The sequence below is a fragment of the Zingiber officinale genome, chromosome 9B (assembly GCF_018446385.1).
Source record: "Zingiber officinale cultivar Zhangliang chromosome 9B, Zo_v1.1, whole genome shotgun sequence".
Lineage (NCBI taxonomy): Eukaryota > Viridiplantae > Streptophyta > Magnoliopsida > Zingiberales > Zingiberaceae > Zingiber > Zingiber officinale.
In genome coordinates, this window is record NC_056003.1 from 119,469,242 (window position 1) to 119,541,330 (window position 72,089).

Genomic DNA, 72,089 nt, shown 5'->3' on the forward strand with positions numbered 1-72,089 from the left:
GCTTCTTGTTATGAAAATTCAATCAATATCATCATTCTCTCGAACTCCAGATATAAAGCTGATGAAATTCCATCTTTTTTTTTTGTTGCCACCACATAAGACTTGGAATAGAAAATGCAAGCTATACCTAGCTCCATTCTCTTCACTATTAGTCTTTCCTTGGTATTGATTTTCTTATGTAGAGTAAACTATGTATTCAACTTAATCTTAATGTCACTAAAGGATTTTCATATCTTTTGTGGATCCGGCACCCTATTTTTCATCTGCAGACCAAATCCATTTTATTCCATTTGGAGTGCTATGTTTAACATCTCATAGGCTTTCAGGATATTGTTTACTATTCCCCTCATAAACCCAGGTGCCATTGGCAAGGTAACACTTGAGTTAACATAGTGAAACTGATTCTCAAGCAACACAATTTTTACGTAATAGTTGCTGTGACTTTGCCTTTCCAAATACTAGTGCATCATCCACAAATTGTAAGATGTGTGAAAATTCTTCACTTATTCTAAAACATACATCACCTTTGATTAGAAGACCTGATTTTCTAGTTCTAAGAGGTTTCATTTGGAAATTCAGTGACAAGAATGAATAACATCTGTTCTTAAACCAATCACTTGAAGTAAGCAGGACTGCTGCTTGTCCAGGTGTTATGAAGGTATTGTATCCTCGGTTGCAATCTCTTTGCGAGAACTGCAGTTATTAATTTAACAATGCTACTTTCAGGAGCAGTGCATCTAAACTCTCCAGTTCCTAGAACACTTTTAGAAAATACAGTGAATTCATTTACATTTGATTCTGATTACTGCACAAACTTTAAGAATCTTATGCTTTTACCTGGGCTATCCTAAGTAAACACTTTGTACTTTCATCTCCAGCACTGTGGTTTGCATTTCCAAGCTTAGTTCTGATTTTGAAGTTAACACCCTGCTTTCATCTGGTTCATCATAGAATGAAGCTCTAGATCTGCTTACCATCATTATAGTTAACATCACCAAGTCTCTCTTAAGCTTTTTTTCGCTACTTATAATTCTCTGCTTCAAAGTCACTAGCAAAATTGATTTATGATCAGATAAAGTTTCTTAAAGTATGTGTGTCTGAATTTGAACAAATCTGACATCTAGATTCAAAGTCACTAGCATAATTGATTTATGATCAGATAAAGTTTCTTAAAGTATGTGTCTGAATTTTAACACATCTGACCTCTAGATTCATGTTCACAAAGAAGGTATCCAGTGCCTTCCAGCTTAAGCTGTGTTCTGAATTTATCGGTAGGCGAATTAAGGGGAAAGGCTGTCTATTTTCAGGATTAGTCGGGTGAAATAGAAGTTGTTAATTGATAGTTAGGCTAACTGTTTTATTTAACAGAAGGTGACTAGATGAGCCAACTTCATATGTTCTGTTTCTGAACACCAAAACCCACTGTAAGGGCCTCAGTTGTTGCTCCCAAAAGACCATTCTGGCTTTTGTTTATTTTCAACTGATGCCTCGCCCCGTTTAAAAGGATGCTCCTTGTCTAAAGGAGCTACTCGAAATGCCTTTCAAAGTTGCAAACCATGCATGAGATATTATTTAGAGGTGGAAAGGAACTGAAAATAGTATCAAATTATTGATATTTGAGAGTTTGAAAATATAAATATTTTTTGCTAAGCTCATGATATTGTGTGCCGTCAGTCTTATTGTTTGTGCAACATAGAAGAGAACTTTTTACCTCGAAATCTCCTTTACGATTTCACATATAAATATTTGTGTTTTTTTTTTGTATTTTAAGATTATCGTGATCCATCATTTCCCCTACGCTTTTACTCAATATATATCTCGCACTCTAACCTCATATTAAATAAGAGGGCAAAGGATGCTTCGCATTCAATTCTTATCATCGTAACTACGTTCCTTGCACTCGACACTTTATTTCTTTGTCAAAAATTTCTATTTTCTATATGTAAGGAATGCCCCATCAATGAGTTAGACTTGGGCACATGAGAATCTCTCCAAACTAGCCTATGTATTCCTTAGTTTCTTTTGAGTCTGACCATGTCAACCAACATTGAGTTCCAGACCCTATTTAGACTCATGTGATTTCTTTAAAAAAAAATTCAACTTTGCATGATTTTGGAACAAAGTTATTGATGGACTTAGGTGTATCAAATTCATCTATTGGAGCTCTTATGAATTGACTATACTCAATTTCACTAAATCCGAACGTTATTGAATCATAAGTTATTGATCATCAATAAGTTTTGACTAAAAGGTTTAGCTAAAAGTTGCTGATAGATGTACACACATAAGAATCTCTCCGAACCAAGACCTATGTATTCTAGTGACTTTCTTAAATTTGACCATGCTCAAATTTCCTTAATTTGAACATTGATAGTCATCAGTGACTGTTTGTCAGAAGTCATTCATGGATTTAGGCTTCTTGGATTCACCGTAAACTAGGATATTTGTATTCCTAAGAGTCTCCTAGTTTAGTCATGCTCAAATTCCCTGAATCTAAATATTGTTCAATCATTAATGAGTATCGACCAAATTCCTAAAAATGCATTTGGTTCGGGATTATTTTTAATAACCTTTTATTCATCCAAGGTTATCAACAAAAACTTTATTTAGGTTAGGTATTCGATGATTCCCGAGTAATGTTTCATATCCGACATCTCAGCAAAAGGGTCATGCAGTCCGGAATCAGAAAACTAGAAAACTAATGTTTTTCTTGATTCCGGGGTTAACGAATTTTTTTATCAAAAATACCCTCTGATAAGAAAAAACATGAAAAAAAGAGAAAAAAATGTAAAAAAAATAAAAAAATGTTTAAAAAATTTTAAAAATATTTTTTTTAAAAAAATATAAATATTAAAAATAAAAAATTTAAAATTTAAAATTTAAAAAAATTAAAAAATTTTAAAAATTTAAAATTTTATTTTTTATAAAAATTTTAAAAATAAAAATTATAAAAATTATAAAAATTTAAAAATTTAAAAATTTTAAAAATAAATAAATAAATAAAAATTAAAATTTAAAAAATGTAAAAAAAATATAAATATAAATAATATAAAAAATATAAAAACATTAAAAAAAATAAAAAAAACACATAAAAAAGTAAAAAAAAATACAAGAAAAAGAAAAGTAAAAAAAATATTAAAAATAATAATAATAATAATAATAATAATAATAATAATATGTATAGTTGATTTTGTAACTGAGGGTAAACTAAGGTATTCATTAAAACCTTCAAACAAATAAGTTTTTGTTGCATTACCTAGTTTGAACCAAACAATATTTGGTTATATTTTATTCCCCATAATCTTGGTTATGTGATTACCTGGTAATCACATAACCAAGGTTATATATGATAACTTGAACCAAACGTACCCTAAGAATTTTTGAAAAAAAAAAAAATCAACCTCAAGTAGTTTTGCCATAAAATTTGTTTTGGCCAGGATGCTCGGGATTCTTTTACCTCAAAATTGATTATTCAGTTGATGATTCGTCCTTTGAGATGGCCTGACTCTAATATCAGTTGTTAGATCACGGTGATAGTGAGGTGTGCTAAGGGGAATGGGGTGAATAGTATGTCTACCAATAAAAAATAAAATTTTCTTACTGCAACCCCAACAAGATCACCAAACACAATTAGCAACAGAAAACATATAAAGGATCAAGCACATACCACACTGACATATAGGAGATATAACATGGTTCACAATTCTTAGACAATTCTTAGACTCCTAGCATATGTACGATACATGATCTTTTAGGTATATTGCTTTTGAAATCTTCTATCTTCTCATTTTTAAAATGTTGGAGGTGGAGAAGTCACTAACAAGATTGTTGAAGATAGCTCTATAGATTTAAAATATAATTCTAAGGTTTACAATAAGACTCAACGAAATAATAATAAAAATAATGAATGAATCAGTCTATGAATGATCTTTTAAAGTGAGTTTATGATTGTAGTAAAAAATAATTATGCTTATCTAGGTATTTTTCAAGGAGTTTTTTCATGAGGATATGCATCTATCGGAAATTGATTTCTATCTCATTGTTATAAATTTATCACACTCTAACCAATTGGATATTCTATGGGGGACAACACAGTCTTATTGACATCATATCTATTAGTTGATCTTTCATCATTAATTGATTGATAGGATTGATTCTCATAACTCATGATTGATTCGTGCGATGATTGTTTCATCCGAGGTTCACCACTCAACTAGAAATCAGCCATTGATTGACTAGCTTTGACTAAGTATCCCATGAAGGATTAACTTCACATGGGTGGTGTTAATTTGACTAAGTCCACGTGGATGAGCTTAATCTTCATAAGGTAGACTTACATTTGATTAACACATAACTAATTATTATTAAGGAACTAAATTCTAATTAAGTGATCTAATACTTTTAGTATGAAGGAGATTTAGATTATTAAATGTGAATTCAATGCGTAGATTCGTTAACTTGGTTCATTAACATTAATGAGTTGTTAATGATATCTGTGCTTTTGGATGGATAGTTTCTATAGAATAGGCTTGGTATACAAGGGAAGAAGTTCCCAATTATGGCATAATCTTGAACATTGGCATTCAAGAGAGAGCTTCTTCTTTCTTCTCTTTTCTTCGTTGAGAAGGACTATAGGATTGCTGTCCATTTGTGTAGAAGATCATTTCACGCTTGCAAAAATTCTGACAATAAGGACAATGACTAATACGATGAATTTAGGTTAGACTATTCGTTTGCCGTTGTTTTCAATTTCTATCCAATATAGTCTTATGGATAATGATAACTAAATCCTTATATACATCCTTTAGTTTATTTTGAGGTATCTATATTGCTAACATCCCAATTCCTTCGATTCTTCTAAGCACACTTGCATCCAATTGACTAGCCAAATAAAAACATAATACATAATTCTAAGATGGTCACCTTGTACATTAACAAATTTTGGACTTGTTTTTTGATCCACATGAAGATGTTAAACTCATATTGGTAGTTTTTAAGAGAAATATTAATAACTCCATCGTTACATGAGCCGTCTAAATAAGAATTCTTGAACGAGGAACAACCGAGTCTATTACTCACTCCATCAAATAATTTCCATTAATGAAACTACCAAAAGTCCAAAAAAATTCACAAAAGATTTATTGTTCCCTACCCTACTTCACTTTGATTGTTATTTGAATAAAAATATCACAAACTTATGGTAAAAGTTATCTTGGTCCTGTGGGGAATATGATTTCAAGGACTAACAATTCTTAATATTTAAAATTTATTTTTCCAACTCATTTATATTCCATTCTTACAAAAATAGAATAAAATAGCTATTCTCATGAACGGATCCTAATTATAAATCAGATCGAGTCTCTTTTTAAGTCATTAGAAAATGAAGGACAAGACAACAATCAAAGAGCTACATCATAACTTTAAGGTGTTCTCTTTATTCATGTTAATCGATACGGGATATAACAAGCTGACCTAGGGAGTGACGTGACGGTCAAAGTCAAGAGAAGAAAGTATTCCCCAGCCGATTTTGTTATTCACTTAGCGCTAATGCTTGTAGTACCAGTCGAACCGAAGTCGTTCGGAATAGGGCTGATCGACCCTTAAGCAGATCGGGCATAAGAGGTTTTAGTGCTTTACCCTTGAACGGGGAAGATAACATGTTCAGTCATTCAATACGGACTGAGTTTTAGGGATGCTCGACCCACCTCACAATCGACCAACCATAAATCTGACCAGCATAAGGGTCGGTCTTCCCGATTCTCATAAATCTCTCTACGCGTGCCCCACTAGATAAAAGGTTGGTTGGACCTAGGGCACTTGACCTCATATTGTTTCCCAAACGGATTTTCAGCATGCACAGTTTATCATATGACTTCTTGAACAGATTTCCAGCACGCATAGTTTATATATGATTTCTTGAACTGATTTCCAGCACGCCCAATGTATCATATTATTTTTCGAATTGATTGATAATACTATTTAGTATATAGCTGAGCAACTTAATGCGAGGACAGACATAAAGATGACCGACCTTATAGGCCGATTGAGATATACTCAGTCAATAACATGAGCAGAGAATTTTAACAACCTGTCATAATCGCTTTATCAATAACATAAGTTATAAATGACAAAAGAGGTGCACATGTGAATAAGGGAAGATTTTTCAGACAATTATTGCACAGGTTCTACACTTTCCATTACCCAACAACCTTTGACATTCTTCGTCACCTCATGATTATGGAGATTATGAGAGGTGGTATATAAAGGGGGTCATCTCTATTGGCAAGGTACGCTTTTATCAACATCTCATGCTTAATCTCGCGCGCACGTTTTCTACTATTTTTCATTTGTCTGGCCGGAACTCGCACTAACTTGAGCGTCAGAGGGTCTTCGCCAAGGACTCCTCCTGGATTCTGGACATTGACATTTTGTTGACTCGTCTTAGTGTGTGTAGGATTAAAGGGAAGCCTCTCCTCGGAGCAAAATGTTTTCTCCCCGTCATCAATCAAGCCATCATTGTTAGCACGCTATCTTTTTAATTTTCAGACAAGATCATTAGTAAAACCTCATCTTTATCTCTTCATTCATGTTGATAATTGATGCGTTAAATTCTTACAACCCCTATGTATCCTGTGTTGTTAAAAATCATATTAAATTATCAATTAAAGTTAAGATGGGTCAAATATGATCTTAAAAAAAAAATCAAACCTAACCCATATGAGATTCAGGTATGATCAAACCAGTTGAACACACTTAATCCCAGAAATAGAATTCACCAAAGCACAAGATAGCTACTAAGTGTTAGTCTCAATCTCGGATCTCGACATCATCCGAGCCTCAGTCTCAGATTCCGACATCATCCATATCTCTGCCTCAATAAGGATGACACTGAATTTGGTTCGGGTCAGATTCTATATCCTCCGTTCCCATATTCATCGGATATAGGATATCCAATAGGTAATACCCATATTTATTAAAGGATCAAATATCTTTTATACTTATAATTTTCTTTTTTCTATCAAACTATTATCATTCAACCAAAACATATTAAAATTAACATTCTTTTAAAGATTATATATAATTTAAAAAATATATTAAACATTTATATTGTCTCTTTCTAATATCAATAAAATAATTAGTGGATTTTAGAAAAAGAAAATTTTCTTTAATATATATATACACCCGAACCTGATGGAGGAGGGTATGGAGGTATATATATATATATATATATATTCAGGTGAGATTGTCATCCGTAGCCTCAATCATTGATTTCATCTATCATCAAGGTTACTCCACATTGACGTCATTTCCTAATTCATTCAAACCTACACTAATCCCTAATAATTGAGGCCGATTTTCCCAAAAGGTGAAGACAATGATAGCGAATATTCCTGAACATATGACAGAGAAGCGATTACATGATTGTCAAATCTAATCTCCTAAATATCCTCCTTCCAAAATGTGACACTTAATAAAAGAGGGATAGCTAACGACTACCAGATTTAGACCCCCATCGACCCATACAAGGATGATGCATCATCCAATGTGGAAATGCTCTTCTAACGTCTAGAGAAAATAAGTGATAAATCCCAGAGAAAATAAGTGTTAGAGGTCCTTCTGGTGGATGGTTAATGCTCACACATACTCTTTTTTTCTGGCTCCATCAAACGCTGGCTTGTTTCTTCTATCCACTCTACTCTGCATTCCTCAAACGACCCTAACTTGAGCATCAGAGTGGACTGCCGAGATCTCCTCAACGCCAGTTTAACCCTTTGCTAAAGTGCATTTCAGATCCCCCTCTTCGCCGACACATAGTTCATTGACTGGTAACTTAACCATCCACAATATTTGACCGGAATAATAATATTTAACAATACCTTTTAAACAGGCAACATATTCATCTACAAACTCTAAGGTAATGCATCAAAAAAATGCAAGGGACATTTTTACTCCATCCCAGAGTTTACTTCTATACAAAACTACTTTGCTAAGCATAGTTGATTGTTTTTTCACAATAACGAGGAGTCAGAGCAACCAGATTCGCGATCAGTATACTGAACATAGCACCTAAGACTGGGTTCCTGTTCGTCCTGGTGAAACAGGTGATTCTTTTAAGATACACTAGAGCACACCACCATTACACTTTATATAGATGTATAAACACAAGCAGCAGCCCGCTGGGAGGTATGTCAACTGGGCAGCCTACCACGCCGGAAAAGGAGGACCCGTGCCACCGTCCTTCTCTGCGTTAGGAACGCTATTGTAACAGTAAAGATGGTTCTGCATCTCCCAACTCCAATCTTTTTTCCTTGACACAGTCAGTGGAGGCCATCGGTTGATCCTCACATAGTGGTCTCTGATCTGTCCCTTGCCTACGTAGCTGGTAATGATCGAGTAACTGCACTCGTGACCGCCCCAAACTTTGTCGCCAAAATCTGCAGTGTGGGATCCATCTGGGTTGAAGTAGCGGTGCATTGGAGGACCCGAACATTTCCATGATGGATCAAGATCACGCCAGTATTCAGGAGCAGCCTACATGTCAAAGATGTGAAAAGAGGATAAAAGGATCGACAACAGCGTCATCATTTTCATAAAATGCAATCTTAGGTTCTGATCTAAAATACTGTTTTTTCATATAAACAATGCTGACAGTTTAGCAGTGCAAGAAAATAAATCAATCTCGAGTAACTGATGCTTGAGTTCGTAGCAAGTAGAAAACAATGTCATTAAGCTTCCACTGATCAAAGTATTTCCTAGACAAATGTTAATGGTAATCTGAAATTGTTATCTACTGTTGAGTCGATTGGCGGAACTTTATTAGAGGTTACACCTGCTTAAATATTTGGAAACAAGTTAACAGCAAACTATCGAAAGTCAAAACTCATATGGTGATATTGCTATTCTATACTCATTGGAAAGGGTATATAGGTCATAAATTGACGCCTTTTCTAATAGCTTGTGTTTTTGAACAACGGGCTAGGCAATCAACTTTACCCACAAAAAAAAAGTAAGATATCTAATTCTTTTATAGAACCAATATATAAAGGTAACTGAGGAAAAGAAGAAACACAGTAAGATAACTGAATTGGATGGAGATGAGTGTGCTACGCATTCAAACATATATTCTCATGTCCTTGAAGCTGAATTCAGCTATCAATGGAGCAAAGAAGTGAGTAGAATTGCATACCTTCTTAAAACGAAACTCCCAAACATGATCATACAGATCCTCCTTCGTAATGCGAGTCTGGAAAGTTTACTATAATTAAGAAATGTGGCATAGCCACACAAATATATATTCTGTGGATCATGAAGTTCAAAAAGCATAGATCTAAACAATAGTTCAAGACCAGCTGAAGTACTTGATAAAACAAGAAAGGTTAACACAATAAGACAATGTAGCCATACAGTATGATAATGAGCCTGAACAGATGTAAACATAGTATTGCTCAAGTGTTTATAATTGAGCATCACAGTCTCAAGTTAGCGAGTATGCAATATGAGCATAACACTATGGCAGTGTGTTCTTGCTTCATAACTATGACAATTAGATCAATCGAACATATACGATGCAAAAATTTATTTGCAAGAGGAGGAAGTTTACATGAAAATATGTGATAGAAATGACCATTGAACTTCTAACTGTATCAGGCTCAACACATGATCTTTTACCTTAATGCATATAGTTAATATACCATTCTGGAATGCACTGGTAATCACATATATCTGATTAAAAGGGCAGCCCGATGCACGAAGCTCTCGCCATGCGGAGTCCCGGGGAAAGATCCATTATACGCAACCTTATCCTGCTTTTTGCAAGAGGCTGTTTCTAGGATTCGAACCCGTGATCTTTTGGTCACATGGCAACAACTTTACCATTGCACCAAGGCTCCCCTTCAATCACATATATCTGATTACTCTGCATTAATTCTTTAAGTGTCTGTTATCTTTTATTTCAATCAAATATTATATATCAGGTAATCTAAAATCAAGAAAATACATGGCTTTAAAAGTATGCCCTTTACAATTTTGGAATATCAACATGATAGACTTTGCATGCCTTGAGATTCGAAATAAAGGATTGAAATGCCAATTGGCATCATTCAGCCTATGAAAGACTTTGAGTTGGAATTAGATTTGTGCATTATTAACTTTGTCCTAGAACACATCAACAAGAATCCAAGGATGGACAAATTTAAACTCAAGCAACTTCGAATGAACAGCAGTAAGCTTAACTATCAATGATCTATATTTCATGTCAAATCATTTTAGTTAACGTTGTAATTTGTGTTATGGAGGTGTGCTAAAATATATCAAGAGGAATCTTGCAGATCACACATGATTTAGTATATAAATAGATCAACGGTAGGCAGGTCTATCTTTGAACAATCTCAAATATCCAGATACTTAATATTCTGATGTAGGGAACTGAAGAAGTCAATTTTTAAATCTGAAGATTATATGTTACCCTTTTTCCATCCATAACACACATGGAATAAGCTGCAAATCTTGAAGCCCTACGTAAATTTGACAATAGCGGGATATGGGCCTTCTCTTTCAACAGTTTCTGGTACTGAAACCAGAGCTAGTCAGTTTTATAACAAAGAAATTGGATGGAACAAAAACAATTAACAAACTGGAAAGACAAGAAGAAGAGAGTTGATTCTTTAAATTATTTTTGTTTTCAAAAGCTTCGGTATAGATAATAAACAAGTATTAATTCATTTAATCTGGCAAAGGCTTAAAGTATCATTTCATGCTAAAATTTCAATATGGAAGAGTCAAGATGATATAGACCAGCTCTAGTCATATTCTTTTCCACTTGGGTTGATTTCTACAAGTTGATAGTCAATTTCAAATGCTATATTAATCAAACCCAATTAATTTAATTGTCAATTTTTTTAACTCTATAATAGATTTAAGTATGAACTATAAATTTATTTTCAATATTAATTAAAAGTAGTTAATCTATACTTAAGTTTGCCTTTTATTAAATATATTAATTGTATATTATATAATTAATTAACTAATGTTATAAAAAAAATCAATTATAATATTAACTGATATTATTAGTTAAATAATATAAAATTAATTATATTTTCATCAAATAAGAAAGATATATTACTAATTAATTTAAATTTCATTATAAATTACTTAATAATAATCACCTTTGTAATAGATTATAATGATATAAAATATTAATACTTAGTTCCGTTTAAAGTTGATTATTATTAAATAAAGCTAATAATTTAATACATTAATATTAACCTATACAATTAATATAAAATTATAACTTAACTATTATTAATATAAGATAAAGTCAACTTTTTAAGCCCTAATTATTAATATAAGATAAAGTTCAGATTCCCTCGCAAGTCATGACCAGAGAGTTGTACACCTCTGTGCCAATCTAGGACGGAGGGCTATCTCTCCTAACCCCTTACCTATCTTTTGTCCTCCACTTCTTCTTTGTCATTTTTGCCTGGGTATGCAATCCAATTTTTTACTCTTTGTCTAGTTTGAATTAGAAAAGATAGGGTTAGTGCCATCAGATATTGCGTTGCTTTATGGTTGCACAACTACAAGTCACTCTTGCTAATACTGTGCTAGTTTCAGTCGATTTGTTGATGTTTCAGTTGTGCCGACCAAAATGACATAGTATCACTCAGTCATTCATTCAATAGATGACTTATTTACCATCTAAAGTTTATTCCTTTTTGGTAAAGTGACATGTCAATATTATCAAATTGTGTTTCAGCTATTTAGATACAATTATATAGCTCTTATCACTCATTGAGCTTTATAAAAATTCTCCATCACTATTGATATTCAAAATTAATTAAGCTATATTACATTCATAAACTTTAGATACCATAATAATGCGCTACTATGCATTGGGACCTACATCTAGGCTCCCCTACACCTAAGTTCTCCCTAGAGCTAGGAATTCTCTAAATTCACAATTAGAAGAGAACAAGATTCTCATAACCCTTTTTTTGCATCTCCCCCTAATATCAAAGTCAAGTTCTTCCTAATCTCAGAACACGAGAATGTTCGATAAGGAGGAATCAAATTTCCCACTTAAACCTTCCTAATCTCTCTCCTCCCTTTGCCACACATCAAAAAGATGCACCAACAATGTCCTAAAAGTTGGTCTCATGTATTTTCAATGACCCTCTACTTGTATTCAAATCCAGTATTGGATTCTTCGTATTAATAGCAAGTCTTTTGGGCATTTCCTACTATTGGTTTGTAAAATAACATTTGTACACATTTTTCACTCTAGCTAAAATTAAAATCATTAAGTGTTTATTTGATTATCGACCTCTCCCTAGCCCCAAAACAGTCACAGCTACTTGCTTATTACTGATATGTCATACTCAGCATGACATTAATGAGTATGAAAGCTATAATGTGTCAGCGACCATACTTGTGGTGAGTAAACACAAAGTATCACTCCTTTAGATAGTAAGAGAAACCTAAAAGTTTCGCACTCAATTTCGCTGTAGAATTTGCTAGACTAATAAATCAAGATATTATTAGACTGAAACATCATACCTTTCTGCTTAATTTGATAGTTATGCTAAAAATTCTATATGTTGTGCTAATTTTTCACCTTATTGTCATCATATAAGGCATTTTGTTGCATTTGTACCGGATATTTCCCTAATTGATATTAGGTTGCTATAAGACAAGCTCATTCACCATTTGTCATGGATTTATCATTTGTTTTGTTTTGTTCTCAATATGTATTTGCAACCCTTTTGGATTAAATAAAGTTGTTGCTTTGTCACAGGGATCAACATCAAGAAGAGGAAGCTGATGGAATTAATCAAAGTAAGGGGCAAGTGGATTCCATCTCACAAATAAGATCAAGAGTCATTTGGGTCATGGTCATAAACCTAGAACTCCTTTGCACATTCGAACCACTACTTCTCAGATTTCCCCAAAATTCTTGGAATAAACTGTAATCATCTTCTACGAAATTTCTGAATTCCTTTTACGAAGCAACAAAAGTGAGAAGAATATTTCCAATTCACGCGTAAGTTTTGGGAGAAAAGAAGAGACCTTTGGTCCCCAAAGATGGTCGCTGACTGCAATCTCGTGCCAGCCACGAGATACCACACTGCACCGTGCCACGCTGCATGCGTCGGAGAGCTCCAGTATCCTCATCATCATATCCATCCCCAGCACCTCCAGTGGATCCTTGCTCAGTCGCTCCCGCTTCCCTACCTCGGCCGCCGCCGCCTCCTCGCCGTAGCTCCTCTTCCGTTTCGCTTCCGGTAAGGATCCGCCTCCGGGATCGTAGCGCTTCCTTCTCCTCCCACTTCCCTCCGTATCTAGGGCAATCCCGCGTGCCGCCACCATTTGAGTGCTCCGCGGAGGAGGACGAAGCAGGCAAATCGCAGCACGGGACACCGAAGTGGGTTACATTGAGTAGTTTGTATGTACTCAGAATAAGTCGGCGGCCTGGATCAAAGTAAATCACTAATGATTATTAATCATTAATATAAGTGACCAATGCGAAAGAGGATAATGAGATATTATCATAATGAAATCTAAGATTCGAATCTCGATAAAGTTGAGATAAATACTTTCTTTATGTATTAATCATTATTTCAAAGATTAGTAGTCATCCACGATTTATCTCTTCTGTGTTGGTCTTGTGATGAATTGGTGGAGACGCTGGGAGCAAATATATTCACCTTTTGTCACAAGACATGAAGGAGGACATGTTCGAATGTGCATCCTAAAATTTCATGTGATAACATTTTATGTCTCAATGATCGTACTATATTGAGAGGATAAGATGATACGAACCCTTGATCTTACAGTGGCTGAACAAAGAGTTTAGCATTAACGAGATAAAACTGATGGGATCGAATTAAATAATTTTCTAAAATAAATTAAACCGATTAAGGGGTAAATGTTTGGAAGAGCTTTTACTTATTGAAAAATAATTTTTATAGAGATTATTTTAAGGTGAGTGAGAAGTTAAAGTATATAGTGTTTGAAAATATAAGTCAAAAACTAATACAAGATAAAGTTGAAATGTTGATGAATAATTCCTTATAAACTTAATTTTTAATTAAATGATAATAATATCTTTAAATTATATAAATTAATTTTTTTAATTATCTAAATATAATTTTGATACACTATTTATTTATTTAATTATTATTATATTTTAAATATGATATCAAAATTATTATTTTTTATAATAAAAAATATTAAAAATTAATAAAATAAAAAAATGATAAAATTTATATAAATATAAAAAAGATATGAATAAAAAATTCTAGAAATATAAATTATATAAAAAATATAAAATATTATTTAAAAATAAATATCACAAAAGTGTATTGACAAATATATAAAATGATAAATTTATTAAGGTTAGCAATTATATAAAATGATAAATTTATTAAGGACATAAATATTAACTTTTAATTTTCATATAATTAGAATCTAAAAAGCATTAAGTAAAAATTCTACTAAACTCTCCTAAAGTTATTATAAAAAACAAATAAATTAAATGAAGGTGAAATCAATTAATTTAATAATTAATTAATTGTTTTTTTATTTTTAAAAATAACGGTAATTTATGAAACTCTTGTTTTTTTAGAATCGACCAATATTATATCATTAATCAACCACTATATATTTTTTTTTTTGTCTGACATAACCAGTCAGTTATTACATGACATATTTACAGAATAACCGAATCCGTTATTACATGACATATTTACAGAATTAAGTAAGGTTAAATTCAGATAAAAATCAAGGAATTATCTTTTTATGTCATAGTTAACTTTAGTTTCCTAATTTATTCCCTCCCATATGAGTAGTCATGCGAGAAAGGAGATTTCGCCTTTTACATAATTAAATTTATTTTTCTCCTCCTCTTACCTCTAGTCATTTGACAATCAATCATAAACTGATTTCATAATATATTTCTCTTCATATAACTTGGAGATAGACTATGAGATATATTTCTCTTCATATAACTTGGAGATAGACTATGAGAAGTACCTAGAGGGAGCGTAATCATTTTTTGCTACAATTAAATTTATTTTTCTATGTCCTGGGACAATAGTGTATTCAACGGATAATTAAGGAATCTAAAATTTGAATTTCAGTTACAACATACCATAGGAAATCTTTCCTTCAGTGAAAAGTAGCCTAAGAAAACTAGCTGTATGGATGAGCCTCTACGGGTGTTTCTCGATTTAACCAAGGCGGTCGGTGGAAAATTTTCGTAAAGCTGGACTGGTCACCCATAATTAGTCGATTCAATTAATTTTTCTATCAAGTGCAGAATGTATTGTTAGATGTATGACTTTCTCATGTAAAAAGTTGCTCCGTTAAGATAAATGCCCTTTATAATTTATCCTAATGTGGAGTCGTCATGGAGGGACCACTAGGCTTCACCTTTGCTCTAATTAAATTTACTGTTCTTACACTCTACGAGTTAATACAGTAAGTACCTACATAGATGGGAAAATTTGCACGAGGAAATTGAAGTAAATAAAATTTTACATGCAGGGAGTGGAAATAAAATTTTTTATAAATGGGGATTGCATGTAAAATTTAAATTATGATTGAAAATTTTTTTCTACTTTACTCTACATAGATATTTATTATAATAAATCCTAGGATTAATTCTGTTTAACAGGTGTGAGAAAATTTAATCAGGTGTCTGACCTCTTAGATAAAAAGAGCTATTATATTTGGGTAAAATATCTTCCATCTCTTATTCTCTTTCAGTGTATGAGGTCCGAAACTTTACTTTTCTTGATTTGTAGACGAGCAATGGATCGATTCAAATAATTATTTTTTCTTTAAAAAAAATAAAAAATAAATTAATCGAATTGAATTTTTGAAATAAATCAATTTAATTGATTATTTCGATTGAATTGAGAATTTGCTCACCTGAGCTTGCAACCGCCAAGGCTGTTAGTTTGTTTGGAGTTCGTTAGTGATCTGTCGAAGCTTTTAATAGTTTTTCTCTTAATCTCAGAAAGACGAGAAAATAGTTTTTTTTTAAAAATAATTTACAGGCAGATTTCAAGATTGCTCGTTCATTAGTAGTAATTAGTTTAGAGTTCGTCCAACAGAATATTAATTTGATGCAGAGAGGGAGGATTAAAAAAACTCATTCCGTCTAATTTTAAACGAATAAGAAAAGTATCTAATATAGAAATTGTCTCAAATTAGAAAAATATATTTTCTTGTTCATATTTCGAGTTGAAGATTTTTTCTATGCTATGATTTAAATTTTTTTTTTCAAATTTTTTAATTGTTGAGTTATTTGTTTTTAAGTTTGTGTCAAAATGGGAGATTAGTTACTAAAATAGTATATTTTTGGTTTTAAAAATATTAGCTTACTGGTAATCTCTTGTTATGTATCCCTAGAAGAAAAGTTTTTCTAACTTTTCTAACAGTTTACTTTATGTTTTCAAATTTTTTCTTAATTTTTTTTATGAGATCAAAGGGGAGATATAAGCAAAAGTTAGGGGGAGTTAGGATTTTTATACTTGTTTTTTTTTTTTACAATTAACTTGTTTAAATTCATTGCTTTACTATTTCATTACATTTTTAACCTTAACTTGAACTTGGGTTGATGGATATCAAAAAGAGGGAGATTGTTATTACCCTGGGATAGTTTTGATGTGGTCAATCAAATTTAGTTATGTCATGTTGTGTTTGATCCTTGTGTTCAAGTGTACAAGAGCTTAGGAACACAAGAAGTCGAGTGGAAGATGCAGTTACTGAGAAGGATGACACAGGAGAGAGCCGACGTGCTCGGTGCGCCCGAGGGATGAGGCTCTTGCGAAGAGTACGCTAGCGGATGAGAAGGTGGCATGTGGTGTTTTTGAAGGATGAGAAGTCGGAGCAGAAGCTTGCTCGAGGAGAAGGTCAGTAAATGAGTTCGGATGAGCCCTATCTTGGATGACCAAAATCACCCAAGCGAGCAGGGCAGCGGAAGAGCCAATAGAGAAGTATGGAGTTCGATAGCAGCTGCTGAAGGCGCCTTCAATACCATTGAAGGCGCCCTCGCACCTTTCTAATGGAAGGCGCCTTCAACCTTTGAAGGCGCCTTCAAGCCTTTATGGAAGGCGCATTCGAGCCTTTATAGAAGGTGCCTTCAACCCCTTGAAGGCACTTTAGACTGGGAAAACAGTAGCTATTAGCCAAAGATAAGACTTTATCTTCGGTGATAAGCTTTGCCACGTTGGAGGCACCTTCAAGCCTATTGAAGGCGCCTCCTAGCCTCGAATAAGATTTTACCATGGGTTATAAAATGACCCCTGGACCTAGAAAAGATATAACAACTGAACTACAAGTCTTGTATTCACTTCCTGTCATTCAGTGAGCTATAAACGTCTGTAAGAGGCTACTACGCCTTCAACAAAGGAGTTTTTCTAATGGAGTCTTCTTTAACGCCTTGAATTAACAACCACCTAGGTTGTAACCAAGTAAATAGATTGTCCTCTTACTTTTTATTCAGCTTTATTATTCTATTTATTATTATTGTGTTGCTGATCAAATCAAAAGAACGAGAAGGGGTTTATTTTTTTTATAAGCAATTCACTCCCTTTTGCCGGCCCCGCTGCCCCAACAGATTGAACATGATGTAATCGATTGGATCAATCGATTAAGATGTCGTAATCGATTATAATGGGCGTAATCGACTGACTCCCAATGTCAATCAAATTAGATAAGCATTAATCGATTGATAGCTAAAACTAATATATTAAGAAGGCTAATTTTGGTTGAAATGGTTTAATTTCAATTCATTAAGCCATGTTTAGTCAACTTAATCATCTCTAACCTTATAAAATACCTTGATAAGTATTTAAGGAAAATTTTCTTAAGGAAAATAATAAATGAATAATTAAAGAGGACTAATTTAGAGTTTATGAGGAGGTTTGAATTGAAAGTTTAATTTTCAACCTCAAAACTTAATTTTGGGTTTCTTAAATGTTTAGGAACTTTAAATCATTGTTAGTGCAATAATAAAAGTTAGTGTATGTTTTGAGGGGGAGGTCTTTCTTAAAGACATGATTTAATTCTTTTTTAGGAGACAATGGAAGATTGAAAATCTTTATTGTGATGAATATATGCTCAAGGCTAAGCATAGGACACAATGAAAGATATGAGACTGTGATTGAGGTCCTTTGATAAAATGAACTATTGAAGTGAAGAGTTTTTGATGTATGTCAAAGAGGAAAAAATATAGGGTCTAAGTTAGAAACTCTCATTCATGCTTTAGCATGTGATGAAGTTGGGTTAATGGGCTAGGCTTGTTGTGACTAAAAGGAATGCACATATCTTCATAATGACATGATATTGTCCATTTTGGACTTAAGCCTTCATGATTTTACTTTTAGATTCTACCCAAAATGTCTCATATCAATGGAGATATCTTATATCCTTTTAAACGCATAAGTTTTTTCTATATCTTTCCAATATGAGACTTTAACTATATCCCAACAATCCTTCCCTCAAATGAAGGATCATAATTACTTTCAAGGTCCGAGTCTCCTCATAAGTATCTGGTTACTCTTGACCTGCTTCAGACCTCCCCACGAGCATCTAGTCACCCTAACCTATTCCAGACCTTCCTCATAAGTAGGGCTGTAAATGAACCAAGCGTTCGTGAACAAGCTTGGTGTTCGGCTTGGTAAGAGCTTGTTTATGTTTGTTCAATATACATAGGATTAATTAAACAAACAAGCTTGAACAGCTCGTTAAACTAAACAAACAAGCTTGAACACATATGTGTTCAGCTCGTTAGCGTTCGTGAACAACGTTCGTGAACAATGTTCGTGAACAATGTTCGTGAACAACATTCGTGAACAATGTTCACGAACCATATTTATTAATAAAACTCTTTTCAATATCCTAAATAAATAATTAAATAAAATAAAATAAATAAATTTAAATTATCAATCTTAATAACCAATCAAATAATTAAAAGTTTCAAACAATCAAACAAGCTTGAATTGAGAGCTTGATAACATCTAAACGAACCAAGCTCAAGCCAAGCTCAAACCAAGCTCAAGCCAAGCTCGAACCAAGCTCAAGTCAAGCTTGAATTGAGAGCTTGATAACATCTAAACGAACCAAGCTCAAGTCAAGCTTCAAACAAGCTTAAGCTCATAAAAAATAAACCAAGCCAAGCTTGAACACTCATTTCAAAAGCTTGGTTCATTTTAAGCTCGACTCGGCTTGGCTTGGTTATCTTATCAAACAAGCTTGAACACCCCAAAGCTCAACTCGGCTCGGCTTATTTACAGCCCTACTCATAAGTATTCGGTCAGTCTTGACCTGCTTTGAACCTCCATGTAACCATCCGATTATCTTGACTTGCTCTGGACATTTCCCGCAAACATCCAATCACTCTTGATGTGCTCCGGACCTCCCCACAAGTATCCGGTCACTCTTGACCTGTTTTGGGCCTCCTTGTGAGCATATGATCACCTAACCTGCTATGAGCCTCCCCGTAAGCATCCACATCTGATCACTCTTGTCCTACTCCGAGTCTCCCTGCGAGTATCTCGTCATTCTGACTAGCTCCGAGCCTCCCCGTAACTTTGTTCAAGGCCACCCCACATGACATCTAGTTTGGACTATGACTTTGATACCATTTGTTGAGACTAAAAGGAATACATATATCGTCATAATGACATGTTATTGTCCACTTTGGGCCTAAGCCCTCATAGTTTTACTTTTAGACTCTACCAAAAAAGTCTCATGTTAATGGAGATATCTTATATCCTTTTAAACCCATGATCTTTTTCATATCTTTCTAATGTGAGACTTTGATTGTAGCTTAACAAGCCTAACTTAAATATATTGTTAAACATTAAAAAGGGAGAGATTGTTGGTGCAATTATCCTCTGGTCAAGGTTGACCAATTTGACTAAGCTTAAGTGGGTTTGAGTTTGAGATCGATGTTTGGACAATATATAAGAAAAAATCAAGTAAGTCAAGGTTCATCGGATCCTTGACAATATGTGAGAAGAAAGTTTAATTGTGATAGACCAGTCGACTATGAGGCAACAAACAACACTAACTGCAAGAACTCAAATGCTATAAAAGGAGGTTCAAGAAGATGCTTCAAAGTTGGCGAAATAGAGTTGAATAAACCCAATTAGAAAGCTTGTACTTTCCATTTTTATTCTTCTTTGTAATTCCTTCTAACTCTTGAGCATTGTAAGAGATTTCTCCACTTCCGGATTTGTACCAAGAAGAATAAAAATATAGAAGCTTTCCCAAATTTATCTGCCTAAAGGATCCTAAGTTGTGAAGTAGAAATAAGAAGTTCTAAACCACATTACATCATCATATTTGGGTTTGTTCTCTTATCATTGTATTTTGTTTATATTTTTATTGCAATTAATTTGTCTAGTAGAGCAAAACACTAAAGAGAACCACGACGACTATTCATCTCTCCTCTTTGGCTAACTATCTTGTCCCAACAAATGTTATCATAATAAGTGCTTTTTATTAGACTAACTACTAATAGAGCAACATAGTGATGACTAAGATAGAGTATGAGCCACCATTCTATGAAGAAGACTTCAATATTTGAAAGAGAATGAAAAAAAGTATGATTTTTAACTAAATTTTGAGATGATGCAAGCTATTATGTGGGGATTCAAATTCCTGGGGGATAAGAAATGAGAAAAATTAGGAAGTGTAAATGGACTAAAGACCAAATCGAACTTAGTAAAGGTAATTTGAAAGGTATTTAAATCACCCATCTACTTAGATGACTTATTAATCATGGTAGCTTTATATTAATAACCACTTAATCATTATAGACCATCAATTGCAACAGTAATGGTTGACGCCCACTTTCATTTGAAGCCGATGATTGCACAAGTTATAAGGGTCATTTCTAAATGACCCATAACCTGCTTAACTTGGAGGGGAAAACTCGAAGTGCTCAAGATATAGAATTCTAGGAGTTCATAATGAAGAGCTTGAGGAGCCTGGAGCACTCGAGGAATATGGACTCAGTGAATATTGGTCTCTATAAATGTTGGCCTTATTGGCTTTATGGAAAAGGTCAACCTGATGATTCACAATCTTTGTTGTGCAAGTGCTGATGCAATCAACATCAAGAGTTTTAGTATTTGATAATATATTTGTGTTTGGTCAAGTTTGTTGGTGCAGGGAGCACCAGATGATCGAACCTGTGTCTTGATAATGGCAAAGATATTCAAATTAAGTTGTCTTGTGATCTAACAAGTGTGACTAAGTATGTAGGAAGACTCTAAGTAATCTTAGGTAATGGAAAGTACTAGCTGCAGTTAGACAGGTGGAAAGTCTTAAATGCGGTTACGTAACGAAGTCCTGTTTCGGGGGGCTGGACGAAGTCTTGGCGAGTCGAGGACTTTAGGAGAAATTCTAGAGTTGAGGACTCTAGGTGAAAATCCTGGGAGTCATGGACAGTAGGTGGAAGTCTGGACGAGTCATGAATTGGATATTCAACATGAAGTCCTGAAGTCTTGGGCGCCGAGCAAAAGTCTAGATGGTCTGAAGGATTGATCTGGCGAAAGGTAAACTCTTCTGAGAGGAGTAGGTGAGCGCGTGTTCCCCGGAGAGGAAACAATAGGCGTCGATCCAACCTAGAATTTCAGTAAAACTCAAAGTCAGGACTGGACAATCCAAATGTTATCAAAATCATACATTATTTATATTATTTTGCCTGAACTAACTTTATTTTTCATAAAAGAAAATTGCTAGAAAAAGCTGGTCCGAGCGGCGGGAGCTACTCCGGGCGCCCCGAAAGGCTTTGCCTAGAGCAGGGTGTTTGGCCAGGCGCCCTCGCGGTTCGAGCGCCCGGAGTTGCTCCAGGCACCCGGACAATCGAAAATTAATCTTCGCAGTGAGCTGGAGCACGACAATTTGCGGACCTATATCACATTCCGGACCCCCGGGGGTGGTCCGGGCGCCCGAAGGTGGATAACTTCTGCCAGATCGAGTTTCAATGAGCGTACGCCACATCCGCCCTGTGGGGTGCTCGGGGGAGGTTCCAGGCACCCAGAGTGGGTTATAAAAGAACTAAAGAAGATTTCGACTAGTAGCTAGAGAACAACATTCTAAGCATCTTCCGCTTCTGCATGCTGTTGTGATAAAACCTCTACAACATCCGAAAGCTGCTCTAATGACGACTGCACTAAAGATTTGATTCTTCAAGTCGTTGGTATTGTTTTCATTTGAATTTGTATGTACTTAAATCATATTGTAATTCTTTACGATTGATTAATGATTGATTATTAAAAGTACTCAGTGAGTGCGGGCTTTGGAGTATGAGTTGTCACAGATTCCGAACCAAGTAAATCTTGGTTGTGTTATCATATTGTTTACTATTATTTTTTTCTTCCGCTGTTACTTATCTCTCAAGTTTTTAAATGAAAATGAAAGTCACGAGCACTATTCATTCCTCCTAGCGCAATGTTATCTAAGAGTTAATCCAAATAGAATTAGATATTTGAAAGAGAACTAAGTGAAAAGTCTAGTTAGGTCAAAGTTGACCGAATGACTAACAAAGAGAAGTTTAGTCAGGTCAAGGTTAACCAAATGACTAACAAAGGAAAAGTCTAGTCAAGTTAAGGGTGACCGAATGACTAGCAAAAGTCTAAGTAGGTGAAGTGATAAGTCCAAATAGATCAAGGATGATCGGATGTCTGACAAGTGGTAAATTCAAATTGGTCAAGGTGATTGGATACTTGATGATGCAACAGATAACTATTGATTCCATTGATTCATGCATGAATACTAAAAAATAGAAAAGAAACTTCGACGTTCCCAAGGAGACGACGACTAGAAATAACAATAATCAAAATTTCCTCAAAACAACTAAACATATGTTTAAATAGACTCAACCCTAACCCTAACCCTAAAAAGCCAAAAATACCCCTAAATCCTAGACTTGAAAAATAATAACAAAAAAAAATATTAAGAGCTAAAATAAGTTTCAATTTGGTTGATAAATCATCTTGTGGTTCATCCCGAGTCATAAATTATGGGCTCTGCTAATTTGGTCTGTCATCCCTCATCACTTGATAAAGAGAAAATCCTAAGGGAGTGAACCTAAGATGGTAGAAAGTCTTGGAGGAGTAAACTTCAAGCAAGAGGAAAATCTAATAGGTCAGGTAAACTTACGTGATAAGGCTTAGATGAGCCTAGTAGATCAGGTATACTTACATGATTATGTTTGGTTGCTTGTTGTGCTTGTATGCATATTTTGTAGGAACCTAGAGCTGGAAGTATGACTAAAAGTAGACGAAGGCAATCGGATGCAGTCGACCCAAGTTCGGGGTGAACCGAACTTGACACAGATTGAACTGGACTCAAATCGGTTTGGTTGATCGGGTTTGGATTCGGATTTAGATCGGTGACATGGCTTGTTTCAGTCAACCGAAAAGGTTCTGATCGACCGATAAACTTGATAACGACGAGATCACGAGGCTCGGTCCAGATCTGATAAACTCGATCGTGGAGACCAGGCTTGACCAAGTTTGATCGATCGAATAAGATTTTAGTCGATCGATAAAGATCCGATCGAACTTTATAAAATGAGACGAAAACTCTACATTCAAGCAATCAATGTCCACATTCTTTTCTTCATTTCTACATTCAGAAAAGATCTTGAATCTTTGCTCGTGTGATTAGGAAAGCGCTAGGAGTGTGTAACACTCATAGGCTTTCGGATGGATCGTCAACATATTGTTTATAGTACTTTCTATTTGTACTTTAAGTTATCATTATTGTAATTGTACGCAAATATTATAAGAGGTTTCTTCGCTTTTAAAAAAAAAATCGCAAAGGAGAAGACTTAGTAGACAGACTCCTCCCATGCATAAATCTTAGATGTACTAACCTTAGCCTAGAAATTATGAACTAAGTAAAATTCTTGTGTTTTTTTATCTTATTTTTATTTATTTATTATTTCACTGTAAATACTAATATGATAGAAAGAAGGAACTATAAAATGAAAACAATAAGCGAGGATCAATATTCATCCCCACGCTCTCTATCGATTCCTACGATCTTATAGTAAAAATATAAGCACAAGCTAATGCCATATAGACATGACATGCTAATTTGAAAATAGAAGCATTATTACATGATATCATCTGTGTATATATTTTTATTACGCTAATTTAAATTATAGAATAAAGTAAGAAAACAAGTGATAGTTTTTTTTAATCCAGAATCAAGTTATCTTAAATCCAATATCCTAAATTTTTAAATTTGTGCATAGATTCCAAGTCCATGCCCATACTCAGGTTGCCCATGGGTGCCTGTTGGCCGAGTCCACGCCAGACCCAATTGTGATCGGAACGTCAATCATTGCTTCCCTCACGTGCACCGGCCACATGCGCACGTGTCAAGCGTGGATGCACGTGCCACAAACGCCTCCCACGTGCCACCAAGCGCCGTGCATGCTACTGTGGCATCACGAGGGAGCTCATCGTGTCGCATGGCATGATGAGAGGGTTGTCATGTGCTGTGCTGTGCTGGGCTGGGCCGGTCGCATACGGCGCACTCTCACGCTGCCACCCTGCCATGTGGACTGCGTCCTCGGAGTGCGTACCGGTCAGACCACATCCGTCCATGCGGACTGCGTCACGGGACTGCTACAGCCGCGCGGCAGACTACTCCCGCATGAACCGCGTTCGCAGGCGCATGGGCCCGCTACGCAAAGGGAGGGTGGTCAAGAGTAGGGTTAGGAGTTAAACGAGGGTATAAGTTGGGCATTTAACGCTACTTTTGCACAGAACCACAAAGGCATAGATTTGTTACTATTTTAGTACATAAGAGGAAGAAAAATCTATATTGGGAGGAATAGGTTTTGCATCTATTAAATCTTGTTCATCTATCGACAATCCTAGCCTTTATCATATTAATACATGTGTAGTACCAGTATGGTGTTAAGTTTTTTCTCAATTAAACTTCATAGATATTAATATATCCTCGTAGAAAATTTTTTATGAGTAGTGAAAAAGATTTAATAAGATATATATATTTTTTTTATAATGCAGTTGTCCAAACTTGCACTGAAGTTGACCTCTAAAATATTTATTTCATTTAAGATTCAAATCATAATCTTCTTATTTCTCATCTAATTAGTTTTACCATTGCACTATATATATGTAATCTTCTTATTACTCATCTAATTAGTTTTACCATTGCACCACACACCTATATATAATATTTATGCTATTCTATTTAAGTTCCTATAGAAATAGAATATACTTGAGAAAAAAACATTTGTCATTAGTTAATTAATAGGAGATCTTAAAAATTAAAATTTTAGATTTAACAGATGATGTCCAATGGCCATGCCAAACAAACAAAAAAAAAAGAAACTCATAAAATGTGAAAAGCAAAATATAACTTTTGCACATTTTTCATTAATCCACAAAATATGACCAACAAACATACAAATTCATAAGAAAGAACCCATGGACAATTAGACCTATTAATTTCTTCAACCATTTCCTCCATTTTTACATGTTCTAGGCTAGTCTTCGTGCAACAATAAAGTTATTATTGTATAATTTAGAGATGATGGGTTCAAATATCGAAAATCCCATATTGATGCATCAACGGGGCTGTCCTTTTTTCTTGAATGTGAAAGATAAGCAAATAAAGGTACATGTTATTGTGCCTACACAAAAGCCTGTCTCTGGCAATATTACATGCTTACAAGGTGGCATCACATGCAGTCATTCCTCTGGTTCAAATCCTAAATGGGTGGCACAGTAAAGAGTGAAGTCTCCCTTCCCTAGATAGATTTACTACTTCAATCGTACAGAATAAAAGGATTGATGAAAACCTAAAAATCTTCAGAGTTCTTCATTTTGGATTCACCTCCAACAGCTAGTGTCTAAAAATTAGAACTTTTCAAGCTTTTCAGTGACAAAATCAAATCTTTAAGGAAGACTAGTTCTTCACATAGGCTCAAAGCTACAATGAAAAAGATTTAAAGACGCTGAAGGAGAGAACAAACAAGAGGCTCAACGAGTTACAATATTAATTAATGGCTGCGAGACTGATGAGATAGGATCACCTGTGGCAGACGCACCGGTAGCGGTAGGCGCTGTTCATGGGGTCGCCGGCGTCCACCGGAACTTGCTCGGCGCTGCACTTGAACCGGCAACCTCTACACTCGTTGTAGGTGCAGATTGGAGCCCTCGAGCCTATCAACTCTCCCCTGGTTATTCCACTCCTTGCCATCTCCTTGCCATTCCCTGCGACGTCCTTGCGCGGTGGGAAAAAGCTTGAGCGATCAGTAACTTGTCCGGCAAAGCCTGCAAGCAAATTGGCGATGTGAGTTCAAAGTTCAAGAGGCCAGAGAAACTAATGTTGGATATTTTGACCTGTAGAGCGGCAGAGAGCAGAGATGAGAAGGGTGAAGAGGAGGCAGAAGAAGAGGAAGGAGGTGGTGGGGTTGGTGGAGGACATGGCCATGGCCGGTGGCTGAAAGTCGGAGTAGATAGCAAAAATGAAAGGTGAAATGGAACACTGCAGAGAATGTGAAGAATAAAAAGAGGAGGAGGAGGAGGAGGAGAATGTAAGCATGCAGGGGATTGCTTGTCCCACGCAGGAAAAGAACGAGGTCCCCTCTCCATGCAATGTTGCAGTCACAGTTAAAGACAAAATTGACCAGAATCAATTATTATCATGCACGCTTGAATGATCTTTTGTCCAACGATTTGAATCTTGTAATCTGTTCTCTGTCTCTTGTCCATCATCATGTCGATTTTTCCCTTGGCTTTTCCTCTGAGGTAGGTCGCTGGATTTGGAAATGATTAAGAATGCATAATAAACACAACAAACATGAAGTTGAAATGATTGTACAGCATTCAAATCATCTGTTTAAAGAGGCAGGTAAATTGCTAAGGAAGATGACTGAAAATTCTCGATCGTATCCGATCCGAAACTGAAATTGAGCAAAATAAAGCAAACAAATTTTCAAAAACTGAAAAAGAAATCGATCGATCTAAGGTTAACTGACAACATCATTGATCAAAACGGAAATTGGGGGAAAAGAGGGAAATCCACAAAATGAAACAATCGAAGCCAAGAAGCACTGAATAAATGTCGCCAAACAATCGCAATCGGTTTATTTTGGGGATCAGAATTGGTATAAAAGATTCAATCACAATGCTTTCGAATGACTTGCATCACACCCAAATCGATCGATCCGATCTCAGATTAACTGACGGCAACGAAACTAGGGATTAAGAATAACTACACAAAGAATGTTTCATCATGGATCATAGCATGAATTGGGGGAAAAGGGGGAAATCCACAAAATGCAACAATCGAAGCCAAAAGGAACAGAATAAATGTCGCCAAACAATCGCAATCGGTTTATTTTGGGATCAGAATTGGTATGAAGATTCAATCACACTGCGTTCAGAAACACGGACCCAATGGCTTGCATCACATCCCAAATCGCGGAAACAACTACACGAATCGACGGAAATACTCACAGACAAGGTAAAGCAACAATAAACGACGGGCGATCAGAGTTTTTCGATCGATCAAAGAGTGGATCTCCGCCATATCGTCGCAGTTCTCTTTCCTTGAGAAATCCAATGATGCATCCACAGCTTTCCGTGGAACGAAACGAAAACCCTCGATGATCGGCGAGATCGCAAGAGATAACGATGAATGAACGAAAGGGAGCAAACCGGGAGAAGAAGGAGATGACCGGAAACCGACGGGATTCTGGCTGAGTTGAGAAGAAGGCTGCTTGAGTCTGGGCGAGGTATTTATAGTCCCGACTAAGGAAACCCTAAACCGCCTTCGAGCTCATTTGAAATTAATATTTTAGATTATTTTTAATTTAAAGTTCATTTAAACCCAAAAAAAATACACTGCCGATATTTCTCATCTAAAATATATTTATTATTTCAGGCATTTATCACTTTAAAAACATTCAAAAAAAAATATGATTTTTAGTTTTCTAAAGTTGTGCTTTAACACCACTTATCTCTCGAACTAGTTCGACTGAAGGTTTAGATATCTAAATTAACATATAAAAAATATATTATTTTTCACTTTGGACCTAAATTCTTATGGTTTTGCTCTTGAACTCTATCCAAAAAATCTCATACCAATGGAGATATCTTTTCTCTTTATAAACCATGATCTTTTCCATATATTTTATAATGTGAGACTATGTTTGTAATCTTACAAACCCAACACAGACACATAGATTACTAAAAAAAAATACATGGGTAGTGCAACAAATGCATGATGATTGTGGGTGGACTAACTATCGAAAGAGATTGATGCCCAAGGAATCATTATTTACTATGCTCTCCACAATTGAACATTGATCTTTATCATGTTTCTTCATCTCAAGTTGTGGTTCATTGGAGTAGACCACTTGGACATTTTGGGCTTCTTGTGATTCCAACGGTTTCTCATCAAATTCCATCAATTTTCCCCATAAATCCTTCATATATGTGAAATCGCTAACCATACTCAAGTTTTCCTTTGATAAATCCACATACAAGATTGTTTTTTTTCCTCTTTCATTTGCCATAAATTTCACTTCTTGATCCTTTGTCCACTTTTTCCTTCCAATAAGGTTTTCATGATCATCAAATTGAACTTTACTCCTCTTTCGATAATTATTCATATATTTTCCATTGTCCACTAATTCGATTGTGGACCCAAATGTCAAAGTGAAAGTGAAGAATTATTCATGCGCACTCTGATCGACATCATCGATCGAATGAGTGGTTTAATGGCTCGAGGTCACCTAGAGATTAAAAAAATGGTACGGGACATCTAACAGATCACAGCATGAAGAACATCTAGATCTAGATGCAATATTGACGATACAAGGTTTCCTCAGATGGGTCTAATAACTAGCACATGAGGTGTTGTCATCATGAAGTTAGGGTTCAAATCTTGATAAAGCCGAGGTAAATGTCTTCATTATGTGTTAGTCACTATTCCAAAGGCTAGTAGCCGTCCGTGATTTAGCTCCTCCATGTTGGCCCTGGGACGGGTTAGTGGGGGCGCTGGGAGCGAGCGTATTCGCCTTTTGCCACCAATATTGACGATACAAGGATGAGGATCTTGTTTTAAATAGGAGAAAATAATGCACTGGGCAGGTAACTCTGGTGTTGACTATGAAAAGATTTTAAGATGGAAACTGAAGGTGCGCTAAGCATTCCTGCATGTCAAAAATAGAAAGGAGAGAAAAAAAGCATCAACAACCAGGTCAAGGAGGGGTTTCAGATGCAGGAACTATGACGCTCAAGTTAAACAGGTGGCCAAGAGAAAATGCAATGAATAGTGGAAAAATAAATAGTGAAATCTGAGTGTCTTAGGTTGCATACCTACGCCTGTAGATAGAGACACTCTTTTATAGTGTTACTTCTGTCGACAATCTGTTGGAGATTTTCATTTGGAGAATTAGTCAAATTGAAATTACACCAAATCAAATTCAACTTATCTGTCGAGATGATCTAAGCAGATAATCTCAGACTGCTTGCGGGGGTTAATTTCTACCAAGTGCTGAGTGTAGACTGCAGAGAGGACCGAGCAGAATGAGAGGCAAAGCGGACCGAGAGGCAGAGTCGACTGAGAGGCAAAGCCGACTGAGAGGCAAAGGCGACTGAGAGGCAAAGCCGACTGAGCGTCAGAGAGGTAGAGAGGCCGAGCGGGCGAGAAACCGAGTGAGTGTGCGGTCGAGCATACAGCCGAGCGAGCAGGGAGGCCGAGTGACCAGGCGAGTGAGCGTGCGGCTGGAAGAGTGTACAACCGAGCGGCCGAGCGGGTAGACAGGCTGAGCGACCGAGCGAGTGAGCAATCGGCCGGATGACTGTGCAGTCGGGCGATCAAAGAGGCTGAGCGATCGGGCGAGCAAGTGTGCAGCCGAGCGAGCATACAAACGAGCGGGCAGAGAGAGCAAGCGAGTGAGCGGTCGGCGGGGCGAGTGTATGGTCGAGCAGGCAGAGAGGTTGAGCGAACCAAGGCTTGTGATGGACGTATTTTCCTTGAAATAGATTTGCCTCACCTCCTGCTATGCTTCGAGGTTTTTCTTGAGTTGTATGTTTCTCAGGATACAACAATTAATCGTGATTCTTGCTAATCACTGGTAGTCACGACGAACTGAGAGATACCCGACTACTATTATGAGTACACTGTCGAGCAAGAGATGCACGAACAAAGAAGAGGAAATGGAACAGAGGTGGAGAGCTTCAGTTTTTATGTGTATATTTTTTGCTTGTGGTCGCAACCTCCTTATATAGGAGCTCAGACCAATGACAATGTTTAATAATCGACCAATAACTATTACTCGTCGAGCTGTGAAACACAACATTTCATTCAGTTGTTTATAGATTCTGCATTAATTTCCAATTTAATGCATTCAATACACACTTAAATAAGCAATAAAATGATTTATGTGGAAAGACATTGGTTCATTCGCTTGGATAAATTTTTTCCCTCACCAGTCTAGCATTCGACACACGCAAGTAGTGCTCACACACGAATCAACTTGGTTCATTGCAATCTTGACCCTCGATTTGCATCCCCCTACGCACCCACACATGAGAGAGAGTCTCTCCCCATACATTTATTTACATTATCAATGTATGTGAATCAATATAAATCAATTAATATACCTTGAAACTCCTAATATGAGACTAAATTCTTATTCACAATGAGGTTTCTTTTCTATCCACTCATTTTCCATTCACACATATATCCAACAACTTCTCCTTTCTGCACGAATCTCGATGCATTATTAAAATAGGACAGACCCTTCTGACATTCTGACAACTTTCTAAAAATGGTCTTACCATTTCCGTGTTTTGTAGGGTAGAAGCTTCCTCACATAAACAACATAGGGAATATTCCCTTGATTCTCTGACAATCGTTACACAAAATGTCAAAAGGGAATATTAGACCGTTAGATTGATGGGCCTTTTGACATGGTGAATCGACCGGTTGACTGAGTCTCTCTTTGTAGTCTGATCGACCTTCGCTCATAGATGGGATTGGGTCAGCTAAAGAATGACAACCTTCTCGAAGGCTTAGCCTATGCTCGGCCTCTACACTCGGATAGATTGTTTGGATAAGTCGGGCCTTGTGTCCAACATGTGCGATCGGACCTCTAGTTCGATTGGCTAGAGCACTCAGCGGAGACACCTGACTCAGCTCTGAATGTCACTAATACAGCTCGAGATTTCATCGACTCCGAGGGACTCGGTGTCCGATCGGCTAGACCACTAGACCGAACCAAATGACCTTGCTAACCTTGAGTGTTGACCCCTTCTTAACTTTGACCGCCACGTCAACCAACCTTCTTAACTTTGACCCCGACTCAATGCCACACCTTATTCGCCATATAGATGAAGTGTTGGGGTTGCAAGGTTGCAAACATAGTCCCATATTGAAAATACATGGAAAAGATCATGGGTTTATAAGAAAAAGATATCTCCATTGGCATGAGGCCTTTTGGGTAGAGCCCAAGAGCAAAACCATGAGGGCTTAGGCCCAAAGTGGACAATATCATGTCATTGTGGAGATATCTAAATTCTTTTCGATCGTACAATTGGTATCAGAGCCCGGACTGCCAGAAGGTTTAACCGCCGACTGTGCACAAGAGCTATGGTCTGATTAAACCATGTGAGTACAATATTGACCTCGAACAAAGAAAGTGAGGGCACCTATGTTCGGATCAAGAGGACCAGACACCAGGGGCAGGAAGTCCTAGTAGGTTGGGTGGACCGAGGGGCAGGAAGTCCTAGTTGCGGCTAGGCAAGGAAGTCCTAGTAGGTTGGGTGGACCGAGGGGCAGGAAGTCCTAGTTGCGGTTAGGCAAGGAAGTCCTAGTAGGTCGGGTAGACCGAGGGGCAGGAAGTCCTAGTAGGTCGAGTAGACCGAGGGGCAGGAAGACCTGGTGGGTCGAGGATTGGACGTGGGAAGCCCATGGTCTTTTGTTTGAGGGGTGGATTGTTGGGGTTGCAAGGTTGCAAACATAGTCCCATATTGAAAATACATGGAAAAGATCATGGGTTTATAAGAAAAAGATATCTCCATTGGCATGAGGCCTTTTGGGTAGAGCCCAAGAGCAAAACCTTGAGGGCTTAGACCCAAAGTGGACAATATCATGTCATTGTGGAGATATCTAAATTCTTTTCGATCGTACATGAAGAAGGTGAACTACATAAGTGAGGCTTGAAGGATGACATGTGGAATGACTGAAGGCTCTATGCATCTACGGGATGAAAAAACCTAGTAGGAGATGATCTCGATGGCAAGTGCATACGGGATGAAAAAACCTAGTAGGAGATGATCTCGATGGCAAGGACATGCTGTGAAAGGTAAGTTCTTGTGTGAATTGTGAGAGTTGAGAGGAATGTATTCTTAGAAGAAAGTAGATCTCAACTTAGACAAAGACACTATTATTAGGATGATCAGATCAATACTCCAACCGAATAGAAATGATTCTAATTGACTAATGCGTCGTGTCCAAAGGATATTGACATATCTCCACAATAACATGATATTGCACACTTTAGACTTAAGCTCTTGTATCTTTTTAAACTCGTGATTTTTTCCATATCTTTCCCATCTGGTCACCCTGAGCTGCTCCGGACCTTCCCCACGAGCATCTGGTCACTCTTAACCTGATCCGAGTTTTCCCCGCAAGCATCCGATCATCCTAATCTGATATCTGGTTTGGACCATAGCTCTGATACCATTTATTATGTCCAAAGAATATTGACATATCTCTACAATGACATGATATTGTTTACTTTGGACCTAAGCTCTCATTGCTTTATTTTTGGATTCTATCCAAAAGACCTCATGCCAATGGAGATATCTTATATCCTTTTTAAATACATGATCTTTTCTATATCTTTTCAATATAGGTCTTTGATTGTTTCCCAACATAATGAGCTTAAATTAAGTTGATTAGACAATGAATAAAATATTTTTATTCATGTCTGAATTGATTTGATAGTCGACTAATTTATGATCAGTTGACTAATGATGAATTTTAATAAATTGATGCTATGATAGGAAATCCAAAAGAAGTTGTTGATCATACAAAACTACATTGCAATGGTTAGATAACCTAAGGGTTATAATAAAAAGGCAATTGATGATGAAATTCAATCGACTCAAGTAGTCATTGGAAGACTATAGGCTAAAACAACTATAAAATTGGTTTATAGATAATGGATTCAGTAGATTGATCGATGATAGATTTGTAGAGCAACAAGTGAAGCTTGAAGTGTTTGAAGGCTATAAAAGAAAGACCAAGGATGTTTAAAGGTTTAAATCTATTTAGCCTCTCTTGTAATCTTCGCTGTCTTCCTCTAAGATTCATTGTAAAGTTCTTGTTGTAAAAGGTGTCTCCAACTCTGGAAGTTATCCACAATGGATAGAGGGATTTTAGGAGTGAATCATCAATTAGTCATAGGCCATGGAGCAGAAACGAGAGTTTTGAACCATATTACATCATCTTATTGGTATACTTTAAATTCATATGTTTTTGCTACATTACTTGTTTAATTTGAGTGACTTTGCTAAAGTATTAGCAAGAGTAATATAAGTTTTATTTATATGTCAATCACTATTCACCTCCGTCTAACTATCCAACCATCCACTAGCCTAACACAAAGTGGTCAAACTATAGGCTCATATAAAGACCCTTCATTAGTTTAGGTACATAAGATTCAAGTGACTTCTAGTAACATTACACTTCATGCCAGTAGGATTAATAATTCACAAATCGTATTTCATTCATATTTTTCCAACATAAGTCTCAAACTTTCCCTCGAGAACCCGTCAAAACGATTAAGGATCGACTTAAATTTTAATAGTAAATAATAATTGACTAAAAAATTTGATCCATTATAAACTCTTTTGATCGCTAATCTACTGCTAAATACATTTACCGACATATTCACAAATGTCTTTAATCAAATCACAAATTTCTCCTCGAGTTACAAACCTCTCCTCTCCTCTCTCCCTTAAAAATAAGACAATGATTAATTACTTTTTTCCATTCAACATCGCTATTCTAATCAAGTTACAGACCTCATCATACAGACAAAGAATAAACAGGATTAGAATAATTGAACAATATTACAAAAAAAATACAAAGAACATAGGAGGTTCAGTTCATCTTCTTCCCTTACTTTCCTAAGACCATTTCCTTTTTACAAATAGAATCATGATCAGCTATCACACACGATAAAGTGAATATTTTTTCTGTACATACATTTTCCAATCCACTCAATACCACTCCTGTTGGTACACATCAAGATCACACAGAGTTAACTGATACAACACATTGACAATCTTAAACCACATTTGTGCAGGAGACAGACGATCCATTTAGACTTCACTTCCTTCTCTAAGCAGTGCTTCAGGTATAAAAAATCATGAGCAACATCCACCTGATTGGCCCTGTTGTCCCTGTTTCTGTTTCAGAATATTCCTTTTAACTGGTGCAGATCCTTCTTCCAGCAGTTCTGGAACTCCCAGAATCTAAAATAGTAGTGATATTATCAATTTGTAGTATGCAAGCAGCTTGGCCATTGGCTGGAAGACTTGATAAAATGGACAAGCAATTCTCAAGGACTCTTTGTCCCAGCTATATAGGTCTTATGCCTCCATTGATCTATGCATGCAAGGATCACTAGCAATATTTAAACTAGTTCTTCATACCATCTTAATGTTTTCTTTCTTTTATGAATAATTGCGTTGGTCAATAATTTACTAATCAGAGCTTTAAAATCTAGATTTTTTATCAGACTAGAAAAGACAGGGACCGGAAGCCCAAGTAACTTACCTTCAATGCCAATTCTTTAAAACATCTCTCCACGTTGTTTCTTGTTTTTGCACTGCATTCAAAGAACAAACAACCATACTCATCTGCAAAGGCGATCCCCTCTTCTGTTGTTACCGATCTATCAGCATCCTAGAAAAATTAACATATTTGTATGAAAATGATGCTTCTCTGTTCCAACTTCCATGAATAAACTGACAGTGAAAATATTTTGCGACTATTTTAAGAAATATATGGTATGATGACAAACTTGAAAAGTGATTACAAGTATCAAATGGAACTAATAGGTTAATTTGATATTGATATACTTGTGATGAGCATTTTTAAGTGATTTCTTTACAAAATGAAATAGAAGAAAATGTTAGATGTTCTTGATTTTTCGAACATAAATCTACCTAATAAATGTAGAAATAAATTTTTGACATTTTATCAAAGGGAGCACTTTGCTAATTATCAAATTGCGAGCCATGATTTTAAATTTACCAGAAGGCACAATTTCCCTTTTGACATTCTAAAAAATCCTCCGCTCAAATACTTCTATAATTTTAAAAAATATATGTTTATGAACTTCTAGTGTTCAAAATCAACAAGGCCATGAATCAATTCCTGAGCATTGGGAAACCAATGGTACTCTCATATTACCATTTTTTACCATGAGAAGATCATCAAGATGCTTTTGAAAATATAGATCATTACATGTTTTTTAAAGATGGTATTCTAGTGGTCAAAATCAAGAAGGTTCCGCCCGTTTCGCCCGGCATAGAACAACATTTTAAACCATGGCATGGATGTCTTCAAACGAACAAAATTACACTTCATGGCAAATACATTAAGTGCTCCTAGGAATATTCATTCTCATGCATCTCATCTTGAAAATTGAAAGACCATCAAGGTGTTCTAAAAGGTTTTTTAGATGATCATCCATAGTCAAAATGATAATGTCATACCACCATTTTAGTAGTGAAACTTCTATTCATGCTCTCACTCCTTGATTTTGACCGTTGGATGCCTAGCAAGTCCAAATCGGCTGCTTTTCCTTGCTTAATGGCAATACAAGACTACCATTGGGTTTACAACATTCGCCAAAAAAATATTTATACCCTTCTTGACATCAAGTTTTTTTTTCTAAAAATATTTTAATAGTATTCTTGTAGTTAAAATGACACTATGAGCTCACTATTAGGTCTACAATGCTCTCAAAAATGCATTGCTATGGTTACTACTTGATTTTAACCAATGGAAGGTCATCAAGGTGATTGCCTCGCATAGCAAGTTGGAACCTCTTTTCCTTGAACAAGATACATGGAAAACAAGATTTAGAGGTGTTATTCATTTGAATCAAACATGAAAATACAAATGAACATTTTAATTATCACCATAAGGTAATATACAATCTGCATTTGTAAATGGAAAAGTATACTTTTAAAAGAACTAAGTTGAAAATAAAGTAAGAAGGTCTAATAAAGGTTTTTATTAAAGTGAATGGAATGAAATTTCTAATTACACATACAAGAAGAGGATTCATTGAATCATTGAAATGGTTAGGAACCTAAATGTAAATATTAGAAACCTATTTGTAAAAATGATATAATATAAGGTGCATAGTATAATTTTATAGTAACAAATAATAAAACATAGGCAAAGTATTACCTGGAAAATTAACCCCTAATTTTGGAACATCAATGTCATTTCAAAGTTGTGATACTGATCCATTCCCCACTATTGATTGCTCTAGTGAGTAGCTCCTTCACTTGTGAGATCCAGACTAGAGCCCCCAGCCTCCTCTCGTGGCAAAGAAGGGCTTTGCTCATGTGCAAGCCACACTTGAAAGCCTTCAACATAGGCATGACACTTGACACATGTCACGTCCTTCGCATGCCCCTTTCTTTCGATGTAGCCCCTCATGCACATACAACAGACTTATGATCTGCTCCCACCATGGAAGAGCTATTATCGATTTCTCTCCCACAATCATGGCCACCTCCTACACTACCAAGTGGATACACTCCCTTCCTGTACAAGAGCCGTACACCTATTGGCAGCTCCCCTCATGTGGAACCTTTTCCCTCAATGACTCAGTGGTAGAGTCCTCTGTGCCCTTATCCACACAAGCATCTGTTGACAATCCTAACCAACATTGAGTCTCTGTGGTGCACCTGCAGGCTGCTTCTTCAAGTGAGAAATGTAGCAGTCAACTAAACTCCTTGATGACTTTATAAAGTCTAGCAGATCTTCCTCTGCATGCGAACCTGACCATGCATTCCTCTACGCCTGTCCAGAGATAACTCATACCTCTGGGTTTCTGTCCATGAATTCCTATAGCAAGATAGAAGCCAAGAAGACTAGTAGCTCCAAAACCTTCCTACAAGCAATACCTCTAGCCATTTGTGGTTGTGGAAACCTATTCCGACATTTTTCAATCCAACTAGTACAACCTTTTACCTGGTGATTCCTCTAGGACTCCTCTCAATTTAAAATGTCAGCCTCAATTAACTTGTTCTTGATGCCACCAAATACTAGCCTTCTTTTGAGTCTTTTTGGCTCTATGATTACAACAAAGAAGCCAAATAGGAAAACCAATATTTCATGGATTGCACCATCTTGGTTAAGTCCACGGACAAGGCCTAACTCTTCACTTGACTCTTTACCTAATTCCTGGCCCGATTCCTTACTTGACTCCTCACCTAATTCTTCCTAAGAGCCAATTCTTCCATCAGCCAACAAGATGAAAACCTCTTTAAAGGGAAGCCTGGTGCACGAAGCTCCCGCCATGCGGGGTCCCGGGGAAGGATCCATTGTACGCAGCTTTACCCTGCTAAAAGCAGAGGCTGTTTCCAAGATTCGAACCCGTGACCTTTTGGTCACATGACAACAATTTTACCGTTGTGCCAAGGCTCCCCTTCAAGATGTGTGCCAAGGCTCACATGGCAAAAACTTCTTTGCTTTTGATAATTCTGCAATCTGTGCTAGTACTCCTCACCCTTGGTAGTCCTTTTCTAGCCTCTTGGCCCTTTTATAACTTTCCCATTTCCTCTCCATGATCCACAATGAGAATCACTTTTGATGTGTCCTTTGGTACCAACTGAGACAACCATCGATACTCCACAACTTCAACACCACTTTTGACACCAAGAAACAAGCAATTACAATGTGCTTCTTATTCTTGTGTATCAGTGATCAATTATAATGCAAAATTTCAGCCATGCTGGATAGCATGACTTAAATTTCAATCATTGAACTAAGCTACCATATAATTACACACTAGCCATATCATTCGCAGTGAACATGATCAGTTACTTTCTTGAGACTTTGGCTGCGTTTGATAAGGGGTCATCAGTCTAAACTTTTGTAATCTAGATTATAAGGCTAATAACATATAATCTGGATTACATTCCAAGCTCAATGTTTAACTAAAATTTAAATATCAAATATACCTAGTCTATTTCCAGTACCAACCGATTGCCAACGTCATTGTCGCTGCCCGCCCACTACCACCGCCGCAACCACTGCCGGCCACCGCCCGTCGCAACCGTCGAACGCCGACAACCGCCGCCGCCGATCCAGGATATTTTTATCATTTTATAATAATATGAATTATATTCTTTATAAAAAAATAATGGACACCAAATAAAAGAATGTAATCACCCTTGTAATCAAAGATTACATGCATAGTATATAATTCTTTCACCAAACGTTGTAATGTAATATTAATTACATTACATTACGAACTTGATTACATTATCCCTAACCAAAAGCAACCTTTATGTCATGACCATTTGAAGAAAAACCTTGAAAATTTTATGGTACCTAAAGAATACCTCAATAAAAAGGTCTAGGTCTTAAGTGTGAGGATTGGGATCACCTTGAATTTTAGTGTATACTAACACTGACAAGGCAAAGGTCTTCTGTATTAGGATCAAGATCACCTTTAGATTTTAAGGTATCCTAATGCTAACTAAGAAAGCTTTCCCAAAGGCAACACTTGAAAACTATTATATCCAGATCAAGTGCGGGAAAGCAACTACAGAGCTTCAAAAACTATAGTATAACTAAGATGTCATACACAGTCTTTAATCTAATGTTCAACAAGCATATAAAGCATTGGTTGATTTTTTTACTTTATCAAAGAGAAGGTGCAATCTAATAAAGTTATCACATCATTTATCAACTTGATCAATTAATGAATTTTCTAACCAAGTCTCAAGAGGTAATAGGTATGAGTATATCTATAACAAGCTAAGTTTTCATAATATCTAATGGCCAACTTGAAGGAGAGAACTAGAGACTTAATTGTAAATACGAGGAACTTGCTTGTAGAATATAGTGTAAAGCATAACTAGCTGAATAATAACCATGGGTAGATAGGAAAACCTAGAGACTTATCCCAAATATTTTCCACTTTCAAGTGGAAATGATCAAGCTGCATAATCCACAAAACAGGAGCTATATAATTTTTATTTTTCAAAAAAAAAAAACTTGATTGGTGTAGCACAGGTATAGACACACCATACCTTCAAATGGAAACTGCAAATTATGGCATGTAGACTGAAGAAGGAGATCCTATCTGGGAACTATCTCAAGTAGAGAAACTTACAGAAAATAAAAATTAAATAACAAGGATAAAAGCTGCATTGATTCTTTAACAATCTGTAAAATATTTCTGATTTTAAACAAGATGTTTACAACATCATAGCAACTGATTAATGACATGGGAATTACTATAAGTTGTCCCACTAGTATAGCCTTTCACTACAAAACCAGAGGCATCAGACATACATATAAAGCAGAAGCCGAGGTATTATGAGATAAACTAACCTTGTCTACTTTATTCCCAACGAGTATTTTGACACAGTTGTGGTTTGTCGAGTACGTTTCTACTTCTTTGACCCATACATCAGCAAGATTATTAAACGTCTCCCTCTTTGTCACATCATAAACTAACAGGAAAAAGTAAAGAGTTAAATAATTTACAGTGCAATTTAGTAATTACATCAAACCTTGTCTAAAATTACAGATACAAGTAGCTGCAGAAAGAAAAAAGTATATCATAAATATTAGTACCAAATGTTTCTTGTTAATATCCCAAATGTATTTGTATGTAAACATTGTTTGATATTACTTTTCTGAAAAGTTAATATCAGGAACTTAAATGGTCTGACTTTAAAACCAGTTGCACGGTTGCTGATGGAGATTTAACAGGATATGAATGTAGCTTGGAGAAAAGATAAAGATTTTTTGGCTTAAGAGTTAAGAGGCAACAATCCACTGTAGGGAGCAAACTTTGACTGAAGATAAAATTAATTAGAAAGGACGCATGACTAAGTACTAAAGTAATAACCATGTAGAACTAAGACATAACTATAATCCTCTATCTCGAGCAGGAGAATAGATCTTGGTCGATGCATAGCTTGCTATAAAAATATAGGTGTGTTAGAGTAAAAATGATCATGCCTAATATAGAGCATGCACAAAACAAGTGGAGTTAAGAGGACTCTGATGATGTCATTTTTGGACTCAAGTTGTGGACATGACATGATATTCAAGGTAACCTGCGAGAATAGATGTTACACTTCTTTGATATAAATGTCTACCTTATAAGCATGGATGTTACTCTTATCTGTTATAACATTAGGTCATCAACACCCAAATATGATGCAAAATATGAAAGGGTTCTAGTAGTTTTGTAAATCCAAGCCCAGCAAAGAAGTGCATACACAATTATAGGATTATATTAGCAATATCGGATATAGGAAGGAACACTTTCATGTAAACAGCTATGATTGGCAGGTGCAATATTTAGGAAAAATTAACAAAAAAAATAGATTTGAGAAAAGGATAGATAAAAAGGTAATGCAAGTTTTAAAATTTAGTATATTGAAAAAAATTTAAAATGAAAATAGTAAGGTATTATGTTAGATAAGGTTTACGAGTGCAATGTTGATGAAGAGAATGATGATAAAATTATTGCACTAAAATTGATTTTTAAACAATTAAAACATTGTTCATTCCCCTTAAGTAGGATTGTATGATTAAATCAAAGAGACAATCAGGAGAATCTAAATGAAACCATTCATAGCGTTCCAATGATTTAAAAGTTACAGAGACGGTTTAAATGGACAAGTAGGGAGAGTTTGTTGGCAGCACATTCATTCACATAGAGGCTGTGGAGTAGAGAAAGAAATGAAGAGGGTAGTGTAATTTAAAATTTTACTACATTTTATGATTTATGATTGTCGGTATTTATTTTATGCCAAAAGCTGAGTAGTCAATTACTATTTAAAATTGGTAGAAACCTTAATAAAAAAGATAGATTGAATTATGGTAAAGTCAAGGTTCAAAATGTAGAGTTGTGCCGATCTTTGACTAGGACGATATCATGTCGATGTGTTGATACAGTGTCGATGATGGATTGAAGGTTGAAGGAGGAAAGAAATGAAACAGAAGGAAACATTGTCTATACTAAATAGTATCGAGTTTCGATAATTTATTGGAATGATACATTTTGACCGTTTCGCACGATACGAAATTTCAAACCATGGTCCAGTTTAAAAATTTCGAACCGTGCTGAAGTTTCAATTTATGATCAGTTTCGGTATCATATCATGTCATATCAATACAGATTTGATGTTTTTTTAAATATAAATACATTAATTAAAAATATATGTATTAATATTTGATTGTTATAGAGACTTACTATTGAATTATATTTGAAATATTAAATATTGAGTACAAATTTTAATATTATCTCGTGAAATATTTGATGTTTATTGAGTAAAAGTCAAACTGAAGTCTACTAAGTAGATATGGTAGAATCAAATAGGCTTACATTGGATTTAATTTGAATTTATTTTGATTAGTTTAAAATTAAACCAAATTTATATACAGAATAATTTAATTTAACAGTAGTAGTATATTAATATTTTATATGGTTATAAATTATATTATATTTAATTTTTTATTTTTCTAACAATCTATTTTCCTCCATCTTAAAGAGTTTTTTTTTCTCTATTTACCTTGTGGACAAATGGAGGAAAACAAAAGAGATTTTTTTTTCCTTTCTGTTTACCTCATGAACGAACAAAGGAGGGAAAAAATTAATCATCCTTAAAAAGTTTACAAGATTTTTTTTACCCTTGCAGACAAATGAAGGAGGGTACAATGTAACGGTGAAGGATGGAAAAAAAAAATTAACAATTAAAGATGGAAAAAAAATTAACAACGGAGGAGGAAAAAATTAATAGTGAAAGGAATAAAAAGACAAAAAAAATTTAAAAAATGGCAATAGGAAAAAGAAAATAAATAAAGTCAATCACAATAATTTGTCACCACAAGGCCACCGCGAGATCTTGACTCCCAATTTCGAACCCATGCCGATGAAGGTAGGTAGGTTAAACGATAAATTCCGCTCGTGATACAAACACAACACAATATCTTAAGCCATGATTAGGATAACATTTTTTTTTTAAAAAAATCTTCCATTACTTTGACAACCTCATGGAACATGCTATATCTATAATTTTTAGGTAAATTAGTAACTGTGCATAAAGCATTAGGTGTGCCGTGGAACTATATATAGTGGCAAATTAAAAATTTCTTAAGGTTATATGCATTTTCAGCATATAAGCAATCATTATTTTATAATTGCTTAGTACTAATCATGTCAACATAAACATTTCTAATTAGCTCCTAAATGGTATAGTTGATCTTCCTCTAACATAGAAAAATGGACAATCTTGTATCCTCGAGGAAATTTGTTGAACCCAATTGTACATTAGTGGTGGTAATCCATTAAACTTAAGGAAAGTAATTATGCACCTTAAGATTGTTAATTACCACAAGTTAGTAAAGCACCATTCTTACCTATCCGCAGCCAATTTCTACCACACATACACAGAGCATTAGTGGGACGTTAAAATAGCATAAATTACTTATGATCATATTGTTTACAAGTAGTAACAAGGATGAAGGAAGGCTCATGGTAGCCAGGTTGAGAAAGTTAAATTAGAATTCAAGAGATAAAGAAGATACTATCCCTCTTGTGTGCATTTTCTGAGAATCAAATTGTGTTCAACAAAAATATTAATCAACTTAATACAACCAAATTTCAACTAATCTCATCAATTCTTATTCTTGGTTTAACTGATTTCCATCTATTTTATCCTTCTATTTTCTAGTGAAATTAACACATTTATATGTAATTTCTTTAAATCTTGAATTTTGTTTAAAACTTCTTTGACAATCTTCTTAGATAATCAAATTCTCAGAAAATATCAGATCAATCTTTGCTGATACGAATCCAACTCAGTCAATCCATATTGGTATCAACTAATCTTAAGAAGTGGTTCTGATATCTAATCTCAAGTTATTTCATCAACATTAACGTTCTAAGCAGTTTAAGAAGAAATTGTCTGAGATCATCACAGATAAGAGCTTTTATAGAATGGTAACATCCATGAAATCTAGTAGTATTTCAATGCAAAAAATAAAAAAGTGAGTGAGCCATTTAGATAAGTCATTTACCGAGAATTATTCCTTGAGATCCTCTGAAATAAGAGCTAGTTAGGGTCCTGAACCTCTCCTGTCCAGCTGCAAAGCATTTATAAATTGTTGATGAGAGTAGAAGGGGAAAAGAAAAAGTATATCGTGCATCAAGAATATTCACATGAAGTCAAATATAAGCAGATTACTGAAAGACTATTTAGAAATTCAGAAGTATGCATTGCAGAACCATGCTTCCCAATATGCTCTCAAGAAATAATTATAGACTAAGCAACATAAGAAATTAAGTTTTTTTAACATCTCATTAAGTACTCATTCCATGTATATAAAAGAAATCTTAGTTAACTATAACTATAACAATGAATGCAACTGACAAATATCCAAGTGAGTTCAAAGTGGATGATAACTATAAATGATCTAAAATAGCAAAAACAACCATTTCACCAACACCAATAGTTAAGGATTTAAGTAAACTTATACTGTCTAGGAAGAAACATATACCCTAAATTGGAGTTGTCAATTAAAAGACTTTTCCGGTCCGCCTACCAAAATAAGGATATTCAACAAGTGGATTAAGAAATCCATTTAGTTGTTCTATGTTAATCAGAACTAACTCTTCTAATCCAAACTAATGTGAAAATATTCAATAGAATGCAAATCTATCCAAAATTTGTCCAGTTAATTTAGATTGCTCCTTTCTTATTAATAATAGTCATTTTCCTAGCTAATCTAGCCAAAGTTTTAGCAAATTAAATAGCCTCAAAACTTTAGAATGAAGTGTAATAGTTGTCTTATGTTTTGTTAAAAGCAAAATGCCATCTAAATTCTTCCAATTCTTTGGCCTTCTTACAATTTAGTAATAGTTATATTTACTTTTATTAACATGACTGACTGATTGACCCATCTGTTTGTATGGCAACCCAGTGTTCAAGACTTGACATGGTTCAAGATAAAATTAAGGAAGCAGATTTGGAAAATACATTTAGAATTTAAACAATCCCATCATATCTAGCAAAAAATGTACCATAAAATATTCAGAAAGATCCCAAAGATATATGTATAAAGATTATTAGAAGGTTCAAGATATGGATAAGACAAAATATACTGCAGGTCCTATAATACAAATTGTTTGCCAAAGGCTGATCATGAACCAAATTTTCCGGGCTGCAGATCCCTGAAACACATACAAAGCTTATGCAATTCAATGGCTCTACATACTATTGAAATCTGGCAGTGATCGATTCAAGACAGATGTGGCAATAAAGAGGAGGTGAATCGTATGTAGCATCAAACTAATTAAATTTTTATACCCAAATATTTGTACATTACAATTCAATTTAGAGCCACAAAGTATAAGTAGTCTGTATCTAGTATACTATCACATGATCAATGGAGTATCAAGGAACATTAATGTCATTTTTTGACATGAGATAGTTGCTTGATATGTACAGTTATGCTCGACACAGTCTATAATATCCTGCCAACACATGTCAGTATCGCAACGTTGCTTAGACTTGAATATTAAGTGAGATTCAACAACTAGAGACAACTCAGCGAAGGTTAGCTTGAATAAACCTCTACGATGGTTAGCTCAATAAACTGCAGGAACCCCAGTTTGGGTGGTGGGACCCTCAACAAATTGTTAGCCTGTAATTGTAATTCTGTGAATACAACCATGACCATCTTAAATTAGCATCCAAAATCAAAGAAAAGAAAGAACACTCGTGCCAAAGTTCAAAGTATCTTTACAAGTTCGTGTGGGTCAGAATAGTACAATTCAGACAACTCAGCATGCTTTGGCAGACTTCAATCTTACCAGAATCAACAAATCAATTTTAATCATATATACCCTTCTACTTTGAGGGAAAACTCCAAGAGACACATTTAAGATGGTACGAACATGTACTTAGACGACCAATAAATGTTTCAGTTAGGCGATGTGAAACTATAACAAACACGCATATCAAACGAGAAAGACCAAAAAAGACTTGGTTATAGCCGACCCCACCTAGTGGGATAAGGCTTAGTTGTTGTTTTGTTTGTACACTCCTACTTCAATTCACTTATTTCTTAGATGGAATTTAAATAATTCTCTTAGTCAAGGATTATAATATCATTTGTTTCATTTGATAGGAGAAACATTTCGTTCCACCCATTGGCTAACACGCGGAACTCACCTGAGGCCTCGAAACAAAACCAAAGGCTCCTCGAAGGCTTAACATTATCTCCTTCACCTTCCCCTTTTTGTTCCTCTCTTTTGTAGCCTACATTGAAGCAACTATGGTTGATCGATTCAAAAAATCAATATTTGCATCCTTCTTGAGATGGCAACACCTCCCCTCCCCTCGGCCACTCCTCTACCATGGTAGGAACTACAACAACCATTTTCATCATATAGATCGTGTTGACATCTATAACATATATGGCCTCCTCCATATGATGGTTCTGTTAGAATGTATACTATAAGCCTAGCTTTTTGTAAACATCTATTTTGAAATAAAAGAATTACATGGTCATATGTCTACATTTATTTGCTAAGTGTAGTTGTTCAATTAATTTATATTGTAGATAACATGGTGAGTGGTGTCACTCACAGAAGATCATGTTATCAGTTTTTTATAAATTATAAACAGTTACTCACGACTAAGATGGAAAGGAACAAACCGTTGGAATAGTCGTAGTGTAATTAGGTATTAGTTTATCTTGACTAATAAATTACACTAGTACACTCTAAGTGTATTGAGTAGAACCATTTAAGGTAAGTTCTTTTTATACTGACTTAATAATAGAACAAGACCTTAGTTATTATGGAAGTGTGTGCTCTTAATCCTAATATAATAACAAGCACATATATTTAGTATTTATTTCTTTGACTTGTTAAAAGGTGAGATTTAGCTCGATAAATCAAAATGTCCGATAAGTTGGGAAATGATATTACTTATAGTGTGTGTTGTTGATTATAGAAGGAAACTGTGTCCTAGTAATCTAGGTTGATAATGTCCCCGAGAGGAGCTCATAAGGATTGTCATGTTAAACCCTGCAGGTGGACTTAGTCTGACATGACGATAAGGTTGAGTGGTACTACTCTTGGACTGAGATATTAATTAAAATGAGTTGTCAGTAACTCAATTAATCAGTGGGCATCCGACATCTTAAACACAGGGAGACTAACACACTCATAATAAGGAGCCCAAAATGTAATTTGAGATTGGTGCGGTAGTTAAATAATAATTCTTTAGTGGTATGAATTATTATTGATGAAATTAAGTTGAGTGTTCGGGGCGAACACGGGAAGCTTAATTTCATCGGGAGACCAAAACCAATTCCTCCTCTTGGTCCCTATCGTAACCTCTTATTTATAAAGTATTATACCCACCGTTACCCACCTTCTTACCCATCCTAATGGGGTCGGCCATGCAAGCTTGGAACCCAAGCTTGGGCCGGCCAAAGAAAAAAGGATGAGCCAAATTGAGGAGTCGGTCAATGCTTGGAGCCCAAGCATGGTGTGGCCGTCCCTAAACAAAATAAAAGGATTTTTATTTTAAAATTTTTCTTATGTGGATTCCATGGTTTTAAAAGAAAGTTTAAAATTTAAAATTTTCCTTTTATAGCTTTCTACAAAAGATTAAGAAGAGATTCGATATCTTTCCTTATTTATAGATTGATAGGAAGATTTTAATTTTGATAAAACTTTCCCTTTTTGTAACTATGTTCATGATTTAAAAAGAGAGTTTTAAAATTAAATATTTCCTTTTATAAGTTTCTACAAAAGATTAAGAAAAGATTAGATATCTTTCCTTATTTGTAGATTGAAAGGAGATTTTAATTTAGAGATAACTTTCCTTTTTGGAAATCATTCACATGTTTTAAAAGAGAAATTTTAATTTAAAGAAATTTCCTTTTATAACCAACCATGAAGGGATAAATTATTAGAGAAATTTTTATTAAAAATTTCCAGAAACAAATTAGGAAGTTTTATTTCTTGTATTAAAACTTTCCTTGTTTGGAGCTTGTAGGTGGTCGGCCATGTAGATAAAGAAAAGGAAATTGATTTTTAATCAATTAAATTTTCCTTTTCATGGAAAAAGGAATTAAGGAAGTTTTTATTTAAATTTCCTTATTTGCCAAGACCAATGATTATAAAAGAGAGGGTAGGGGTGCCTTCATGGCTAACAACTCTATTCTATTTCCCTCCCTCTCTTCCTTGGTGGTGGTCGGCCCTATTGCTTCTAGCTCTTCTCCTTTTCTCTTCCTCCTTTGTGGCTGGCGACATCAACACAAGAGGAGTCCTTGGTGGCCGGTTCTAGCTAGGAGAAGAAGGAGAGAAAGGAGACTTTGTTTCTAGCATCCCTTGGAGCTTGGTGGTGGTGGCAGGACCTCTACATCTCTTGGATAATTGGTGGTGGCCGAATCTAGCTTGGAGAAGGAGCTTGGTGATTCTCGTCTCGGAAGATCGTTGCCCACACAACGTCCGAGATTAGAAGAGGAATACGGTAGAAGATCAAGAGGTTATTTGCTTACAAAGAAAGGTATAATTAGTAATTGTTTTTCGCATCATACTAGTTTTTCTTTGTATGAATTTCAAACACAAGAGGCATATGATTCTAGAGTTTCGAATTTGTTATTCGAGTCTGTGTTTTTTTTGTTTTTCGAATTTGTGATTCGATTGTTCTTTTTGGTTAAACCTAATGTTATTTTAGGAAATTAAATATTGAATTTCTATAAAAAGCTTTGTCGAGACAGTGGTGGATGATCCCATATCCAAGAAGGCCTAGTGTCTCACCATGTTTGACCTGGGAGCTGATTTTAGAAATAAATATTTAATCAACTTTGTAGCATAGGTCGGACTTGGATCAATAGTGTTAAGTTCCGCTTGCGATCTAAATCTAAACCATTAAGAACAGATAAGTTAAATTTGGAATCAATAATGTTAAGTTCCGTTTGCGATTCCGAATTTAATTTCTAAAGAACACAATAGGTTGTTAGGAAAGATTCGACACTTGTACAAAATTTTTGTACAGTGGAACCGGTACGATCTTCCTAGGACCAACCAACAGGTTCTCCTCTCCACCTAGGGTTGTCACCTAATTATCCTCCTCCTTTGGTTTGTTCTCTCTCAATAACATATGTTGTACATTTTATTAATTTAAAAAACCTTTCAAAATGGATATCTTGAGTTATGAAGTGAATTGATCATCATCATACACAAAGTTAACCATATCTGCATAATAAAACCTTGATTAGAGTTTGATTAGTCTAAGGAATAGTCGATTCAAGTGAAAATGGGTTGCTTATGGTGGCCCTTTTCTCGAAACTAATTATACTTCATTCATACCTCCTAAAGAATCCCCTATTGATCATCTACTTGAGCCTTCAAAAGAACCCCTAATGATCATTTACTCAAGCCATCTAAAAAGGCCTCTAATGATCATTTACACAAGCCTTCTAATAAAGCGTCCAATGAACATTTACTTAACAAAGGACAAGATAGGAATATCAAATTGATAAAAAATACTTATAATAGTTCTAATAAGACATCAATGGATATATATCCATTTATAGTCATTTTTGAGTTTAAAGCTTGTTCCTCTATTAAGTATACTTATGTTAATAAGAAAAAAATTGATTCTAATATTATTTAATTTATCAATTTATTTAAACAGAAGTGAATTTTCAAATTAGAGAATAGTCAATCTACTAGGAGACATTAGATCTTTTTACATATACTGACTGTGTCATTGGACAACCAGAAACAGAGAGAATTTCCAACTCTTGATCAATTGCAATGTTTACTTACTATTGGAAAAGGTGATCAGGAAGAGAATAAAGTTGGCAATATTCCATGCGAATTTGAATGAAAATAAAATGCAACAGTGCCGCACTCGTTGGAAGGGATGACCATGGAGAGAAAATCAAAGAAAAAAGTTAACACTAATTTGGAGTCTAGCTATCATTGGTTAAGGAGAATAGTCCAGTTCAAAATTTGGGCTTAAAATTAAGGTTTGTTTTAATTTTTTATAAATTTGTTAGATTTTTTAAGGCTGTTTAGAAAGGTGGTTTGGATCCGATGCAATGCATATTCTTCAATTTTTTTAAAAAAAAAAACTATTGTGGGATTTACATGTGACTAGTGTTGCATCAAATGGAATCAATCATGCTCCATCACCAAGCCCAACTTGTACCTACTATACCTTAGGCAGTATGCAAAAAATTGTCAAACGTTGAATGGTCATCACCCATTGGAAAGACATGTGCTTGCTTATATCTGGTGGTACAACATAAAATTTTAAACAATAGAATGTCACGAGCAATCCTGTTTTTAGCAAACTAAAATATGTAACATGTTGGTCTTTCATTATTCTCTTTTATTAATAGAGGTTTACTTGCTAGATATCAAGAGCAATTCATCCAGGTCAAGTGAACTTCAGCAATGGCTTTGCAGTTCACAGTATATAATTAAAAGAGAATAAAAGCAATTATTCTTACTTCCAAATATGTTAGCACACTTACCAGTGTCCCATATTGTGAGCTTCAACTTTTTCCCACTAACATTAAGATGCTTGATCTTAAAATCCACTCCTACAATCAACCAAGAGGAATACAGATTAAATTAGATGTATAAAGACAGTTACCAATTATGGATTTGTGGAAGATTTCAATGTGAAAAATTGCATAGTCACCCATGTAAAATCATTATTGTAATTAACTATTTGAAACTAATAAACAACAGCAATCAAATTATTTCCAGACACATAATCGAGAGTAACTTGTTTCCATAATATTGATTTTTATCCATAACTGATGTCTTGATATTTTTAGTGTATCATATCTATTATTTCCATAATCATGAAATATAGTATGTGATTGATAGGGTCTGTGCCCAAGTGAATAAACCAATCCAATTTCCACTGTCTCATTATTTTATATGATATAAACCATCATCGATCCTAGTCTAACACTCATCTGGGATTGGCATCGAGGGAGGCTGCAAGAATGGCCTCACCACCCTCTCAACATCCAATCCATGCTCAGCTGAGAAAGTTCAAGGATGGGAGGCAGATCTGTAATTTTCTTCCTGCTCAACCGAGACCCAGACTTGTTCCAACATCTCCAGTAAGTTGAGAAGAGAGATCAGAAAAGAAATAACCAGAGTAGGAGCAATGCTCCATGGGGAGAACAAGGGAGGAACGACATCAAACAAGGGTTTCAACTGAAGACAAAATGAGGATGTTGGATACCTTCTACTGCTGTTAAGAATGCAAGTGAAAGTGTTGCTGCTGTTGCAGGTTGATGTTGAGGAGAGCTGCTGAGAGATGATGTGGGGATCAGTCCGTTATCTTCTACAAAAGAGGGAAATTAACAAAGTCTAGAGTTTCTCTGGCAGAATGTTAAGGCAAGTGAAAGTCCAATGAGGTCGCCTCAATGAAGGAGACATGGGTAATGCCCCTCGAGGGGCAGAGATGTGCTCACCAAGTTGAATGCAGAAGAATTGTGATTGTTCTCATCCATTTTCAGACATTACGTTACTCACAAAAGACCTACACCAGCCTCGTATCATTCACAAAACACTCGCATGCCTCAAGGGAAGCCTCTGATGTGTCAACGTCTTCATGGAAGATATGCCACCGATAATGAGTATCCATGCTATTCACAGTTTCCAAATGGCAAGTCGCTCACAGAAGACTCATGCCAACCACACCCTACTCATGGAGGACGTGCATGCCTTAGGGGAAGCCTCCAATGTGTCATTGTCATCACAGAAGGTTCACTAAGGTTTTGTCATCTACGGTTGTCCACATGCTGATCGACAAGCAGAACAACCTTTTTCATTTGCGCCCAGCACAAAATAAAATTTCAACCAATTTTAGCCACTCCTATTGATGTGGTAGCACAAGGAATTATGGCATCAATCATGTCCAAGAGGAAAGGCCATCAATAGCACCAAATGAGAACAAATCACAAAACAAGGGTGGAATACTAACTCGAGAATCATTACGATACATAAAGAAGGACGAACAAACAAAACTAGAAGATAGTGGAGAGATTTGGAGGGCCTTCCTAACAACGGTGAGCAGCCATATTCTAAGGGGAATACTACTTTTGAAAAGTTTAATTAGGAGGTTTTGATACCATGTAGAAGTGTAAAATGACAAAAAAAAATGTATTTCTTGATATGAAATTACAATTATTGTGGCATATATAGACTCATGTTAAAATCTTACTAATTGTGGGATTGAACCCACTACTCCTAATACCTAATAAACTCAATAATATTTCAACACTCAAATTGGTGTTAGAATGTTATCCTCCTCCCTCAAGAACAAGTTAAGGCTCCAAAATCCGGTCCCTATCCCTACTTGCATAGGTTTTTCTCAATCTAATCCTGATGGCTAAGCCCATTTCATTAAGAATGGCCCTGACAATGATGGGTTCCATAGTTTTGCAAATGCATAATTATTTATAGATTATTCAAAATTCATTGCATAACAGCAAGAAATCTAAGTATTTGTAGCCTAAGGAAACAAGAAAATTACTTCTTTATCAATCAATGGCAAACTTATACTGGTTTGAACACTATGTCAAGAACATTGTGGATAGAAAGAACTTTGAATCAAAGAAAATTTAACAAAATAGTCGCAAACAAATAGTTTCAATCATTTAAATTTGTGAAATCTTGCACGACACCATCTAGTTTTTCAGAATCCATAGTCCGACAACTAAAATGGTGTATGGAAACGAGTAAAAAGGAAAAAAAGCTAGTATAGTGATCAGGAAATGGGTTCTTACTAACCTTTCTCACATACCTCTCATATGCCAACGTCTTCAATTAATAATGTGAATCCTAACTGTTGTCTCTGAACATGCCAACACATGGCGTACATTAGGCAGTATACTTAGACTTAGTTGGTGCTCAATTGCCTTGTACCAGAGCTTAGACGCGACATCGTGATGAAAATTGGCCATTTCGATTCAAGATCCACATTTCAACCTCGACACAGAGACTAAGATATATCCCCAAAAGCAGGACGACAATAAATCACAAAGCAACGAAACACGGCACAAGTATCAAAATGAAGAAGAGCGAAGAGGGGAAAAAAAGGGAAGGATCCGAACCGACGGTAGGAGAGAGATCTTCCCCAAGGTGGTTGGAGATGAATGAGACGAGGAGGCTGCTCTTCCCCACCCCGGAGTCCCCAATCAAAAGAACCTTGAAGGAGTAGTCGCATCCATGCCCCGACGCCGGCGACGAACCCATCCGACCACCGACGAAGCAGTGTCGAACGCCGTTGGGCGATAGTAACGAAGAGAGAGAGAGGGGTTTGGGCGTTACTGTCACGAGAAAATAACATTGTTAGTCCTATAACTTGCATCATTTTCAATTTTAGTCATGTTATAAGTCAATTTACGTTTTTAGTTCTGTAACTTATGATATTTTCTAATTTTAGTCATTTTTCCTCCAAAATTAAAATTTTTTAACAGAAAATGTCCCGTTTGTGGTTGGAATATAAAAAACACATGGGTCATCAAAAATCAAAATCCCCAAATTCAATTTACAACTCAGCATTTTCTGTTGAAAAATTTCAATTTTAGTAAAAAAAAGACTGAAATTGAAAAATATTATAAGTTAGAGGACTAAGAATGTAAATTGACTCATAATAAGACTAAAATTAAAAAAATGTACAAGTTACCAGACTGAAAACATAATTTTCCCTTACTGTCACTGAGGTAAGTATGTAACTTGTGTTTCTCTTTGTCGCGACAGCAACCACCAATTGCTGTCCACAACGTTTCGACCCCTTCGCTTCCACGTGTCCCCGTCGCTATAATTACGCGTCGCACAGTGCGAAAATAACAATAATATTTGGTCCATTAAAATACTTGTTTTATTTGCTGTAAATTTCGAAGAAAAGAATATTTAATAAATTCAGTCGTGTAACCGTATCGGATTTAAAATTTATGATTTAATTTAATTAAAGTAAAAAAATAAATACTTTTCGTGTAGCATAGTTAATACACTAGTTAAATTCCTAATTTGAAATTCTAAATATTATTTACGTCAACTATATTTAAATTTTATCAATATTTTAAATTAATTAAAATAATTTTAAAACCTACTAAGTAATCAGACGGATCTACATGTTAAATGGACCAATAAATAAAATGATCCATCCACTAAATTATAAATAAAATTATATTATAATAAAAAGATGTTTATATTTAGTTTGAATTCATAGTTTTAAATATGAATTAAATATTGTTAGAGGACTTAAGAAAATTTAGGGATGTCAATTCCACCCGAATCCGATGAGAATTCGATATCCGATCCGAATAGAGGAGGATATGGATGGACTATCAATACCTGATACCCGACCCGAATACCCGATTAAATAATATATATATACATATATTAAAGAAAATTTTCTTTTTCTAAAATCAACTTGTTATTTTTATTGATATTAGAAGGAGATTATATAGATGTTTAATCTATTTTTTAAATTATATATATATATATATATATATATATATATATATATATATTAATTAATAGGATGTTAATTTTAATATATTTTTGTTAAATGATAATAGTTGGATAGAAAGAAGAAAAATTAAAATTATAGAAAATATCCTATTCTTTAATAGGTATGAGTATATCCATTGAAGATTCTATACCCGATGAATATAAAGACGAAGGATAAAAAGCCGACCCGAATCCGACCTATTATCATCCCTAAGAAAACTTCATCAACGGGCTGAGAACAGGGAGTTTATCTTCTTTTTGTAATTTGACTTCAGGTCATTTTCTACTCAGATTTAGGCAGTATTATTTTGTCAAAATAGTTTATTATTTTCTTTTTTATCATCTAAATTTTATAAATTAATTAATCAGAAAGTGGATAATGAAAGCAATTTTTTTATAAATTAAATAAAAACCAGTTTTATTGAACTAGAAATTTTTGAGATAATTATTTACTGTATTTTTTCAAAAAGCCCGCTTGCATTTCTGAATTTTTGAAAGAACACATCATACTTTCATATTCATAAAGGTGCATTTCTTTCTCAAATATTCTTTTTATTAAAAAAATATAAAAATATATTAAAAATTCTTTCATCCCATAGCAACCCTGTCGAATGACCTAATTGCTCGGCCTGGCCACATGACAAATCCTACCCACAACGTTTTTAATCGAGCAATCAGGCCCTGTGACCTTGGCTGATGAGCAAAGGCGTTGTGGGGAAAAAAAAATGATTAATTAAGTTGGATGATATTGAGTTTGGGGTGATCGGTTCAGTCCCAGAAGTTTTTCATTGAACATTATGATAAATTGGGAAGGGCTCGTGCGGGTATCTCAGGAGTCCAGTATCTTTTAGTTGCGTGCCTCATTTGGAAGAAAAATTTCTACAAATTCACTATAGCTAGGGCTCGAATCGCGAATACCTGAATGACAACCTAAATACCCTACCGTTACACCATAATCCTAAGGGTAAGGCATTGCAGGGCCAAGCCGAGTGATCAAGTCGTCCGACCAAAACTATTTGTACCATTAATCACCGGACTAGCGTTGTAGGGTAGCTAAATTAAGTGGTTAGATCACCTAATAGAGCCATTGGACAACAAGTCATGTTGTAGAAAAATTCTTTGCATTTTTAAATTTTTATAATGAAAATAATATTTTAAAAAAAATACTCAGGTGCCTTTTAAAAATTTAGAATTTCAAATGTAATTATGACATTTTCATTGAACCGCAAAGATAGATTTTGGGATACCAAAAGATTCTCTTCTCTAAATTTTTATTCTATTTATTTAAAAAATATTATTCTCAATCACTCCAAATTAAAAGTAATTTAATATTGAAAGCATTTTAATGTATTTATGTGAATTTGAGGGTGTAAATTGAGATTAATAAATTTTTAAATAGGTAGACAACAAATTTAGAGATGAGAAATTTTTGAGAGTAAGAAAAGGAGGGAAGGTATAATGGAAAATGTAATATTTAATATTACGAAGTTTAATAAGTGAAATGAGAAATTTTAAAATTTACTGTACAATTCAGTAAAATATTATTATCTTTTAAATTATGAAAGAAAAAAAATAGACGTCAGTGACATGCACAGAAGGCGATGATTTCAATCGAGAGATGCTCTGATATAAATAATTTACAAATAGATAAACAATAGATAACAAAAAGAAAGAAATGGACTCTGATATCAATCCAGAGATGCAGTAGAATATATATACATAGTACGATTTGATCAATTATAAAGTTAGGTGGGGAAGAAGAAATGCTGACTAAGCAAGGGAAGAACGCACACACATGACACATTTACTTCCTTCAATTGCAATCAATGTAATGGAGACAAAAAGTTTGGAAGAGCTGTTTTTCAGGATATCATATCATATGATGCATCAGATGTTAGGTTCGGAGTGAAATTAAACATAAAATATGTAGCGGAAAAAGGAATCTATCACATATACATGTGAATTCTAAGAGATTATTTGTTTAGAATTTTACGTCTGGATTGGACGCGTAAAATTTTTATAGATCTAGAGAGTGAAGTAGATCTGAGCGCGATTAGTGTATTCGTGCCTCTATGATATCCATATACGAGTACTCATTGTGCTTCTATGGCATCCACACAAGCACAATTATCATTCGTCTCACAAGTATAAATGAAAATTTTCATAATCCACATCATAATCCTAACTGCTATTTAAAGTTGAAACAAAAAATCTATATGTTTCTTGATCTCTACGTAGACTTACTTAACCAAATAAACTTAATATCTCATACTGTCATATTTGAGCCTGTTCATGTATTTTAGTAATTCTACTTAATCAAGGGATCCACGGATATCACTTTCGTTATATAAAAGAGACAAATTCTATCTACATCACTCGCATTCCTCTGCATGACTTATTGCATACGCAGTGAATGACTTTCTAATCAATCTTGTTACAAGTGATGTTTATCAATACTAAAGTACACAACTCTTTATATAGCATAATAGCAAATCGCAGTAACTTTAGGTGAAAGGATTGTTTATATTGATAATTACTATGAGAATATTTATGACACTCATATAATAGTTCATGAAACATTCTTATGTTGAATCAATTCAATACATATTCTCTAATATATATTAATGTATAAAATTAATATTTTATATCCATGATTGTAAGATTAAGTCATCAGTTAAGCTACACACTAGTCTCAATGCATTAATATTTCCTTTGTATATTAATATTTAATTGAGAGTATTATTCTATATATCTAGTCTCACAATCAATTAAAATAATTGATATGCTATACAACAAAATCTATCATTCTATGACATTATTATATTTATTCAAATTTGCACAGATTTAAACCAAATATAATAAACACAAAATGGTGCCTTTTATTTAGAATATAATATAGTAGTCTCATATCAATCATCTCATGATTGACTTTTAGAGCTAATACTAACATCACATGGGAACACATGATTTTTTTTCAGCCTTTTTAAACGCAACAAAAAGCATACCCAAGCCTTCCCCCTTCATTCCCCTGCTTCCTTTTTCCTCTGCCGAGCATTTCACTTTGTAATCCCGTGATAGGACTTAAGTATTTACATAGTTCGTCACAAACAACTAGTGTTGGGTTGAGATTGTGAATTTATCATTGTATCCTGGAAAACAAATGACACACATAACCTTGAAGCATTGTCAGAAGAGGATGAATCTGTTTTAAGGAAACTGCATTAAACACAGGTCTCAACATCTCACTTCTTGATGCAACATCGCTCTCCTGACTTGGCACACAAGCAACAACAACCCACTCAGTAGTTAAACGACTTGTCCACTCGGCATCACTCGAGAGTACTTGGGGATTCAGCTAGATTGAGCACTTGGTGAGCTTGGTAGTTGGTGACTAGACCAACTCGGCTTTCAACTTCCTGACTCGGAACTCAACGTTTTGACTCGACATTCTGCTTCCCACTCGGGCTCGGGAGGCTGACACTTGGGAGCAATAGACCAGGGTCATCCTAGTAGCTTGGCCTAATCAACCTAGATCGACAGTTTGAGATTATCAGCTCAAGTCATCTCGTCAAATAAATCTAAATTATTTCAGTTGTAATTTTCATTTAGATTATATTTTCGACATTAAGATTGTTCAATAATTTGAACAAAAAATTTAAAAAAAAATCAAAACAATGTCAATATATTTTTCATTCTAACAAAGTTTCTATTTTAGTGTTGTTATGATAGTTATAATAATATAGAGTAAAATTTCTCTAATAAATGAAATGCTATTATATTAAAATATTTTTAATCAAATTTGAAGTTGGACATTATAGAGTCTCTCACCAACATAGGTTATGCACATGCATTGGAATCGACGAAAGGATCTCAATCTTCTATCCAATTCATCCTTTCTCTTCTCTATTCCTCCAAGTAAACAGGACACAATAGGGTGAGAAGAGAAAGGGTTAACTTACTCATGTTTTATTTTTTTCCTTTCTCTTCCTTTAACAATAACACAATAGGGTGAGAAGAGAAAGGGTTAACTTACTCATGTTTTATTTTTTTCCTTTCTCTTCCTTTAACACTAAGGACATTGATGTTGCTTAATTTGACATTACCATGGTTACATCTCAATTTTCATAAGTCACAAATCCTCTCTCAGGAGCTCCAATGTCCGTGTCATAATTGTTGATGTAATCGTCCTCGGATCAAGATTGATCAGTTTGACTAATTAAGCTTAAATTGATTCTAACTTAAGTTTCAATGTTTAACAATATGTGATAGAGAAGTTAAGTAGATCAAGAGAAGATCAAATACTTGTTTAGGACGTTCCACTAGGGATGGACAGTGAATACCTAGTTGGGAACTAGGTAGTAGAAGTCCTAGCGGGGGTTAGGCAGTGAAGACCTAATTAGGAACTAGGCAATGGAAGTCCTAGTAGGACTGATAAGGGAAACATCCAAGTGAGTCAAAGGTTGACAAGACACTTGATGATCAAAAGTCTAATAGAAAGTTGACACAAGATGAAAAGTCTAAGTAGATTAAGAGTTGACCAGACACTTTGTACAGAAGCTCTGAAAGGTCAAAGATTGATCGGATGCTAGGCAACGAGAAGTCCAAATAAGTCATGGATGACTTGAGGGTTGGGCAAATAAACTCTAAACTCAAATTAAGGGAGCTAAAGTTGGTAATTGATTAGGCCGAAGCAATCGATTGGGGTAATTGATTGAGAGAGTGTCTCACGAATAGAAGGTGCTGAATCAATTAGGAATATTGCAAAATCGATTGGGAATTGTTCCAATTGATTAGGGTGAGGGTTGTTTTCGTGAAGCACAAAAAGGTGTTGAATTGATTAGGCTAATCGATTCAGTATAACCCAATAGATTAGAATAATCAATTGAGAGATTTATTGCGACAACATAGTATTAGTGTAGTTAGTACTAATAATTGAACTTTAGTTTTGATGAACAACAAATGGTTAAAGTTAGATTCTTTGTGATTTGATACTTTTATCGAGTGTGTAAGAATTGACAAGTCTAGAGGACTTAACATCAGACTGAAGCCCAATTAGGTCTTAGGACTTGATAACTTCCACGAAGTCCAGATAGATCAAGGTGTGGCCCGATATCTGGCAGAAAGTTCAGTTGGATCTGCGAGACGTGATAGCTGGCTAAAGTCCAGTTGATTCTACGGACCTGACAGTTGGCAGGAACACTTGGTGGATTAAGAAGCCAGTCAAGTAATTGAAAGTGGTAAGTGAAGGTAAGTCACTGGAGGAGAGTGATCCAGTGAGAATAAGTCCCATAGGGGCTATAGGTGCTGGTCCAGCTTAGAGTCATTTTAGAAGTCTAAGTTGAGATAATAACTAGACCCTGGTCTAGGGCTGCAAACGAGTCAAGCCGCTCGTGAGCCGCTCGTGAGCCGCTCGGTCAAAGCTTGACTCGAGCTTGATTTTGACCGAACTCGAGCCGAGCTCGAGCCGGCTCGTTTAGTATTCGAGTCGAGTTCGAGCTGTTATAATACTGGCTTGATGGCTTGTCGAGCTTTTTCGAGCCAAGCTATATGTATAATATATGTTTTTTATTTATTCATGTTTATTAATAAGTTTGGTGTCACATTAATACTGGGCCGTCAAAGTATATTTTATCTATTCTATTAATAGCATATTAATGTAATTAATGGTAAATACTGGGTAAAACTGTAAATTTCAAAAATTTATTTTTAAAATCTAAATTCAATTCCTAAATTCTAATTCTAACTTCTAAGTTCGCTCAGCCCTAATTTCTCTCAACTCGTAACGCTCAACCGGCCCTCACCCTTCGCCGCCACCATCTCAACCCTCACCCTTCGCCGCCGCCATCTCAACCATCGCCGCGACGCCGCCTACTCAGCAGTCACCATCGTTCCTACTCAGGAGTCGCCGCGCGTGCCTACTCAGGAGTCGCTGTAGTGCCTACTCAGAGTCTCAGCCGCACCCAACAAACCTCTCGCGTGCGTTTATTTTTTGGTGAGTTTTCGGAAAGCACTGTGTTCTTTTCATTTCTTGCTTCTTCTTGTTTCTTATGCCATAAATGCACAAACTTGGTTGTTCAAAAGATTCACAGCCCCAATTTAAAAAACTAGGGTTGTAATAGTGGCTTCAAAGTGGCATCATTCATATTATAAGCTTTTGGCATGGTGATGTGGTAGACAAAGCTGTCATCATCAGGTAACTCGTTGACATCATGCTTGATGAATTTCACACTGACATGCTTGATGAATTCAGAACCACTAGTGCAGTCTCCAATTATGTTATGCCGACTAATCCTCTTAGTTTTGTAGAATGGCAAATTTTTATCCTTAAACGATATATATCCCTCATGATCACTTACCTTCCGAAAGAGTCTAATTGGTTGTCCAGACTCCAGAAATGTAATTTGTTTCGATAGTCCAGAAATGCAATTTGTTCTCCTTAAAGTTTAATTGGTTGTTGTTTTTATTTTTTTTTTAAAAATTCTAACAAATTCTATGCACTATAAATTACAAAAAACATATTGGCGTGAATCCTGCCTTTGTTTGTAGATTATCTTTCTCTTCTTATTATTGTTTGAGTTTTTTATAATTTATTTGGTAATTTTTCATCTCTTGATCAGTTATGTCTATGGAAGAGTCATCTATTCCACTTACCGTAAATAGTGTCATAGATGAAAGTAATGAGGTTAATCTTGAGATCAACAAGCAAATTGACACAGCTGGTCAAGAAACACAAGAAAATGCTGAAGAAAAAGAGGAAGAGGGCTTTCAAACAAAGAAAAGAAAAAAAATTTCAGAAGTATGGAATGATTTTGATACAGTGGATGGATCAAAGAAAGCAAAATGTAAACATTGTCAATCTCTTTTTACATTGGGTAAATCAGGGGCCACATCAAGTCTTTTGAGACATAGATTAAATTGTGTGAAGAGAAAAATTAATTTGCGAGCAGCTGAACAACAAACAAAGTTGAGTTTTTTGCCCACTGATTCAGCTTCACCATCCATTCTTACTTTGCATTCTGGAAAATTTGACATGGAACAAATGAGGGAGGCAGCTGCTCATTGGATCATGATGCATGAACACCCATTCACCATTCTTGATGAAGAGGGGTTCAATTTAATGATGAGGCGTGGAATGCCGGAATGGCAAAAAATTAGCAGGACAACATGCAGAGTAGATTGTATGAAAATTTATGAGATTGAGAAAAAGAGGTTGAAGAAAAGTCTTGAGTGTGTTGATAAAATAAGTTTAACAACAGATTGTTGGAAGTCAAAGACTCAAAAGATTGAATACATGGTTGTCACTGGGCATTGGATTGATTCTTGTTGGAATTTACAAAAGAGAGTTTTAAGTTTCATTAACATTCCACCACCAAGGGGAGGTCTTCAAATTTCCGATGCCATTTTCAAGTGTATGAAAGAGTGGGGCATTGAAAACAAGGTTTTTACTATTACAGTTGATAATGCTTCAAGTAACGATTTGGCTATTCGATATATGAAAGATACCATTCAAAGGTCCAGAACATTGGCATGTGAAGGAAATTTATTTCATGTTCGCTGTTGTGCACATATCTTGAACTTGTGCGTTCAAGATGGATTGAGGGAGATTGAAGGTATTATTGGTAATATAAGGGAAAGTGTAGAATATGTAAATCGTTCAGAGGCAAGACGTGTGCAATTTGTAGAGTGTGTGCAACAATTACAGTTGAAGGATAAAAAATTGATTCGTGATTGCAAAACCAGGTGGAACTCGACTTTTGAGATGTTAAGTTGTGCACTCAAGTTCAAAGAAGCTTTTAAGATGTTTAAAGAACGTGATCCCTTTTATGGTTGCTGCCCTCAAGAAGAAGAATGGGATAAAACTCAAAAGATTTGCTCACTGTTGGAGGCTTTTTGGACAGCCACACACATTATTTCAGGTAGCGAGTATCCTACTTCAAATTTATTTCTTCAAGAAGTTCAAAAAATAAAGTCAGCATTGGATATTTATGCACAACATGAAGATTTGTTTCTTAAGCAATTAGCTAGTAAAATGAAAGAAAAATTTGACAAATATTGGGGTGATTGTAATTTATTGATGGCTATAGCTGCTGTGTTAGATCCAACCAAAAAAATGCTTGCAGTTGAATTTTGTTTTCCTAAGCTTTATTCTGAATTGGATGCCTCTAAGCATATCTCAAAAGTTAAGGAGATAATTAATTCTCTTTATGAGGAGTATGTTGTTGAAGAAACTAATAAAGGAGTGCCTCATTTACCTGAGTCTGAGCGTTTTGGTTCTTCAAGTGTTAGAAGAAGTCAACAAAATTCTGTGTATAATTGGGATGATTTTGATGAATATTGTGCAAAAGTTGAAACTTCAGAGACTAAGAAATCTGAATTGGTAGATTATCTTGAAAAGGGCCGTCTAAAGAAGAATGAGATTCCTAAAATTTTTTCATGTTTAGAATGGTGGAGGATGAATAGAATGCAGTATCCAATATTGTCAAAGATAGCAGCTGATATTTTAGCTATTCCAGTGAGTTCAGTGGCTTCAAAAGCAACATTTAGTGCAGGGACAAGAGTTATTGATTCTTATCGTTCATCTCTCTCTCCAGACACAGTGCAGACTCTACTGTGTGGGGGTGATTGGCTTCGACATATACATGGACTGAAAAAGAAGACTAAAGTAAGTTAAATTTCATTATTAGCTTTCTATGTTACATACTAATGAATTTAATCGCTTATTTATCTAATTTTTACTTTTTCAGAAAGCTAAAACTTATCAAGAAATTTTTCTTCCAGTATCTACCTCTTAAAGTAAGTAAGATTTCAGTTCTTTGTTTATCATGTTGTTTCCGGTGTAATTATTGTGGTATGATTGCTGCAGAAATTTGATATGGAATTTTGGAAACACATGTTAAACAAAGAAGAAGATATGGAAATTGCTGCAGAATTTTGATATGGAAACACATATGTTAAACACATGTTAAAGTAAGTAAGATTTCAGTTCTTTGTTTAACATGTGTTTCTAGTGTAAGATTTCAGTTAAGCTTAATATCACTTCGTATTATTAAATGCAGGTTGCAGTATAGGTGGTATGATTGAGAATTTGATATGGAGAAGAAGATATTGATTGCTGCAGAAATTTAATGTTTTGAGTAGTTTGGGTGGTTTGAATTTGGAATATTATGTTTTTGGATTTGGTTAATTTTGTTGGGAATTTGAGATGAAGTTTGGTATTTTGGCAACAAGAATAGTGTTTTATCATATAATTGTGTTTTTGATTTATGTTTTTTTTATTATATATTTGTGTTGTGACTTGTGAATTTGTGATGTTCAACAGTTCAAGTAGTTTTTTCTTTTATGAATAATTGGTGTTTTGATGTTTAGTTTTAGTCTTTTAGAGAGGAATTTGGTCATTTTTTATTTAAAGTTGTTATTGTTTGATATTTGATTTACAGAAAAATTGGCTTAGGTTATGAATATTTTAGTTTTTAAATTCTGACAATTTTAAAATTCTATGGATTGTTTTAGAAAACTGATAATCTGCAATTTTGTATTCTACATTGTAGAATTTAAAAAATGACTTAGGTTATGACTTTGGCTCGAGCTCGAGCTCGAGCTCGAGCTTGAAAGCTTGAATTTAATTCGAGCTTTTCGAGTCGAGCTCGAGCCTTGGATTAAATGATCGAGCCAAGCTCGAGCTTAAATTTACAAGATTGATCGAGCTCGAGCTCGAGCCGAGCTAACTTAAATCGAGTCGAGCCGAGCTCGAGCTAAGACTGGCTCGAGCTCGACTCGGCTCGTTTACAGCACTACCCTGGTCTTGGTAAGATAAAATCTAATTAATAATTATTTTATTTTATACTAACTCTGTTTTGCAAGTTATACTTGGTTGTACTAACCTTGTGATGTAGGAAATCAGATGGTTGGAAAAAGGATTTCTAAGTGCTCGAAGGTCCGGGCACCCCGACCGAGTCTAGGTGCCTAGATTGGCCCAAACTGAGGCACCTGAGTAGATGATCTGGCATATTTTGATTGACCATCACACATTAGAGTCTAGCCTCCCAGATCAATCCGGGCTCTAGGAGATGGATGGACCTTCAGAGATAGAGCTTTGATGAGGGGTGGACATGTCAACGGTCCAGGTGCCCGGACATGAATAAGTCAGTGAAGTCTCAAGATCAGATAGACCTCATTAGAGGTGACTGGGGGTGGTCTGAGAGCCTGGAAAAAGCCTATAAAAAGGACTTCAACCAAAAGCTTTAAGAGATCATTTGCTCCAACTTTCATACTCATACGCTACTCTGAGAAAACTCCTACGACACCGAAAGGTTGCTTCGACAACCAACATGCTCAAGCAATTATTTTTCCTGTTGTCGATATCATTAGTTTTGTACTTAAATTTTGTAAACTTATTCTAGCTTATAGTGATTGCCTAATGAAATCAATCGACGAGTGTGAGCCTTGGAATAAGAGTCATCGAAGACTCCAAACCAAGTAAAATGAAATTGTGTTATTGTTTGATTTTTTTCTTTCTTTTTTCCATTGTGTTTTCTCGTGATTTTCAAAAACATGAAAAAGTGACTCAGTATTCATAAAAGGTGTTGGAATAGATTGGGCAATCGATTAAGGTCAAACCAATCAATTAGGATAAATGATTGAGGGCCTTTTTGTGATAGCACAGAAATCCTTAGAATCGATTAGGTAATTGATTAGAGTCTTTCTAATCAATTGGTATAACTCATCAATCAATTAGAGATTCAAAAAAGAGTCATTCCGTAGCTCCTTGAATGGTCGTCTGACATAACAATGGATTAGGGGTAAGCCTAATCGATTAATAGGTGTCGAAGGAACCCTAAAAAAGGGATTTTGTGGAGATTTGAAGCATAGTTCATTCAAGCTGATTCTTGGTGATTTTGGAGCAAAGTGTTGCTACATTTTCGAGTCAACAAGAGATATTTCTGAATAATAAGAGATCAAGAGCAAGGTGTTGGTCCCTTAGAGGTCGACAAGAGGGGGATGAATTACTTGAAATTGAAAAATAAACCTTTCTTGAACTTCGGACTAAGTTAGAAAAATACTTGTTTATAAATAGAAAGTAAACACATAAAATAAACACAGAGGGAAGAAATATTTACTAGGTTTGTAATTAGAGGATTGTTAATCCTAGATAAATGAAGCTCACTAAAATCTCTTTCTGGGCAGAGTAGCCTCTTACAACATTGACAACTCACAAAAGTAGTAGAACAGAAAGAGAATGTTGGTGCAGTTTACACTAACGGTCTAACTCAGATTTTGATGAATGACAAGTGAGTTAAGTTAGGTGTTTTGTGATCTAATTGCGTTACCAAGTGTGCAGGAATTGACAAATCCAAAGGACCATACACCAGGCTGAAATTCAACTAGGTTTACGGGATCGAATAGCTGGTACGAAGTCCAAATAGGTCAACGGGCTGACCGAATATCTGGCAGGAAGTCTAGTTGGATCAGCGGAACCAGACAACCGGCAAAAGTCCAGTTGGGTCTACGGACCAGACAACTGACATGAAGACCTGTGGGCCAGAAGACTAGTCAACCAACTGGCTGCAAGATGGTAAGTAAAAGTAAGTCACTGGAGGAGAGTGACTTTGTGAGGACGTGTCCCGGTTGAGGGACAGTAGGCGCCAGTCCAGGTTAGGTCTATTTTGGATCTCTAATATGAAATCTTGACTAGTTCTTGGTCATGGGAGGACAACAACTAATTATTACTTTTAATTTTTCACTGTGCTAATTTTGTTTTACAGGTTAGATATTTTAGTTTTGGACGACTAACACAATTTGCATAGCAAAAGGAGCAAAAAGTCTTTGGATGAACAGTACCCGAAGGCGCCTTCAAATGCTATGGAAGGCGCGGGCTATTCGGGATCAAATTTCTCGAGTTGGAGGCATCTTAATGGCTATGGAAGGTGCCTTCCAAGCTCTTTATAAGAATACTCGCCCAAAGTTTCAAACACAACACTCATACGAGCTTCTACGCATCCAAGCGGCTTTCCGACTGCTTCGGGCTCCTATTACGACTCTGCTGCGCCCGACTATTGCTCCAAGGATTTTTTTATCGCGACCAGTAAATCTACACACGAGCTCTCTCACATCAATGTGTTGGTAACAAAATTATTTCCTTGTACTTAATTACTATAAAAGAACAAGTGCAGTGTGTTGCACTTGTTCTAACTTTCCTTGTACTCGATTTCCTCTTTCCGATGTACCGAAAGAAATATTTTAGTAGATTACCCATCGATAGGTCCGTGGGACCTGGGTCTTGGAGTAGGAGTCGCCGAAGGATCTGAACCAAGTAAACCGTTTGTGTTCGTATTGTTTTGTCATTTATTCTCCGCTGTATTCATACTTTCACCCCGCCTCACTACAACCCGATCCAACAGAGAATTCGTTTACAAATGTATTGTTCTAACTATTGAGATCAGGGTTATATTTATAGTCAAGTTTTGGGTGCCTAGAATAGATCGAGGTGCCTGGGCATGGATAAAATTTGTATCCACGATACAATGGATCACAACAACTCGATCTGGATAAATTTTCTCTAGTCCGGGCGCTTGGAATATCTCCAGACGCACAATGTCGCTGAGTCGAAGCATCCCCGAGCTACCTTGGGGTCCGGGCGCCCGGACCCCAGTTAACTTCGAGTTAACTTTTGTGTCCGAACTTCTGCTTCAGCTCCACTTGATTAAGTGATCTCTGTCATCCGGAATTAGACTCACCCGAACTCGTTTTCCAGCCTTCTCCTCGAGCAATTTTTCTCTCCTACTTCTCGTCCCCTGAAAACATCGCCCTCTCCCTTCTCGTCCGCCAGCGTACTCTTTCGCAGCATTTTATCCCTCAGACGCACCAAGCCCATCAACTCTATCTCGTGTCGTCCTTCTCGCTAGCTTTGTCTTTCCTTCGACTTCCTGTGCTCCTAAGTTCCTGCATACTTAGACACAAGATATCAAAAGACAACAAGACCTAACTTGACTTGACTTGATTGATCACATCAAAACATCCATAGGTACTTACACAAAGTGTTTATTGGATTTGTATTTACTTCTTTGTTCTTGTTGTATTTTCGTGTTCTCTTTTTTTATTCTCGTGCTTGAGCTTTAAGGTTTCTTTGCCTCCGAGAAGGAAGTTTTTATAATGTTTCTGTGAGAGTGAAGGACAGACTCTTGGATTAGTCACCTCAAGGAGGTGAATATCAAGTAAAATGAATGATTTAGCATTACTTCAAGCTTTCCATTGCTAATCAAGTTTAAAGAATCATACGAAGTTATTCACCCCTCCCCTCTAGATCTCCATATGTCCTAACAATAATAAGGTACTTCTTTTATGATCCATGTTGGTTCGATCCAACAATCCATGCTCGAAAGTGCATTGTCAATGAGTGAAGGATTAAGTCTCTATTTGATAGGCTAATACCTGTGATGTGGTGGATATAGAAAATCATTAGTTAGTCATCATAGAAGAAAAACAAGTACCTTACCTAGGGCATAAGATAGCTCGATCTCGTTTGGACTTGAGTCGACATGGTAGAGCAGTCCTTCATTCTCAACCAAAGTGCAAATCCGTCAAGGTGTCTGCCGCCTCTAAATAAGTGTATTGTCCTAAGGCTAGCGGAATAAGCAGCTCCATTTGCCAGTCAGTTAACCAAGTATAACCAAAATGAGATTTAATGAAACATAGCGGGTCTTCCATCCTTTATGGGAAGATGGGTACTCATCTAGAAAATTACAACCCGACCTCATCATAAAGTAAAAGATCCAGTCTTCCCTTATTTGGGATAAAAGAAATAATGAAAGATAGTTGAACAGAGAGGGATCTGATACAATCGGAAGATAAGGGTGACATCGCAGAGAAGGCGAAACGAATTAGGGGCTAACTGTTAGAGAGGAATTTGGAAGTATCCAAAAATTTCTTGGAAGAACTTCGGGATAAGGAAAATAGAGACCACCCATTAGCTGGCCATAAAAAATGATAGTACAGTCGGTCAGCGACAAATGAGGATGCCTGTCTAGCCCCGACACCCGAATGTTGTGATCCACAGGGATGCTAAAAGTCACCCTCAACACATCTCTATCATCTTTTGTATAAGTCGATCAGATAGGCTCTTACTAGATGGACGACAGTTCACTGGAAGATATGACGGGGGAAGAAGAAAGGGAGATGAAGGAAAGCAAAGGAAGAAAGAGGATGGAACTAACCTATAAGTTTGTCTTCTTCTCCACCTCCAGATTGAGTACTCAAATCACCACAATCTCAACTATCGTCACCATTAAAACCTCTGTAATCATGGCGACTCGGATGGCTACTCGATTCTCTCAACAGTTCAAACTATTATAAGTCATCCGATGTGACAAGAGAAAGGTGGGCAACTTTGCCTCACCGTTGGATCAGGCAAACAAAGGGGGCCTATCACAGATGTCTCATTGTTAGAGCGACGTGTGGGTCTCGGAGATCGAGGTAGATTACTCATGCTAGCATTAAATGCTAAGGGTGACATCCTAATCACATGTTGAATTCACAATCTCGCCTATCCCTCGCCTTTATGACATTTGTCTTTTTTTGTCGGCTGATTTGAAGATTGACAGCTGGAATAGGTGATATGATAGCTCATCACTCTACCTTACGCCAACCTAGCGCCCAACCATGTGATGCAACACAACAGTTTAGTCAGTCGGGCCAAAACCTCCTTCAACTAGGCTCAATGGGGAGATTTGTGATATGGTGAATGCTAGTTGCATTCACGTGGGCCCGTGAAGTCTACAATTGTGCTAAACTGTCAACCAAGTCAAAGGAAGCAAAGATAGTCACACTTAAACTAAATTCGGCCAGAATTGGCCACATCCGACCTCCTTCAGCTCTGCCACCCTTGACCTCCTTTAGCTTGGCCACGTTCGACCTCCTTTAGCTTGGCCACATTCGACCTCCTTCAGCTCCCCCTCCACTCTGGGGAACATGGATATCGTAATAAGTTGAGGACGTGGAGCAACTAGGGACATGTGGACTTACATGGCATCCCCACAACTTGAACATGGGGTTTATATCTATTTCCTAGAAGAGCATACAAAAGGGATCCCACTTTTGTGAGCGCAGGTGCATGCACATACACATTCAAACTTTGACTCTTCATCATTTTTTCTCCAACTAGCCATGTGCTAACTTAAGCGTAGGAGCTGTCACACCAAGATTCATCTTGACCCCATTTTAATCTCTCATGCTGAGTTCTTCAAGTCCTGCGATTTACTCTCTCCCCGAATCCTTGGGAATCACCCCTCCTGCCTTGGCACATCCTCCGGTAGCTCAATCATCCATGGTCTTTGGCTGGAGGAACATGAATTAACAACACATAATAATTGTCATTAAAAATTAAACCCCTTTAAGTGATCAAATGTATGGTGCATGAAGGGCATTTTAAACACCTCCGGGGCTATGGTGTAGCGGTAAGGACGCTCAGTAGTCTCCCAGGCACCCACGGTTTGATTTCCAGTTATGACGTATTTGTAGGATCTTTCCTCCAAATAGGGCATGCAACTAAGGGATGTTGGGCTTTTGGGCCGCTTATCGCAAGTGCTTCCCAATTTACTCTGCTGGCTGATGGGAAATTTTCGTAGGGTCAAGTCGATCACCCTAGGCAGGGATGTTGGGCTTCTAGACCGCTTGTTGCAAGTGCTTCCCAATTTACTCTGGTGGTTGGTGACAAACTTTCGTAGGACCGGGTCTATCACCCTAGGCTTGACGTTACCAAGTCTGGTTAATCATGAAGGGGCTTTCAGTCACTCCTATGAGAATTAGGGATCAATTATCAGTAGGTGTAAAATGTCTCATTGGTACCTAACCTTCTCCATGTAAAGGTATGTTATTATAGGAATTTTCTTCCATGACCAGAAATCAATGACATTGGCTCTCGATTTTGGTCAGCAATTCAGTTTGTCATTGCATTCGATTTTCAGTTTTGCGAGATTGATGATAATAATTAAATTATGTAGATGCATCATTTAGTTCTATTCAATGCATCTTCAACAGCCTAAAGATGGGCATTATGACCTTAGCCAAGGAGCTCTTGGCCTTGGGAGTCGGGGCTTTACGACGATGCTCATGCCTTTCAAACCTCAATTGAATGCAAACACTTTGCTTTCGACATGTTGTACAAGATTGTGACCTTGAATTGGGTCATTGAGCAACTCATCGAAATGTTGAACCAGAAGAATGCACACCCCACAAATGAAAGTTGTAGCCAAACAGGTTTAAACTCTTATCTCCTATGTAGTATCACAAACATAAAAGCTGTGTATATTTGTAGAAGTTACAATCTGCAACTAGCTAACAACAACTAGGTAGTTTCTATCCATTCCATAACAAACCAGGAACAAATAAATGATATTCAGAGTAAGGATGTAAATGAGTCGAACCGATTCGAACAGTATTAGGCTCGAGTTCAACTCATTTAAGTTATATTCGGGCTCGAGCTCGAGCTCGAATTGGACTTTTATCACAAGGTACGAGCTTGGCTCGTTTTGGAATTATCAAGCTCGCGAATAGTTCAAGCTTGACTCGTTATTAGCTCAATTATCATAGTTAACGAGCCTAACTCGTTACGCGAGCTCGTTTTAGAGCTCGTTAAGAAAGCTCATTTTAGAACTCATTTTTTGGTTCGTTTTAAGGCTCGTTTTGTAGGCTTGTTAAGCGAGTTCGAAAACTCATTTGAATAAATATTCAACAAATCTAACAACTAAAATAATATAAACTCAATACATCATTGAACATGTTCGCGAGTCATTTAATCGAGTCGAGCTCGAGCTCAAGTTCACGAGCCTAAAATGAACATGTTCTCAAGCCTTTTAAACGAGCCGAGCTCAAGCACGAGCCCTTTAAACGAGCCGAGCTTGAACCCGAGCTCGCGAGCCTATAAATGAACATGTTCGTGAGCTCATGAGCCGAATATCATTAAGCTCGAGCTCGGCTTAATAAAATGTCGAGCTCGAAATCAAGCTCGAGCTCGGCTCGATAAGATAACAAACGAACTCGAACGAGCTTTTTATTGAATTGAGCTCCGAATAGCTCGCGAACCGTTTGATTTATTTACATCCCTAATTTAGAGCACATAGATTCGACATAAACCGCACTAGTATAATGCAATTTATGATTTAAGTTAGGAAGAACTAGATAGGAAATGAGAACCTGAGCAGAAAACTATTGATGTATGACTTCATCCATCTACATTGCTCTCTTAGATCTTATTTCTTATTCAATGGGCTTATTTGTATTTGTAAACATGCAAATTTATGTCATTAAGAATTGAGTGGGATTTACTTGTTTCAGAATTCATGAGGTTACGAAAACAATATAGCCAACATACTCTTTCCATTTAAAACAATTTCATGTAAAACAGATGTGAAGAATCGAGTGTTGTTTTCAAAAATTAATAATAGCAATCTCAAAATAAATCAAGAATCTTATAAAAATAGAGGATAAAAAAATGTTATTCGCGGCAAAATTTAGACTAAGTGCAAAAAAATGTCAAACGAGAGTGTCGATCTAACTCTTGAAGCAAAGAGGACAACTACTCTCTCCTTTGAGTATTAGAATGTGAAAATTATCAAATGAGAGAAAAAAGAAAAAGAGATGAAGCATCAACCAGCAAAAATGATCTCATGCAATTAGAGCTGTCAAGATGGGTCGACCCACCATTTTGGTGGACTAAGAAATTCCCAATCTTATCTAACTCAACCCAAGATGGGTTGTAGGTTGCCGGTTAATTAAACACGTCACCCATATATATATATAAAAGATTTGAACTTTTAAAATTAGGCTACAGATTAGGCAGGTCAACTCACCCTATTAAGTTTTCAATTTTAGTTTTAAGTTTTGGATTTTTTTTTCCTTTTCAATCCTTGGGTTTATCAGAGTCCACCATGGATTGGCCTACTTAGATTTGTAACCCATGCGGTGTTGTTCATTTTTAAATGGGTCAATCTCATCTGCTTAAATTATTTGACATGATAGACTAACCCAATCGATCCGACGTAGCTCTAGATGCAATTCGCATGCTTCCCATGAATATGTAAGTACATGATGAATTTTTAGTAGCTCAAAATTAAGAGAGGTGCAGCACGTGATGTTATTAGTATACTGCATTCCCGCCTCCCAGTTTGGTGTGATGGTAAAAAGTAGGATGCATTTCTTAAGCAATCATGATTCA

The 72,089-nt window shown here is 35.7% G+C and overlaps 3 protein-coding genes and 1 long non-coding RNA gene across 7 annotated transcripts; 1 reads left to right on the forward strand and 3 right to left on the reverse strand.

Annotated features, from left to right (window-relative positions):
- Positions 1-7,932: 7,932 nt before the first annotated feature.
- Positions 7,933-13,469, reverse strand: LOC122023842. Of its 3 annotated transcripts, none has more exons than XM_042582221.1 (4): positions 13,066-13,469; positions 10,466-10,564; positions 9,188-9,244; positions 7,933-8,532 (listed from the first exon to the last, which is right to left on the reverse strand). In XM_042582221.1, exons 1-4 carry the CDS (start codon positions 13,363-13,365, stop codon positions 8,203-8,205), a joined length of 786 nt encoding a protein of 261 aa, XP_042438155.1. In that variant the 5' UTR covers positions 13,366-13,469; the 3' UTR covers positions 7,933-8,202. The 3 variants fall into 3 exon arrangements, with proteins under 3 accessions (XP_042438155.1, XP_042438154.1, XP_042438156.1); XM_042582220.1 differs by having other exon boundaries at positions 10,466-10,570; positions 13,066-13,466; XM_042582222.1 differs by lacking the exon at positions 10,466-10,564.
- A 12,043-nt stretch (positions 13,470-25,512) lies between these two features.
- LOC122024613 (EPIDERMAL PATTERNING FACTOR-like protein 9) lies at positions 25,513-27,751 on the reverse strand. 2 transcript variants are annotated; one of them, XM_042583269.1, is made up of 3 exons: positions 26,406-27,751; positions 26,096-26,336; positions 25,513-25,912 (listed from the first exon to the last, which is right to left on the reverse strand). In XM_042583269.1, exons 1-3 carry the CDS (start codon positions 26,605-26,607, stop codon positions 25,906-25,908), a joined length of 450 nt encoding a protein of 149 aa, XP_042439203.1. In that variant the 5' UTR covers positions 26,608-27,751; the 3' UTR covers positions 25,513-25,905. The 2 variants fall into 2 exon arrangements, with proteins under 2 accessions (XP_042439203.1, XP_042439202.1); XM_042583268.1 differs by having other exon boundaries at positions 25,513-25,992.
- A 6,365-nt stretch (positions 27,752-34,116) lies between these two features.
- LOC122023861 (ras-related protein RABC2a-like) lies at positions 34,117-52,699 on the reverse strand. Its single transcript, XM_042582257.1, has 6 exons — positions 52,477-52,699; positions 49,873-49,941; positions 43,384-43,449; positions 39,679-39,800; positions 34,867-34,995; positions 34,117-34,562 (listed from the first exon to the last, which is right to left on the reverse strand). Exons 1-6 carry the CDS (start codon positions 52,616-52,618, stop codon positions 34,455-34,457), a joined length of 636 nt encoding a protein of 211 aa, XP_042438191.1. The 5' UTR covers positions 52,619-52,699; the 3' UTR covers positions 34,117-34,454.
- Positions 52,700-62,163: 9,464 nt separating this feature from the next.
- LOC122025028 lies at positions 62,164-63,075 on the forward strand. The gene is made up of 4 exons (XR_006123582.1): positions 62,164-62,543; positions 62,626-62,674; positions 62,745-62,848; positions 62,938-63,075. It is a non-coding gene; the product is annotated as an uncharacterized LOC122025028 (long non-coding RNA).
- The last annotated feature ends 9,014 nt before the right edge of the window (positions 63,076-72,089 follow it).

Bases quoted from the DNA above. Each gene is read 5' to 3' on its own strand.
- LOC122024613 (XM_042583268.1), bottom strand. From the start codon at position 26,607: ATGCTTACATTCTCCTCCTCCTCCTCCTCCTCTTTTTATTCTTCACAT. The intron at 26,337-26,405 runs GTCAAAATATCC...ATTTGCTTGCAG, and splicing joins TGCTCTCTGCCGCTCTACAG to GCTTTGCCGGACAAGTTACT.
- LOC122023861 (XM_042582257.1), bottom strand. From the start codon at position 52,618: ATGGGTTCGTCGCCGGCGTCGGGGCATGGATGCGACTACTCCTTCAAG. The intron at 43,450-49,872 runs GTAAGTGTGCTA...AATGCTTTGCAG, and splicing joins GCTCACAATATGGGACACTG to CTGGACAGGAGAGGTTCAGG. The intron at 34,563-34,866 runs GTAAGTTACTTG...CTACTATTTTAG, and splicing joins TTAAAGAATTGGCATTGAAG to ATTCTGGGAGTTCCAGAACT.
- LOC122023842 (XM_042582220.1), bottom strand. From the start codon at position 13,365: ATGGTGGCGGCACGCGGGATTGCCCTAGATACGGAGGGAAGTGGGAGG. The intron at 10,571-13,065 runs GTCTCTTCTTTT...CTCTGGTTTCAG, and splicing joins ACCATCTTTGGGGACCAAAG to TACCAGAAACTGTTGAAAGA. The intron at 8,533-9,187 runs GTATGCAATTCT...TTTGACATGTAG, and splicing joins GGGAGTTTCGTTTTAAGAAG to GCTGCTCCTGAATACTGGCG.